This window comes from Lycium barbarum, chromosome 5 (genome assembly GCF_019175385.1).
Source record: "Lycium barbarum isolate Lr01 chromosome 5, ASM1917538v2, whole genome shotgun sequence".
In the NCBI taxonomy this organism is placed as follows: Eukaryota; Viridiplantae; Streptophyta; class Magnoliopsida; order Solanales; family Solanaceae; genus Lycium; species Lycium barbarum.
Genome location: NC_083341.1, coordinates 26,677,046 through 26,749,134, shown reverse-complemented (window position 1 = coordinate 26,749,134; position 72,089 = coordinate 26,677,046). Strand labels below are relative to the sequence as shown.

General features: G+C 36.6%; 3 protein-coding genes and 2 long non-coding RNA genes across 5 annotated transcripts in view; 3 read left to right on the top strand and 2 right to left on the bottom strand.

Moving 5' to 3' along the window:
- LOC132642417 (uncharacterized) overlaps positions 1 to 1,743 on the top strand; it is a 2,281-nt gene extending 538 nt beyond the window's left edge. Inside the window, exon 2 of the long non-coding RNA XR_009583143.1 lies at positions 1,486 to 1,743. This is a non-coding gene — a long non-coding RNA (uncharacterized LOC132642417). The remainder of the gene's footprint in view (positions 1 to 1,485) is intronic.
- A 13,208-nt stretch (positions 1,744 to 14,951) lies between these two features.
- LOC132640766 (uncharacterized) lies at positions 14,952 to 17,957 on the top strand. The gene is made up of 2 exons (XR_009582360.1): positions 14,952 to 15,398; positions 17,700 to 17,957. It is a non-coding gene; the product is annotated as an uncharacterized LOC132640766 (long non-coding RNA).
- Positions 17,958 to 25,787: 7,830 nt separating this feature from the next.
- LOC132640765 (glycine-rich RNA-binding protein 2, mitochondrial-like) lies at positions 25,788 to 29,280 on the top strand. The gene is made up of 5 exons (XM_060357523.1): positions 25,788 to 25,946; positions 27,482 to 27,624; positions 27,730 to 27,798; positions 28,638 to 28,744; positions 28,880 to 29,280. Exons 2-5 carry the CDS (start codon positions 27,504 to 27,506, stop codon positions 29,003 to 29,005), a joined length of 423 nt encoding a protein of 140 aa, XP_060213506.1. The 5' UTR covers positions 25,788 to 25,946; positions 27,482 to 27,503; the 3' UTR covers positions 29,006 to 29,280.
- A 4,895-nt stretch (positions 29,281 to 34,175) lies between these two features.
- On the bottom strand, positions 34,176 to 36,336 carry LOC132639352 (uncharacterized). The gene is made up of 5 exons (XM_060355804.1): positions 36,216 to 36,336; positions 35,551 to 35,864; positions 35,146 to 35,468; positions 34,479 to 35,051; positions 34,176 to 34,404 (listed from the first exon to the last, which is right to left on the bottom strand). The coding sequence occupies exons 1-5, from the start codon at positions 36,334 to 36,336 to the stop codon at positions 34,176 to 34,178; spliced, it is 1,560 nt and encodes a 519-aa protein (XP_060211787.1).
- Positions 36,337 to 51,591: 15,255 nt separating this feature from the next.
- LOC132640764 (UDP-glucuronate 4-epimerase 6-like) lies at positions 51,592 to 54,283 on the bottom strand. The gene is made up of 3 exons (XM_060357522.1): positions 53,558 to 54,283; positions 52,772 to 53,323; positions 51,592 to 52,280 (listed from the first exon to the last, which is right to left on the bottom strand). Exons 1-3 carry the CDS (start codon positions 54,045 to 54,047, stop codon positions 51,988 to 51,990), a joined length of 1,335 nt encoding a protein of 444 aa, XP_060213505.1. The 5' UTR covers positions 54,048 to 54,283; the 3' UTR covers positions 51,592 to 51,987.
- Between the last annotated feature and the right edge of the window lie 17,806 nt (positions 54,284 to 72,089).

Below are 72,089 nucleotides of genomic sequence, written 5' to 3'. Positions count from 1 at the left end.
TTTGAAGCTTGAAATATGGCCAAGCTGTTTAACCTACCACTACTAGTTGTTATTGTTACTCTTGAACAGATTTGCTGCGGTACTGAGCTAAATTTTGGCTTTAATTTAAGGTTATCTTGTTGTCTCTGCTGAACTTAAGAAAAGTTACTGTTTTGACATAAAAGAAGGCTACTGTTTTTTTTTTACTAAAAAGTTACTGTTTTCTAGTCAAAAAGTTACTATTTTTTATTAGGGAAAAGGATAATATTTTGATTAAAAAAAATTACTGTTTTGAGTAGGGAAAAGTTACTTGTCTTGAAAGGAAAATTTACCGATTCGTGAAATTTAAATTCGTCAAATCTGTGTTTGACTTCATCGTTTGGGCTAATTTCTCTGTTTTGCGAGTCTCCCTCGTTATATGGCTGACTAAGTTAGTAATCATCTTTGTCCTCGTCTTACATTTTATTTTCGGGTTATCAAACTAAAAAGAAAACGTAGTGATATTTCTTATTTATTTAGAATGTAATCTTCCTTTCTTGTCTTGGTTCTATTTATCTCGAATCTTTCCATAATAAGAGTGATTTGGTTTGTCTTAATGTTAGGTTGCTGATTTGGAAGTATTATTTTCTTCTTTGTCCTAGCATTTTATCTTTTGTTCTGTTATTCCAAGATTCATGTAGAGTGTCTAGTTGCAATCGTATTAGAGTTAAGTAATTAGTTTAATTTCCCTTCATGTGTTAAGTGTGCTTGCTATTTGTCTCAGTTTAAGGTAGATCAGGTTCAATGTTTAAAAATGGAGATTAATGTATGTGTTAAGATTGTAAACTGTTTTGGTTGCTGCCAACTGCTGCTGCGTTTTTTGGGCCAAAAAAAATTGCTACTTTGCTGCTCCTTATCGCTGTTAATTGTCTGGCCTAACTGTTGTTTTTATTTTTGGTAAAGAAGTCTGCTGCTTCAGAGCTGTTCGAGAACAGTCTCATCTTGATATTTTAGACGCTATACTTTGATATTTTACTGATGTTCCAGATGCTACACTTTGGCTATTGTATTAGCTGGTTATTGTTGTGATTTTGAGCCAAGTTTTGGGCAGTTTTGAGGCTCATTAGCTGCTGCTGTTTGGGCTGGCTGGTCTCTTTATTTCGAGACAATTGCTGGTGCATTTTTTGGTCAGTTTTGAGGCCATAATTGCTGCATTTTGCTCGTAGTTTTGAGGACAATGCTGGTGCATTCTGCTCAGTTTAAGGCCATTGCTACTGCTTTGTTTAGCCCACGGCTGCTGCATCTTTTGGCTTCGGCATTTGTTGTCTTGAAACTGTTTTAGAGCAGTTTGCTAGTATATTTGGTATCTTGCTAATTGTTTTTTCCCAAACAAACTGTTTTAGAGCAGCTTGCTAGTACTATTGTCTTGATTCGTTTATCTAGCTTTCATTAATTAAAGTTATATAGGCTTTTTTTCCTTGTTGAGAATTGTTTCTAATCCTTATCTTTTTTTTTCTTTTTCATGAGGAACCTTGGGAGCATTTGGAGTTATGGCAACTCCGGATTCTGTCCATATCAGAGAACAGCCAGTTGCAGGATTTAATTGCTCGTGTCTAGCGTCCCCGTCTTCCTTCCTCTCTTTAAATTTCGTGTCTTCGTGTTATCATGTACATACATGTTTATATTCTTGACTAACATTTTTTATGGATTGTATTTGTAGCACATTTGTTTCTCTCTTGTGTAGGAACTTATGGAAAATAGTTAGTATGATGGTAAATTTAGTCACTACATTTCCTCTCCCCTTGAATAATTAATCTTGGCTTACGCGTGTTAGAAATAATAATTGCCCATGTTTTTTTTTTCATCTTTTGTCTGCCAGGTTAAAGTGATTTCCGACTAAAGGAAATTAACCGAAAAAATAAAAATCTTTTAAATACCTTTAATCATTTTCTCATCACATGCATACGTATGTACATTATATTATAAATACTTATCTTTAGTATACATTGTATACGACAATCATATTATACCTCATCTTCTAAAACATACATACATAACTCTTTTGAAGAGGATATATATTCCTAATACATATAATTTTACATCTTGTATTAATTATGGCGACTCCGCTGGGGATATGCCTTAGGTTTTGACTTTAGTAGACTTAGTTTAAGAAGTAGATACTCGAGGGATGTTTGTTTATTTATTTTATCTCCTATTATTTATGAGTTGCTACATTGCTATATTTGAAAGGACGCAAGCCAAAGCCAAACTTGTGCTCCTTATTTGTTTGAGAAAACACTATTTGTTTACCGCTTTCCTTATAATGTCATTGCACTTTCTATCGAGTCTTTGGCCGTACACTTTACACACACTGTGGTTCACGCGAGGTGTTGTCTGACACACCTCCACCCTTTCTTTGGATTCTCTAGTCTCAGAGTCGGTACGGTAGTTTACTACGTACCTTCTCGCAGATATTCAGTCCCACTCCGAAGCTCTTAGGAAAAATCTTATTCTAGAAAATAAGTCATGCTGCATACACCTTAGGCAAGACAATCCAAGGTATTGTCCCTGCAAATTAGGAATCCACCTTTTTGTCAAAAGGTTCGAAACCTGAATGACATAACCCTTTATGTGAATTGATGAAATGATCCTTAAAAGACACAAGATGATTTTTTTTAACAAACAATACTTATCATAATCTTTACCCTTCTTTTTTAGATGGAAATCAACCAAAACCTACCAAATATCCAAATGATAGTCCCACCTCCTCACGACCTGCAAACTTGGTGGAGGAACATAAGAGTGGCACACGGGGAGGAAGTCAGGCAACACCTGGGGTCGTTGATGTCGCTAATGGGTATCCAAGCCAACAAAACTCTCACCAAGCTGCTGATAGAATTTTAGGATCCCGCCAGTGTAACCTTCAATTTTTTAGATTTCGAGATGACCCCTACTCTAGAGGAAATCTGTGGATTCACCGACTTGCCATTTGAGGGAAGAATGTCGGTGTTACCATCCTTCATATCGGGAGAGAAATTCTTGCGCATTTTGGGATTTAATGTCTACCCGGTCCTGAGGAACGTGGAAAATGATCGAGTGAAGTTCGACTTTCTGTTTCAGAGATTTGGGCGTCGAGAAAGCTTTGATCAACATCAAGATGAGTTCACATGTGACCGCGGAAGGTGGGAGAAAATGCGGCCACGAGTCTTCGCCATAGCCTTGTTGGGAATCTTGGTCTTCCCGAAGAGAGCCTACCGAATCAATATCAACCTTTTGCCACCTGTTATGAATATCTTCTCTGGACCGGATGAATTGACATTGGTCCCTATAATTCTCGCGGAGATGCTCCGAGCTCTATCGGCCTGTTTAAGAGGGCATAACTTTTTTGAGGGCTGTAATCTCTTGCTGCAGTTATGGGCTGTGGAACACTTCTATACTCGCCCCCCTATCATGGATTATTGAATAGATGCTCGTAGCAGAATTCAGAGCCATACGGAAAGAATGAGGTACTGGCCTGAACCTACAGGAGCAGAAGAGTGGCGCACATTCTTGGTATAGCTCACGGGAGATGCTGTTCAGTGGAAATACCCCTGGATGTCGGGGAGACCTTTGGTGAGAACTGCAAATCTATACTTCATCGAGCTAATCGGGTTGGACGGGATTCAGCCATACGCGCCCCTCAGAGTCTTGAGACAGTTTGGAGTCACACAGGATGTCCCAGTCTGGTCCCGCATGGCATTGCATGAAGGTAACTATAATAGGTTGGTTCCCATGGCACGAGTAAGAATTCTACAAAGAGAATGGTTGAACATGATCACGATTGGTATGGGAAACGAGAGTTGGTGCACACCCGAGTATTACGCCTGGTATAATGTAGGAGGCCTGGCACTTCTACCGACCGAAGACGGATTCGACGGGTTCACAGACTATGATGTAGCCGACTGGCTTACAGTTGAGGTACTGCCCCTCATGAACGTCAACAATGACATGTACAGGCAGGTAGCTCCGGGTTCAGTAAACCATTTGATACAGTTAGTAGAAGAGGAGGACCCGGCAGAGTCAGACGAACCAATGGAGGAGGATCCGAAAGAATATCCAGAGTGGGAAGCAGAACGTGACCTTGCAATGGAGGTGGAACCTGAGAAATCACCCGAGTATACTCCGGCCGGACCTTTCGAGGAGGATCTGGAGGTGCAGTCCGAGCACGGGCCTACAGTACATGGTACAGAGGAAGGACCTGAGTATGATCCAGAGGCAGGTTGGACAGACCTAGAGAAGGAACCTGAGTACGACCGAGGGCCCGATTACGATCCAGCATATGACGGGGATGACAATGACGGCCCGACATGGCCCTAGACTATTTTCTTTCCACCTCTTGTTTTCTTTACATTCCAAAAGAGTGCAGTATGGCCCAATCCCTTTGTACGCCCTCGTGGCCACCCTTTGCATTTTCATTTTAAATTTCCATCGACCCATTCCTCTTGTATGCCTTTATGGCCACCCCTTTTGTGTTCTATCATTTCAAGTTGCCATAGGCCTATCCGTGTAAGCTCTCGAGCTACCTTTTGTTGGAATGGAAGTTATATTTGTTCTAAAAAAAAATAAAAAAAAAATCACAGAATGTGTCAAGAAAGGATCATCATCATCAACTTGTGTGTGAAGTAGGCTTACCTCTGGCAAAAAGAGGCTCCACAATTAGGACACGCTTGTTTGCACGTCGACTTGGCGTAATTATGTGATCAAATGTGTTACTCTACTCTTTCTAAAAGCCTCCCGGACTAACTTTTGTTTTCCAAATCGTCTTCATTTTATTTTTATCCCCCAACAGAGGTTGATTTGTGTTGATCTTCAAACTGGCCGAGTCACACTACAATTTGAGATCTAAGGGAAAAATGACTATCACCAACGAAGTCAACCCAACTGCTAATCTTACCATAACAAGTGAAAATCCAGAAAGCTCAAGAGAGAGGATTAATCTGAACGATGAAGAAGAGATCGCCTTGCTAAAGCTACAACTTGACGAACTAAGAAGAGAGTTGCGCCAAGTTCGGGACCTGACCCATCTCACTGTGACTGCTTTCCCAAACCCACCTCACTTTCCGTCTTTGGATTCGCCGATTCCAGAACACTTCCCTCCATCCACACGCCCACCTCCGATACCCCTTTCTTTTTCTAACCTACCTCCAGTCGCTCCGGAAAATGTACCAAATATTCCTAAACAAACCCCTTACGTCCCTGACTACACCCATACTCCAGAAAACCCACTATCAACCCAAACTGCTACTGCACCTACTTACCCCACCGTACAGCACATACCAGCGGCACACGTTGACACTTCTTACGAGCAACATGTGCCACCGGTATATGCAGCTGGGGCTCCAACCTTTACCGCTCCTGTCATAGTCAGGGTCCCGTTCGAGGTGGATCAATATGCAGAAATGGAGAGAAATGCCAAGATAGGAGAAGACGAATCAATCATGAACCAGCTGCACAGTCTAAGGAAAGAAATGAGGAACATGCGAGTCACTCGGGGAAGTGAGAGTTTGGATTATGATGATCTTTGTATACACCCGGATATTGGCATGCCAGTAGGGTACAAACCTCCTAAGTTTGATATTTTTGATGGGACATGTGATCCTCATGCGCATTTAAGGGCCTACTGCGACAAGTTAGTAGGAGTGGGAAGGAACGAGAAATTGAGGATGAAATTGTTTATTAGAAGTTTGTCAGGAGAGGCGCTCACTTGGTATACTCGCCAAGATCCTCGCAAATGGAGCGACTGGCAGGATATGGCTGGGGATTTCATGAATCGCTTCAGATTTAACACTGAGATCACACCGGACAGATTTTCTCTGAGCAACATACAGACGAAGGCGACTGAATCATTCCAGGATTACGCAAGACGTTGGAGAATTGAGGCTGCCCGAGTTATGCCCCCATTGGACGAAAGCAAGCTCAGCAAGTATTTCATTAGAGCTCAGGAAGGCATCTACTTTGAAAAGATGATGGGATCAATGGGCCAAAAGTTCGCAGATTTGGTCAAAATGGGAGACTTTTTGGAGGAAGGAATCAAGTCTGGAAAGATTCAATCAATGGCCGCGCTACAAGCCGCAAGCAAAGCCTTACAGTCAGGTTCCATTAGCGGAATTAAGAAGAAGAAGAAGGAGGATATATCCAATATCATACCTTACTACCAGCGAGGAGAGTCATCTCGTCAATACCCCACAAACCCCCAAATCTTCGCTCATGCCCCTTATGTCCCATACCCAGCTTATAACGCCCAATCACATTACAACCCACCACGAGCCCCCACTTACCAAAACCCTCCAAGACCTTACACCCCTATCCAAGCACCCGTCCACCAGAATAGACCACCATATGCCCCAAGACCTCGCCCGACTCCCGAAGTCAGAAATACCCGAACCTATACCCCCATAGCCGAGCCTTTAGCCCAGTTATTTGAAAGGTTGAGGACAGCATGATTGTTGCAACTAGTTGAAGGGAGAATCCCTGATCCAATTCCCCGAAACATTGATGGGAACAAACGTTGTGCATATCATTCGGGAATTCAGGGACATGACACCGAGGAGTGCTTTGGTTTGAAGAACCAAATTGAAGCTTTAATCAAGAGTGGAGCAATTCAATGCACTACAACGCCTCCGAACGTGAACAACAACCCGCTACCAAATCATGGAAACCGAGCAGTTAATATGATATCATTTAATGAGGAATATGACTTGGAGGGAACCATTGTGCCCGTTGGAAACACTGAGGCATTTTTTGCAACATCCCCAACTGCTCCCATCATCATGGTACAGTTGAAGGCGCTAGTAACTGTTTAGACATACCAACCAAAATTCATGGTAACCACTGTTGTAGCAGGGAAGCGCAGTTATGATTCTAGGGCAGTCCCATGGGACTATCAATTGAAAGGGAAGGCTAAGATGATGGAAACCGCAGTCGTTCATGGAATGATGAGGTCAGGAAGATGTTACGTCCCGGAGGATTTAAACAGAGGAAGTTCATGCAAAGAGCACCATCAAAGGAAAAACATTCCTGATTCTGAGGCAGCAGAATTCTGGAAGAACATGCAGACCAAAGGTTATTCAGTTGAGGAACAGTTGAAGAAGACACCTGCCCAAATATCGATTATATCTTTGTTGATGAGTTCTGAAGCCCACAGGGACGCTTTAGTTAAGGTATTGAGTGGAGTAAGCAGATCGAATGAGACGACGAGTGAAACGCTGGCCGCAGCAATCGGGCAGATGGTCGAAGCAAGCAAGATTTCTTTCCGCGATGATGAGCTTCCACCAGAAGGAACATAACACAACAAAGCACTTCACATCACCGTGAGGTGCGGAGATAAGTTTGTATCTAAGATACTTGTCGATGGAGGTTCAGGGTGTAACATTTGCCCTCTCAACACCCTGAGAAGTTTGAAGATGGACACGGGAGAAATGAAAGAAAGCCGCATGAAAGTCCGAGCCTTTGACGGGACACAAAGGGGTGTCATTGGAGAAATCTGTCTATATTTGCAGGTCGGGCCCGTGGAATTCCCGATCCTTTTTCAAGTGATGGAAATATCATCAACTTACAATTTGTTGTTAGGAAGGCCATGGATCCATATGGTTGGAGCCGTTCCTTCCACTTTGCATCAGTGTTTGAAATTCGAATGGGGATGGGAGCAAATCGTAGTTCAGGGGGAACTTAGTCACCCCGTCTATTCCGAACGCTCTATTCCGGTTATTGAAGAAATGGGAGAATTAGATGGAGCCACCTTTCATGCTGTGGAAATCATGCAAGCTGTGAAAATAGGGGAAATGGCAGGATCTGATGAAATAAAGATGCCAAGCGCAGTAAAGATGGTAGCGTCAGAGATGTTGAAGTACGGCTACCAGCCAAAGTCTGGGTTAGGCCCAAAATCTAATGGCATAATTGAAACCAATCCAACTGAAGTAACAGAAGGATCTTTGTACTAGAACAAGTTCCTGTCCAGGGTCAGATGATTGTGCCGGAGGTCGATGAAGATATCATAGAAGGAATGGGGAACCTGTTCGTGACAATGATTGAGAAGTATTGTGGGGAAACTGAAGCAGATGCCGACACACCGACCATTCGTGATGCCGAACCAGGAGAGATCATGCAGAATTGGACTGTCAGCCCATCCTTGGTTCACCGGGAGTCTTGGTAGTGTGGAATTGTAGTTTGTTTTCAAAATAGCATGATCAATTGAGGCTTGAATCATGCCTGTGCTCTTTTGTCATCTGCCTTTTTCTTTAAAAGCCTTGAATGCTTCTTTAATGAAAATGCATTTTTATTTTTCTATTAAAATAGCATATCTTACTTATACTCGCCTTTCTTTAATGAAAATGCATTTTTATTTTTCTGTTAAAATAGCATATCTTACTTATACTCGCCTTTCTTTTTCAGCACTCAAACTAGTAAAAATATTCGTTCTATGATTATGACATGTAACGAAACCATTGAGCAAAGTACAAGCGACGAACAAGATTACGAGGAATACGACGAAAACATGATGCCTGAGAATCTTCCGCAAGAGATCGAGCAACTCGAGAATCAAAAGAAGCCGAACTTGGATGAAACTGAGATAGTTAACTTGGGAGACGACAAAACAGTGAAGGAAACTCGGATCAGCATACACTTAGAAGCTGAACGGAAGCAGGAATTGTTAGAATTTCTTAAGCAGTATGTTGACGTATTTGCTTGGTCCTACGACGACATGCCCGGGCTTAGCACCGACATCGTCTCTCACAGGCTACCAACTGATCCCACCCGCCCGCCGATCAAGCAAAAGCCAAGAAAGTTCAAGCCCGATTTGAGTTTGACGATCAAAGAGAAAGTCACCAAGCAGATTGAAGCTAATATTGTGAGGGTTACAACCTACCCTTCCTGGTTGGCCAACATTGTGCCCGTCCCAAAGAAGGACGGAAAAATCAGGATATGTGTGGATTATCGGGATCTTAACAAAGCTAGTCCTAAGGATGATTTCCCTCTTCCGAACATCCACATACTCATCGATAACTGTGCAAAACATGAGTTGCAATCATTTGTCGATTGCTTTGCAGGATATCATCAGATTTTGATGCATGAGGATGATGCAGAGAAAACAGCGTTTACCAATCCATGGGGAGTGTACTGCAACCTAGTAATGCCATTTGGCCTCAAGAATGTTGGTGCGACCTACATGAGGGTCATGACTACTTTGTTCCATGATATGATTCATAAGGAGATCGAAGTCTACGTGGACGATGTCATTATCAAATCTCGAAGGAGTTCCGATCATTTTACTGACCTAAGGAAGTTCTTTGAACGATTGCGGAGGTATGACTTGAAGTTGAATCCAGCAAAATGCGCGTTTGGAGTTCCTGCTGGAAAATTATTGGGATTCATTGTTAGTAGAAAAGGTATAGAGTTGGATCCTTCAAAAATTAAGGCAATCCAAGACTTGCCTCCCCCGAAGAGCAAGAAAGAGGTAATGAGTTTCCTCGGAAGGCTCAATTACATTAGTGATTCATCGCACAGTCAACGGTGATTTGTGAACCCATATTTAAGCTGCTGAAGAAAGATGCTGCTACAAAATGGACAGAAGAGTGTCAAAAGGCCTTCGACAGAATCAAGGAGTACTTGTCCAATCCACCCGTATTGGTCCCGCCAGAACCAGGAAAACCTCTATTGTTGTACTTGTCCGTACTAGATGGTGCGTTTTGATGTGTGTTAGGACAACACGATGAGACAGGGAAAAGGGAACAAGCCATTTACTACCTAAGCAAGAAATTCATACCGTACGAGGCGAGGTACACTTTGTTGGAACGCACGTGCTGCGCTTTGACTTGGATCGCACAAAAGTTGAGGCACTACCTATCTGCGTACACCACGTACTTGATCTCAAGGATGGATCCACTCAAATACATCTTCCAGAAGCCGATGCCCACCGGGAAATTAGCGAAATGGCAGATCTTGTTAAGTGAGTTTGATATCGTGTACGTAACTCAGAAAGCCGTCAAGGGACAAGCATTGGCGGATCACCTTGCAGAGAACCCGGTAGACAATGAATACAAGCCGCTTACAACCTATTTTCCTGATGAGAAAGTAGTGTTCGCAGGAGAAGATATTTCAGAGCCTTACTAAGGATGGAGGATGTTCTTTGACGGAGCGTCAAATTTCAAAGGAGTCGGAATAGGAGCAGTTTTGGTTTCCGAAACAGGTCAGCACTACTCTATCTCGGCAAAGATCAGATTCCCCTGCACGAACAATATGGCAGAATATGTAGCTTGCATCCTCGGGCTTAGGATGGCAGTTGATATGAGCATCAAAGAACTTTTGGTGATAGGCGATTCTGACCCATTAGTTCATCAGGTACTAGGACAATGGACCACCAAGAATGTCAAAATTCTCCCATACTTACATTGCGTGAAGGAGTTGTGCAAGCAGTTCAGAGAGATTGACTTCAAGCATGTGCCTCGAATCCAAAATGAGTTTGCTGATGCCCTTGCGACATTGTCATCAATGATCCAACATCCGTACAAGAATTACATTGACCCTATCAAGGTAGAAATACACGATCAGCAAGCATACTGTTTTCATGTCGATAAGGAATCGGATGGCCAGCCATGGTACTGCGATATTAAGAAGTTGCTCGAGACGAGAGAATATCCGGAAAATGCAACTAACAAACAGAATCGGACCTTGAGGAGAATGGCAAATCACTTCTTCCTTAACGGAGAAATCCTATATAGGAGGACTTCAGATCTGGGATTGCTAAGATGTGTGGATGCCGCAGAGGCGACAAGGTTGTTAGAAGAAGTACACGCAGGGACATGTGGACCTCACATGAACGGATTCACTTTGGCAAAGAAGATTCTGCGAGCGGGATACTTTTGGATGACTATGGAAAGAGACAACATTCACTATTGCCAAAAGTGTCATCAATGTCAAGTTCACGGAGATTTCATTCGAGTTCCCCCAAATGAGCTCAATGTAATGGGCTCCCCTTGGCCGTTCACCGCTTGGGGCATGGATGTGATTGGACCTATCGAACCCCCTGCATCAAATGGGCATCGCTTCATCTTGGTGGCCATCGATTATTTCACTAAATGGGTCGAAGCTTTGACATACAAGGCAGTAACAAAGAAGGTGGTAGCAGATTTTGTTCGTAACAATATAGTTTGCCGATTTGGGATTCCAGAGTCAATTATCACAGATAATGCAGCCAATCTCAACAGTGATCTTATGAGAGAGACTTGTGAAAAGTTTAAGATTGCCCACCGAAATTCCACAGCTTATCGACCACAGATGAATGGAGCAGTCGAGGCAGCAAATAGGAACGTCAAGAAGATCTTAAGGAAGATAATAGACAATCACAGGAAATGGCATGAAAAGTTACCATATGCTCTGCTTGGTTACCGTACCACGGCTAGAACATCCACATGAGCAACTCCCTATATGCTGGTCTATGGCTCCGAAGCCGTGATACCCGTAGAAGTATAGATACCTTCTCTAAGGATTATCCAAGATATTGGTTTGGACGATGCAGAATGGATACGTAGTAGACACGAACAATTGATGCTCATTTATGAGAAAAGGATGGACGTTGTCTGTCACGGTCAGCTTTATCAGAATAGGATGTCCAAAGCATTTAACAAGAAAGTAAGGCCTAGGAAATTCGAACCAGGGCAGTTGGTTTTAAAGCGAATATTTCCTCACCAGGATGAAGCTAAAGGGAAATTCGCACCAAATTGGCAAGGTCCATACGTGGTCCATCGAGTGCTTTCAGGAGGAGCATTGATTTTGGCAGAAATGGATGGTAGAGTGAACACGAAGCCCATCAACTCAGACTCGATCAAGAAGTACTACATCTGAAGACATCCAAGCTAGCTTTTTCATTTCCGTTGTAATTTGCATTTCTATTGTAACAGAACTACGCTGACCTGACTTCCCACGGTGGGATACGTAGGCAACCCACATCGGGTCTGGTCTCTTGTAATAGAAAATCCCAAAAACATTATCTTCATGTAATTGGAACTACGATTCGACCTGATTTCCCTTGGTGGGATACGTAGGCAATCCCCACCGGATTCGGTCCCTTTATTAATCTTCTTTTCTATAGTAATTGAACTACGTTATGACCTGATTCCATTTGGATACGTAGGCATCCTGAGTCAGGCTCGGTCATTGCATTATTTTACCTTTTTATTGTAATTGAACTACGCTACGACCTGATGCATTTTTTTCTTTCTTTCAAAATGCATTTATGTACATTTCCACCTACCAAGTCTCTCGACAGAGATCTCCGCAACCAAAGAAGCTCAAAGGATTCAAGTGACAAGGCTAGGGCCACGATCGACACAAATCAACACCCCCTCCCAAACTAAGAATTTTTCTTTGAGTGCAGGATTGACAGGAATTAAGGCAAGATGACATCGAAGCGAGCTTCCGATGGAGGCGTCACAAGATCCATCACTACACCATGAGCCAAAATAACCTTCTCCTATTTTATTTTGTTATCTTGGCTTATTCATCTCTGAACGTTTCATTTAAATTTGCAGGTATATCCAGAGGCAGGGTCAAGGTCGATTATTCGAGATATGGGGGCCCCTGTAGCAGCCTTGTTCCTTAATAATAACTCCGCCAATCGAAGATCTACCTTCTAACTGCATTGAATAACTCCGCCAATCGGAGATACAATCTAACATTGAATAACTCCGCCAATCGGAGATCGACAATCTAACTATGAATAACTCCGCCAATCGGAGATCTACAATCTAACTGCAAATAAATCCGTCAATCGGAGATCTACGATCTAACTGCGACTAACTCCGCCAATCGAAGATACAATCTAACTGCGACTAAATTCGCCGGTCAGAGATACCATCTAATTGCATCGACTAACTTCACCAATCGAGGATACCGTCTAACAACGCCAATCACCCCGCCAATCGGGGATTGCCGTCTAACTTCGTCAACAACTCCGCCAGTCAGAGATTTTTACATTACAGTTGCTCCGCCAATCGGAGATTTTTACTTTACATTACAGTTGCTCCGCCAATCGGAGATTTTTACTTTACATTACAGTTGCTCCGCCAATCGGAGATTTTTACTTTGCATTACAATTGCTCCGCCAGTCGAGAGCCTCTACATTACATGTCGCTCCGCTAGCCGGAAGCTTTACACTACAGTCGCTCCGCCAGCCGGAAGCTTTACATTACAGTTGCTCCGCCAGCCGGAGGCTTTTACATTACAGTTGCTCCGCCAGCCGAGAGCTTTTACATTACAGTTGCTTCGCCAGCCGAGAGCCTTTACACTACAATTGCTCCGCCAGTCGAGAGCCTCTACATTATAGTTGCTCCGCTAGCCGGAAGCTTTACATTTCAGTCGCTCCGCAAATCGGTGCTTTCAATTCTAGTTTGTCTAGAATCCCTTCCTTATATTATTATAACATTATAACTTTGAACTGCACAGGTATCTTTAAATTCTTTTTGCAGATGAAAACAATACAACGTGGAACTATCTCTGCCACAGCGAACTGAGGCGCCCCGCTTGATGAGGACATCAAACTCACAAGCTTGAGTCAATGAATCCGCTCTCCGCTTTAGTTCTCCAACCAGTTTCTTTCAATTTTTAAGAAGTCACTTCTTTTGAGGATCTACATTCTAGAGACTCAGTCAAATTCTTCCGCATCCTAAGGTCATCATAATACGATACTGGGGCAATTCTGAGGGTCAGTCCTCTACGACGTGCTGAAATGGTTCTATGATGGCACATAGATGCATTCGTGTAGAGTCTCGCTTATGGGTGTGTTATGGCCGCCACATTTATAATTAAGAAGCTGCGAAAGTACATCCCGTCATCAGAAGGACCTTTTTCATCAGCAATCTTTCCCTAAAATTTCATCACATTTTCCTAACAACACCTAGTGTCATCATAATTCGACACTGGGACAAAATTTTGAGATATACCCCTCAAAATTTTCTATCTTCTCGTTTTCTTTAAAACACATCTAAATTAATTCTCGTTCTCTTCAACAGTAGGGAACTCAGAGTCAAGCCAGTCATATTCCATGTTAGCTATTTTCGCTCGTGCTGAAACTACAATCCTTTCCATCTCCAGAACCTCGTGTTACCATAACTACAACACTGGGACAAATTTTTGAGGATCATTAAAAAAATTTCAACAACTCGACCTTCCAAATCCCCAACAAAATTATCATTCCCCTGTCTATAACAAGAAAGCCAGTGTCCTCATAATTCAGACACTGGGGCGAATTTTGGAGACCTCTCCAAATTTTACCATATCCTTGTTTGAACTACATCGACCAAATTCTCTTATGACCCAAGATATGTAGGCTACTCAGGAACCAGAGTTCGGTCGAATTCATAAACCCACCTCTCGATTCCCAAAAAATTACTCTTTTTCAGTTGTACTCTTCCCAAACCAAATCTGATTTACTCGTCGAGGCAAAATTGAGTTTATGTCAACGTCTTCTCCCAAAGACTCTTTATTCATCCCTGGTCGAAGAGGGACAAGCTGTTGACACCCAATTTTGGCCCTCCTTTTTTATTTTATTAATTTCACTATGCTTCTCAGTCGTGAAAATTCCCCGAAAATGAGTTTGGAACATTTTCGCTAATTATCACACTATTTTTCGAGATATATTTCGCTAAAATCAAGAACATTTTTATGGTCTCTTAAAAATGACCAAACATCATATTTATAATTGAAAAGGACGAAAAACATTTTTTTTATAATTAAAATCATTCAAAAAAAATATATAATGTTGATATTCGTATAACGACATTGGCATTGGCATTTTTTCCTTTAATCATGCTTATTACCATATTAGTCATCTTTTACTCTACTTTTAAACTAAGTACGTATATTAAATTACTGGTATTATAATTTATATAGTTTGTATATATTTTTGGGAACTAATTGGGACAAAGAAGCATATTTTAATTGATTGAAATAGAGGGGGGTTAGAAATTAATTCATCTACCCAAAGATATTGGGCCATCTCACTAAACCAAATCAGCAGCCCAATATCCCCCTCAACCGCCCCAGCCCAATTCTCGCCGACCCGGCCCAAAACCACCTAAAAATCAGCCTAACCAAACAAAATCCCTAACTCTTTTTCCATCCCAACCAAACGATCCCCTAACTCCTTTCCCCTTCAACCAACAGCTAACCAAACGACGCCGCCATCCCACCCCGTCACGTCACTTCCATCACCTCGTCAGCACTACCACGCCGTCGGACCGCTGGGTTAACGTGGTCAGCGACGCCACTGACCTCACAAGTCACCTTTTCTCCCATCACCCATCTCCCTTTTTCTGAAATAAAGCTTGACGACTCGTAAAAAGGTCGATTGAGACCTCTGAGAACGGGAAAAGGCGAATCCACAGCCATCAAACCCACCTGAAAAGGTGAAAATCCGTCACTTTTTCTTCATTTTTCCTCTTTTCGAAGTTTCAGATTTTTTCCCCCTCTTTTGATTCGAAATTTAAAGGCAAATTTCCCTTTGAAGAAGCTGTTGAAACCCTCAGTGTTTACCTATAAATACAAGCCTTCCTTGGCTGTTTTGAGACAAGTTTTGAGAGGAGAGAAAAATCCCATTTAAGTAAACAAGTTTCAAGTGTAGAAAATCCCCTTTAAGTTAACAAGTTCAAGTGTTAAAAAATTACCTCTTGAACAAACGTTTTCACTACTGAAAACTAAGTTTGGATTTTCAGAAAATACTATTCCTAACTCTAAGTTTTTTTGGTTGTTAAAATAGAAATGTAGTCGTCGAGTATTTCTCATCGTTTATTTGGTTTAGTTGGCTGCTGGAATATGTGTTCTCCTCATTTGTTGTAAATTAGCATGAAACGACTAATTTCGTCGAATATGTATTTAACTCCCGTCGCCCCGTCGCTGCCGTTAAAAGCTAACATTTGAACCCCATTTTATTCCTATCGTTCATTTTCGCATTATCACATAAGTGTTTATTTTGGTTTGTTTTGAGAAGATTTATTTTAAATATGTAGCCCAATGTTGGTAGAAAAATGGTTGCTCCCATATTTGGTAGAAGTGACTATAGATTGAAAGGATTATTTCCTACATTTTAAGGGCTGAAAGACGCCATCTCTTTTAGTAAATTTGTTGTTGCTAGTTGGCCTGAAAGAGGCTGCAGTTTTGAGAAACAAATTGCTACATTTCACCAAAAATGGGTTGTTTGTGTTACTGAGCAGCTGGATATTTTGAAGCTTGAAATATGGCCAAGCTGTTTAACCTACCACTACTAGTTGTTATTGTTACTCTTGAACAAATTTGCTACGTTACTGAGCTAAATTTTGGCTTCAATTTAAGGTTATCTTGTTGTCTCTGCTGAACTTAAGAAAAGTTACTGTTTTGACATAAAAGAAGGCTACTGTTTTTTTTTAACTAAAAAGTTATTGTTTTCTAGTCAAAAAGTTACTATTTGTGATTAGGGAGAAGGATACTATTTTGATTAAAAAAAAAAAACTATTGTTTTGAGTAGGGAAAGTTACTTGTCTTGAAAGGAAAATTTACCGATTCGTGAAATTTAAATTAGTCAAATCTGTGTTTGACTTCATCGTTTAGGTTAATTTCTCTGTTTTGCGAGTCTCCCTCGTTATATGGCTAACTAAGTTAGTAGTCATCTTTGTCCTCGTCTTACATTTTATTTTCGGGTTATCAAACTAAAAAGAAAACGTAGTGATATTTCTTATTTATTTCGAATGTAATCTTCCTTTCTTGTCTTGGTTCTATTTATCTCGAATCTTTCCGTAATAAGAGTGATTTGGTTTGTCTTAATGTTAGGTTGCTGATTTGGAAGTATTATTTTCCTCTTTGTCCTAGCATTTTATCTTTTGTTATGTTATTCCAAGATTCATGTAGAGTGTCTAGTTGCAATCGTATTAGAGTTAAGTAATTAGTTTAATTTCCCTTCATGTGTTAAGTGTGCTTGCTATTTGTCTCAGTTTAAGGTAGATCAGGTTCAATGTTTATAAATGGAGATTAATGTATGTGTTAAGATTGTACACTGTTTTGGTTGCTGCCAACTGCTGCTGCGTTTTTTGGGCCCAAAAAAATTGCTACTTTGCTGCTCCTTATCGCTGTTAATTGTTTGGCCTAACTATTGTTGTTATTTTTGGTAAAGAAGTCTGCTGCTTCAGAGCTGTTCGAGAACAGTCTCTTCTTGATATTTTAGACGCTATACTTTGATATTTTACTGATATTCCAGATGCTACACTTTGGCTGTTGTATTAGCTGGTTATTGTTGTGATTTTGAGCCAAGTTTTGGGCAGTTTTGAGGCTCATTAGCTGCTGCTGTTTGGGCTGGCTGGTCTCTTTATTTCGAGACAATTGCTGGTGCATTTTTTGGTCAGTTTTGAGGCCATAATTGCTGCATTTTGCTCGTTGTTTTGAGGCCATTGCTGGTGCATTCTGCTCAGTTTAGAGGCCATTGCTACTGCTTTGTTTAGCCCACAGCTGCTGCATCTTTTGGCTTCGGCATTTGTTGTCTTCAAACTGTTTTAGAGCAGTTTGCTAGTACTTTTGGTATCTTGCTAAATTTTTTTTTCCAAACAAACTGTTTCAAAGCAGCTTGCTAGTACTATTGTCTTGATTCGTTTATCTAGCTTTCATTAATTAAAGTTATATAGACTTCTTTTCCTTGTTGAGAATTGTTTCTAATCCTTATCTTTTTTTTTCTTTTTCATGAGGAACCTTGGAAGCATTTGGAGTTATGGCAACTCCGGATTCTGCCCATATCAGAGAACAGCCAGTTGCAGGATTTAATTGCTCGTGTCTAGCGTCCCCGTCTTCCTTCCTCTCTTTAAATTTCGTGTCTTCGTGTTATCATGTACACACATGTTTATATTCTTGACTAACATTTTTTATGGATTGTATTTGTAGCACATTTATTTCTCGCTTGTGTAGGAACTTATGGAAAATAGTTAGTATGATGGTAAATTTAGTCACTACTTTTCCTCTCCCCTTGAATAATTAATCTTGGCTTACGCGTGTTAGAAATAATAATTGCCCATGTTTTTTTTTTCATCTTTTGTCTGCCAGGTTAAAGTTATTTCCGACTAAAGGAAATAACCGAAAAAATAAAAATCTTTTAAATACCTTTAATCATTTTCTCATCACATGCATACGTATGTACATTATATTATAAATACTTATCTTTAGTATACATTGTATACGACAATCATATTATACCTCATCTTCTAAAACATACATACATAACTCTTTTGAAGACGATATATATTCCTAATACATATAATTTTACATCTTGTATTTATTATGGGTATACCAACATACTATTTTCATACACACATACCATACCTGTACTATCTTATTTTTTTTTTATTTAATTCCCTTGGTCGTATTTTCATTATATGTATACCTATAGTATTATCGTGTCATCATAATTATTTTTAAGTATTCACCCAGGATATACTATCACGTATGTAGATTATTTTCTTATTAAAAAAAAATATACATCTCCTTATTCTATATGACACTTACTATTCTCATATAAAATAAATGTCACGCATATTCTCCTCATGCATACATTAGTATTAACTACTTCCTTTATAAATATGCATTTACTCGCATAGTTTTATTTACATTAAAAAACCCCTTTTTTTTAATTCAAATAGTTTTGAGAGAGTAGTTTCTTTTCCGCAATTCTTTAAATAGATGATAATAAATAATTAGATAGTCCCCCTCTAGTATTAATTAAGCTAAGTTTAAAGACTGTCCTCGGATAGGCTCTGAGGAATGCTTAACACCTTCCCCTCGGGGTAAATAAAACCCTTACCTAGAATCTCACAGGTTTCAAAGACTAAAAAATGGAGTTTATATTTTCACGAATGGTTTCCTAATATTCCCTAAAATTAGGTGGCGACTCTGAAATTTACAAAACCAGAGGAAACATAGTCATAAGTTGTGAACTAGTTTTAACCCGTTAAAAATAGGGCATGACAGTTTCGATTGGAATTTTGGAGAGATTTCTACTTGTTTATGTTGCTGTATATTGTTACTGTTGTTGTTGATGATGTTTTGTGTGTTGTGCGCCATTTGGGAGTTGGATTAGAGTATGAATTATGGGGGGGAAATGCTGCCCGAATTTTGTTAAGTTTCACACGTACTTGAATTGGGTAGTAAAGGATGTATATGGCCTAATTGTAATTCGTGTTATCTTGGTTGTAGTGTTACAAGATCGAGAAGTACGCATCGGACATTAGGTAGACTCCAAGGTATGTTAAGGCTGTTCCTTTCTTTCATTTGACATGATCCTTATCATATGAACGAACATAGTAAGAAAGCGAGTTCCAAAGACTCTATTTTTAGATAGTATAGAGATATTCGTATCCTTGGCCTCCTATGTTTTATGTTCATAACTCCCAGAGACTTACCATACTAGGGTTGCCTACAGACCGTGTTTAGTAGAATCTTGTTTATGGGTGTGTTGTGCACCACACTTATAAGTAGGAGGCTACAGGACATTTAGGATGTTGCCATTCTTTCTATTCTATATCGTGCGATAGAGCGGTGAGATAAGAATTCCCTTTCTAATGATTTGTTCTGATTTCAGCGATGCCCCGAAAGGAAAGTGTAGCTGCCCAGAAGGGCAAGAGAGTGGCTGGTGAGGCTACTAGCCGTACGCAGCAGATTACCAGGGCTCGGGGCGAGTCCCAAAGTGAGACCCCATCCCAGACTTCGTATACTCTAACACCCCCAGTTCCTCCACCAGATGCCTCATGCCAAGAGATGAGAGAGGCCATCCTTTTGTTAACCCAGTTAGTAGCCGCTCAGGCTCGGCGATAGGGTGCGAGCCATGGTAGTAAGGGTCAGAGCAAGAGGTCCAGGTTCTCAGGGATTGACAGTGAGTTCGGAGGTGGCCCAAGGCGGCAGTTCTTTAGACACTTAGCTTATTCAGCAGCTAGTTCACCTCCGTGGTTTCATGGACCCAGGTTTGATAAATCCACTTATTTTGGGCTAGGTCAGAGTTCTAGAGTTTCCAGTTCTCAGATTATGAGTGGTTCCAGTCAGACGAGACCACCTATACCACGGTGTACTCAGTGTGTTAGGTTGCATGGGGGACCGTGCCGATTGGGTTTAGGTGTTTGTTATGCCTGCGGTCGGCTAGGTCATATTTAGCGAGACTGTCCATCGATACGTAGTAGAGGTAGGGTTCAGCCCACAGGATTAACAGCTAGTTTTTCATTATCTGGTACGCCCTCCGGGGCAAAGTTCACAGACACTAGCAGGTCGTGATAGGGATCGAGGAGAAGCGACCGGTTTGAGTGGCCCCCAGCCTCACATCTATGCATTGACTGGGCGACAGGATCTCGAGTCTTTCCCTGATATTGTCAGAGGTATATTACCAACATTCTTTTATGATGTATATGTATTGATTGACCCGGGGTTTACATGTTACATGTTACTCCATTTGTTGCAGGCAAGTTTGAGATAGAGCCTGAATCGATTAAACCATTTGAGGTGTTTTCACTAGTTGGTGATCTAGTTATAGCTAATGCTGATAGTGATAATGATAATGAAATGAAAATTTGATTGATTAAGTACAGAAGGGAGTAAAGAAGCGTATGCAGAGAGAACACCTTATGAGTATATGAACTTTTATTTAAGAGGATTGATTAACGAAGGGTTTAGGAAATAAATTTGATGTTTTGCAAGAAGGATGCCAGATATGGCATATGAAGTGAGCTTTATTGTCTTATATCCCCTTTCATACCAATAGCCATGTGTGACTGAGTCGTATATCATATGTATTTTTATGGGTTTTATGGGTAGCCTGTGAGGCATTGGATGTATTTTGTGGGCTGTGTGCATGATTAGGATAGCAAGATTTACAGAGGAAACTCTGCCAAAATTTCTCGAAATCTAAGCTATTTGAGTATATGTGTGCTGCAAGGGTAATATGTCATTATAGATCAAAAGAGTTTAGTAATGGGTGACTGAAGGAGGAATTAGCAATGACCCTATGTGAGAAGAGAGAAATAGTAAGATGGCGCTATGCGTAAGTGAGGAAGAGGATATAGAAGTTCGAGAAAGAAATAACATGTTTCCTACGAGGAGAAATTAAAAGAGGACCTAAATGTTTAGGAAAGGTCAAGAGAGACAAGTTGTTTCGAAGGCAGTTTTCTGACCTATGTATATATGAGTCGCATTGGTCTTGAGTACTAAGATTTATCTCCGAGCTTTTGAGGTGTTGAGCATGCTATTTTATGTGTACCAAGGTATGAGCTCATGACTACTAAGTATCAAAGGATTAGAGGTTAAACGAATCAACGTCGGAAGAAGGTCGAGAACTGTGCAACTTGACGAGCCGCTAACATGGTCGAAGGTCCGTCAACTTTGCACCGTCAATCAGCCCTGAGAATCAGAGGCTGCTGCAACTTGACGCCTGCAAGTTGAAGGTCGTCAACAGTGTTGACGCCACCAGCAAAGTTGAGGCAGTGGTAGAGCTTTTGAGATATTATTTATTGACCCCTATGTTTTATTAAGGTACAACGCGAAATTTGTATGTGCATATATGTATAGTACGAGTACAGATTAGCGGATGAGCGATAGATTCATTGTTGATAACTAAAGTTTATATGTTTGATAGACCAAATCCTATGGGTTCATAATAATGACATAAGGTAATGAACAAGGAAAAGTGTTATATGGGATTGAGGATAGGTTAAGAGAATGATTGTATGAAGAAGAGGCCGTTGTAAATAACATGGAGGGAATGATGAGTAAGGGAAAAATAGGATAATGAATTGATAACTAAGAGAAAGATGGAAAAGGACAACAAGTTAAAGAATGAGTGGAGAGTGAGCGGTGACATTACGAAGCGTTATTCCCATGTTGCTGAATTATTTTGAGGATCCGAGAGGTTGTTATGAATAAATGTCGAGGATAAAGGATATAAGTAAGTTGTTCGTGATGTTCTATCACAATAAGATTAAGCTATTAAGGGGGGAAGAATAAATCTGAGTGCAATAGCCAAGACTAAGATAAAATGTATATGAGTCACCATCGATAAAAAGGGCAGGATGATCATGAGTTATTTTGGATAGATAAACTACGTTTAGAAAGGAATTAAGGTGGCGAGACGGACAAGCTTTGAAATCTTAATAAAAAAATGAATGACGAAGGGAATCCCATGTTAAGAAAGCGACAACGAGAAGTGGAATCTGCAGGTGAATGTTAAGACAGAAGCGAGACAACAAAGAGTGAAGCTGGGGGTATACGATAAGAGACTTCCGTGAGTAACATGGTGGATGACTAGGAGAATGACAACGGAGAATTCAATGTAAGAGAGAATTGAAAGAAGAAGTACAACTTAGTCAACGAAACCTGTGAGGCTACTCGGAGATTCACCAATAAAACGGACCTTTAAATACTCAAAAGTACACTCTTCGACTTAGGGCTCCTAGGTAATAAATGGTCTAGCTAGGAAAGAAAAAGGGGAAAATAAGGACCGTCTCCAGAATGAGATAAGAAGGCATGTGATATTAGCAAGTTCAATGCAAGGAGTAAGTAAAACTAAGTCGAGGAAATGATAAGAGTATGTGTGAAAGGAAAAATGAGAAGAGAAGCAATGAAGATATGTTAAGTAAAGAGAACAATGGTACGATTAAACATAACCTGTCGAGAGGAAGGTATATGTAGGGCATGAATTCAACAAGAGAAAGATTGAGGAAGTATTGAAAATGCAAGACTAGTTTAACATTCAAGGACGGATGTTCCAAAGGGGGGAAGGATGTTACACCCCGTACTTTTGTACGTAAAGTTTTGTCGTGAGTAAGTTGACAAAGATTTACAAGGCAAGGTTGTCGTCAAGGTCATAAGGAATTATACATGCTCATTATTCATACATGAGAGCTTGGTATCATGTTTAGTAAGTATCGGGATGGTTGGATGGTAAGCGAATCGAAGAAATTAAGTTTGTTGAAACTTTGGGAAAATTTGGCAGAATTCTGGACAGAATTTTTTGGGTCAAATTTAGAGAGGCATATCTCCTAGAATACAAGGATTTACGGAACTCATAACCTATGCATTCATAAGTTCAGCGAGTCTACTTTCCAATGCAATTGGCAGAACTGAATTCGCACATCTACGGTGGGAGTTATGGGCCGTTGAATTGTCGACAATCCGTCGATGCACATCGACGGCCCGTCAATTTTGAGGCGGTGCAGCTGATGTATATATGCATCTATTTCGTGATTTTTTCATTTCAACTCACACCAACAGACCCTAAACCCTCCCTAATACTCATCAATCCTCTCCCAACCTTTCTTTATCATCCAAGTAAGATCCGAGCCCCCAAAATCCGAGCTAGTGAAGGGAAAGTTGTTCCTAGGGTTTTTATTGAAGTTGTTGAGCGTAGGAGTTGGATTTGGAGTTTGGTTCTTAGAATTCTAGCCCCTTCAAGGTATGTATACTATTCTTATCTTTGCTATTAAGTTGATTACCAAGAGTATTAGTGATTTAAAGTGAAGAAAATATAGCTATGGAAACGGTGAGTTAATTGAGTCAAACTAAGATTAGGGGCTGTTTTGGGAGATGCTTTAGCATGAATTTGATTATATTTTGATATGAAAGTATTGACATAAGTTGGTTGTGAAGGAATTCCTTAGTTTAAAGTGAAGGAAAACATGATATGAAACACCCAAACTAGCTTGTTGATGTAGTTGCCTTGAAGGTTGTTTCGATTGGAATTTTGGAGAGATTTCTACTTGTTTATGTTGCTGTATATTGTTACTGTTGTTGTTGATGATGTTTTGTGTGTTGTGCACCATTTGGGAGTTGGATTGGAGTAAGACTTATAGGGGAAATGCTGCCTGAATTTCGTTAAGTTTCACACGTACTTGAATTGGGTAGTAAGGGATGTATATGGCCTAATTGTAATTCGTGTTATCTTGGTTGTAGTGTTACAAGCTCGAGAAGTACGCATCAGACATTAGGTAGACTCCAAGGTATGTTAAGGCCGTCCCTTTCTTTTATTTTGGCATGCTCCTTATAATATGAACGAACACAATAAGCAAGCGAGTTCCAAAGACTCTATTTTTGGATAGTATAGAGATATTCGTATCCTTGGCCTCGTATGTTTTATGTTCATAACTCCCAGAGACTTACTATACTAGCTTCTTATGTTACGGAGAGTCCTTATGTCACTAGAGGAGTTCAGAGTATCCTTTTCCGAGTCTTGCATGCATTTAAATATATATATGTGTACAACTATTTTCTTACACCGTGCCTATATGGCCAGGCAGTATATCATTATTATATTATATATGGATCGGGCCGTACGTTCCACAACACTATTATATATGGATAGGGCTATACATTCCTCGGCATTATTATATGATATATGGATCGGGCCGTACGTTTCTCGGTACTATTATATTATATATGGATCGGGCTGTACGTTCCTCGACATTATTATATTATATATGGATCGGACTATATGTTCCACGGCATTATTATATGATATATGGATCGGGTCGTACGTTCCTCGGCGCTATTATATTATATATGGATCAGGCTACACGTTCCACAACACTATCAGTTATATTATAACCTATGCATATCATACGCCACAGAGTCTGTTTCAGTCATACAAAGTTACGCAGATATTCTCAGATGTTAGCCACATATGCAATCAAATATTGAGATTGGTTTTCATGATTTATATGTACTTGATGTTCTTATGCCTTACATACTCGGTACATTATCCGTACTGACTCCCCTATTGCTCGGGGGGCTGCGTTCATACCCGCAGGTTCAGGTAGACAGAGAGACGATCCAGCTCAGTAGGACTTCTCCTCAGCTGTAGTCGGTGCGTTCCACTTGATCCGGAGCTGCTGTCCATTTTGGTATGCTATTTTGAGATGTATATACATGCACATGGGTATGGCAGGGCCTTATCCCGTCATTTTTACAGCTTTCCGTTCCATTACAGGTCTGCAGACAGTTGTATGTAGTTGGTACATGATGTAGCCTTGTCGACTGTCATTCTTTTTGCGTACAGCATATATAGCAGCCTAGTCGGCTTAAAGTTATTTCGGTATATATATATATATATATATATATATATATATATATATATATATATATATATATATATATATATATACAGTTGAATATGAGTCAGATATGGGCCACCCTGTTGTTATGTGATAGTTAAGTAAGTGTAGGGGTGTCTGGTCATTAGGGGTCAGGCACTCGTCATGACTCATCAGCTTGGGTCGTGACAATTTATTTTTAGCATACTGACCAAGTAAAAATGGATGGACAGAGTAGCTATTAGCCTAAATTTAGGTATCAAAATGAAAGAATCGGATAAGTTTAGCTTCCTCAAAACGTACAACACCTCGAAGTAGAGTGAATAATACTCCATCCGTTCCAATTTATGTGATTTAGTTTAACTAGACAGAAGTTTAAGAAATAAAGGATGATTTTTGAATCTTATGGTCTAAAACAAGCCAAAGTTATTTGTGTGGTGATAGATCTCGTTAAACGTAAAATGTAAAAGTTTAAAGTTAAAATATTAGTAAATAAGGAAATGTGATATTTTTTTTAACTGACTAAAAAAAAAAAGTGTGTCATATACATTGGCAGAGAGGGAGTACATGCTTTGACATGTCAACAAAATTGTGCTAATATTTCACTTCACAAAGAGTATAGGTAGTCATTAATAGCTACTAATTAGCATTCCGGTATCAAAATGAAATAACAAGTTTAGGGGCACTTATGTATTTAGCCTCTACTCAAAAAGTACAACACCACAAAGCGGTGACATGAGGCTATAAAATGGCAAGGATATTTTTCCCCTGAGACACCGCTTTTATTAACACTTCTCCATATATCTGAGAAGTGGCTTAAACCCTAGCCGCTCCACATTTGTTTCTCTTTCCTTAAATCCTCAAACTTCCTTTCCTTAGGTATGTTTTTTTCCTTCTTCTAATGATTTGTTCTCTTTCATATCTCTTCTTGTTTTCATGTAAAAATCAAATATTTATTTTCCCTTTTTATTATTCCATTTTTTGTTGTGTTAGTTTCTTGATCTAGTATTTCTAGTTGTGTGTTTGATCTGTGTGGAATCTTTCTTGAATCTTTTACTCTTAATAATTTTGGATGCTTTCTCCTTGAAACTTTATTCTGTTCCTTTTGAGAACTTTTATTTTTTTTTAAGTTCTGGCCCACATGTTATGCTTGGTATAATTACTTATTCATAATCGTTTCCAAAAGACCCTTGGATGCTATGGTTTCAGATATTGTGTATGAGCCTGTTTGGATGGGCTTAAAAAGGGCTTAAAAAAGCAGCTTATAAGCGTTAAGCCAAACAAACCCAATTAATTTTTTGGGCTTATTTTAAGCACAAAATAGCTTTAAGCTGGCCAGCCAAACACTCAAAAAAGCTGAAAACAGCTTATAAGCAACTTATAAGCCAATCCAAACGGGCTCTATATATGCTCCTAGTTTAACTTAAATCTGTTTGGATGGTCGTTAACTCGTTACCCGTGGTTTCATAATGTACGGTATTGTATTTTATTGTACTCTACTGTATTAATGAATATAATGTTTGGATAGACTATATGGTTTGTTGTGGTTTAATAACATTTTTATTGTCTAGTTTGACTGTATGGTACTGTATAATAACATGTAAGCTTACTAAAATACCCTTAACCCTTACTCACAAACTAGTTTATATATATTACTCCCCCCTTCCCATAAAATGGGATATAGTTTGACTAGACATGAAGTTTAGAAAGAAAGTAAGACTTTTGGATGGTTGTGGGGTGGGATGGTGAGGGTATAATGGGGAAATGGAATACAAAAACCACCAGATCTGTGGTTAGAAAAATTGGGCATTTCATGGTTATATAACCATGGAAGTACAACGGGTTTACAACACCATACATCATAATTTTAAGAACAATGGAAACAAACATGTTTTCACAAAAAACAATACAATAATGAACCGCAGGAAACAAGCATCCAAACAGGGGGTTGAACTCCAATTTCAAAAAAAATAAAAATCGGATCTTTCTTAATTTACGTGCCTCACATAAATTGGAAGTGAAGGAGTAGAATAAAAAGTAGGGGTTTTGAGGGTTTGTAGATGCATCTGCTTTGAATGTCGCTGAATTTTTTATCAGGTCAGATATTTTGGGGAATAGAACATCACAGCTTAGTTTTGGTTTTCGAAGGATTCCCTATTGCTAGCATAGCAGGAACAAAAAAAGGAAGTCTAGTTTCCACAATTACTGCTATAATATGACATTTATGAAGTTGCTGAATTATTTCATGATCCTTATGCTCTTTAAGTCAACTGGCTTGATATCATTTTATCTGAAAACATGTTTCTTGATATCTTAGTAGGCAGTTTTTAAATGATTTTGTCTCCCCGGATTTCCATTTAATGGTACCTCAACAGCTGGTTGTGCATGCCTTGACTTAAACTGTGTGTGCGCAGATTTTTGAATTTGTCTGCACAAATGGCTTTCTACAACAAACTCGGCAGTCTGTTGAGGCAGAGCAATGCAGTAAGTGCAAATTCATCAACTCCAGCAATGCTTAATGCCATCCGCTGCATGTCGTCAAAGCTTTTTGTTGGTGGTACGCTTTGAGTTGTCTTTTGGATCCCTATTGGCTATAGCAACCGACTGTTGCTTTTTCTTATAACTTCATAGATATTTGAGCTGTTATTCATATATTTTATAGGTCTTTCATGGGGAACTGATGATCAGTCACTGAGAGATGCCTTCGCTAGCTTTGGTGATGTCGTTGATGGTAAGGTCCAGAGGCAGATGTCTGTTGCTTTATATTCAGTATTTTTCTTATCTTTGGTGACATAGTTTGATATATATGACGAAAAGCAAGTCCGCATGAATAATGTGGTGTCATTGTACTTCGGTTTCAAATCATTGTACTTTATGAAGGATGGTCGATCATGCTTTGTCTGTCCATTTATACATAATATGATTTACGACGTAATGATGGTGTTGGTTGCTCCGTCGAACTAAGCATTGCAGAATGGTTGACTCCCATTAATCAATATCTGTCCAGTTTTTGTTCATTGTTGTTCTCCTAAGACACGTTATAATTTTCTGTCACTATCAATCTCTGGCCTGTGCTTGTCTTGCTATGGTTTTTCTGTATCAAATTAATAGGTTTTGAGTGCTCAATACTGATTATCTCATTGGTTCTCAGCAGCTCTTGAACAAGGGTTTTGACACACACACGCAGAGATATATATTGGAGTTCCTATTTGTTAATCATTAGTCCATGTTGTTCGCACTCTTCAAAAATGTGGAGGGTGCATGTTTTTTTTGGAGGATCCGATGCGAGTCGATCAGCATTTTTGAGAGTCCAAGCAACATAGTCATTAATTTTATGTTGTCACGTACTTAGTGATAGGGCAGGGAGCCCTGCAGTAATATAGTTTATTTTGATTTTTCATCAGGTAAGTTATTACCTCAGTTTCTTGGTTGATATAATGGGGTAGGATTGTTAAAAGTGCAATTTAACTAGTAGTTTTGATCCTCTGAAGCGTCATTCTTTGTTTGCTACTCAGGCTGTGCTTATGTTTGTATATTGAGAACTGTGTTTTTTTTTGTTTGTTGGTACAGCAAGGGTGATTGTTGACAGAGACTCTGGCAGATCAAGGGGATTTGGATTTGTGAACTTCCAAGATGAAGAAAGCGCAAAAGAGGCTATGACAGCAATGGACGGTCAGGTAAAACATCATTAGGAATATCATAAGACTGGTTCTGTGTGCAAGTCTAATTAGCCTCCACAATTAAACGTTCTTATATGCTTAACTTCTTTACTTTATTGGTCATGGCTGATGATATGTTTTATGTCCTTGCAGCAACTCCAGGGAAGGAATATCCGTGTTAGTATAGCAACCGAGAGGGCTCCTCAAACTGGTGGTTTTGGTGGCCAAGGTGGATTTGGTGGTGGCTATGGCGGTGGTCAAACCAACGATGGATTTTAAGTCACTCTTTACCGTTAACTATAAGCTGTCAAAAGTGTGCATGGTAATACTTATCTAAGTAGAGGACCTGGTGTGATGGCTTTGTTGATTTTATCTTTTAAAACGTCTTTTTGTGCAAGTTTTTAGTTACCAATAATTTTTCCAGATTTATCACTAGTCTTCTGTGTCTCCTATTTATTGTTTACTGCAGGCATACAACGTTGTGTATTGCTTAGTATCATTGAACACTACTCACAACAGAATGGATGGCAATTGATAAATTTGCAAATTTTAGACATGCAAGTCTCATCCATAGGAAATTTCATCTTAAATCTCCACTACATGTTGCAGATGTTCCCACTTCAAAACTAGATTGATGCTTCAGGAACTAATAGCCTGTATTAGTTTGATGCTTCAGGAACTAATAGCCTGTTTAGCCAAGTTTTTGGGAATTAAAGTAGCCAAGTTTTTGGGAATTCTGAAGTTATTTTTTGTTAAAAAGTGTTAATTTTAGAAAGCTAAGATGTTTGATTTAACTTTTTTGAAAATAAAAAATAAATAAATTAGGTGATGTTGATTGTTACCAAAAAAAGACGGTTAAAGAGTAATTTTTGCCTTTTTAAATCGGTTGGTCAAATGCATATTGCTAGTCGTTCAAATACATAAACAAATCGATAAAAAATACTTCTTACAATAAACAAAATTTGATTTTTTTTTTGGTTAAACAAGCTCTAAATCTGGACATTAACCAGACATTGCACGATAGGTTAGTCAAATTATCAATTAGCTGAGTCGAGAGACCGAGTTTTGTATGCACATTAGCTGATCAGTTGCGGGTCATTTGCACGATTACCCTTCAAAGGCATGCTCATTAATTTTTTCCCCTCAAATTGGTACAACAACAACAACAACCTAGTGAAATCGCACAACGTGGGGTCTGTGGAGGTTAGAGTGTACGCAGACCTTACTCCTACTAAGGTAGGACGGCTGTTTCCAAAAGAATCTCGGCTCAATAAAAAGCATAAAAAGGGTCAGATAAGGCTAAGAAATTCAAAGTGATATGAAAATGCAAATAACGAAATCCCTCAAATTGGTAGTTTTTAATTTTTGTCTTTCGCTAAAAATTTCTTAGTTTCGGGTTCGAACTTCCGTTCAGTAAAAATAAAATCGCTCAGTCAAAAAAAATAAAAAAATCGCAAGGTAGAGTTTGAATTCATAAGACAGAGTTTCAAACTCTACCTTAAGGTAGAGTTTTCCCTTCATCAGAAGGCAAACTTTAGGCATAAGGCAAAACTCTGCCTTAAGGCAGAGGTTTGCAAGCAATTTTTTTTTTTTTACTTAGTTGGAATTTTACAAATCTCTGCCTTTAAGCCTAAATCGGCCTAATTTTAGGCAAAAGTTAGGCCTTAAGGCAGAGATTTGCCTTAAGGTCTAACTTTGAATAAAAGTTTGCCTTAAGGCAAACCTCTGCCTTAAAGCTTAACTTTTGCCCAAATAGGCCTAACTTTGCTATAAACCTTTGTCTTGCGATTTTTTTTTTTTTTTTTTACTGATTTGGAGTTCGAACCCAAAACCTCGAGGTATTAAGTGAAGGATTAAAATTAAAGACCACCAATTTGAGGACAAAAACTAAAGACTAGTGCCTTTGAAGGCAATCCGCACAAAAAAATGATCAGTTGAGCTACAAGTTTGGGCCTTTACTAGGCCATTCCTTTCATTTTTGCCCTAATGGATATGGTATAATTAGCTGTGGAAATAGCATGGGTTGACCAATTTTTGGCCTAGTATTTAGAGTTTAACCAGTATTTAAATGTTTAATCAAAACATCTAAGTTTAATTTATATACAAATACTTACAAAAGATTTTTTCCCCTTTTCTTTCATCCGCCACTCACCCCAAAAGCTTCTTGCTTCACGTGCTGTTAGGGGTACCATGGTTCCTTCCTCACTTATGCAATTATTAATTTTATTTAGTACGATGATAATATGAAATGAGTTTAAACAAAGAAGGTGGAATTTATATCATCGATCTCAATTTGTTTGGGACTGAGGCATAATTATTATTGTTGGTTAGGGGGTTTGTTCAACAGGCAATGAGTTCGTCAATCGAGTTTTATTTTGGATCGTGACATGAAATCTCACTATTTCTACATAGTTTAAGCTAAGCTTATTATTCCTCTTAAAGAATAAAAAAAGACATCCATTCCCTGTATTGTTGACCTAAAAATCGTCTCTTCCCAACATTTCTCTTGCTTTCATTTCTACAACAATTTAAAAATACAAGGTCTTCCGACTTGCTAGTCGCAAGGAAAATTGGTACTCGCCAACGGCTTTATCCATAGAAGTTCCTCTACCATTTTCGGCTTAGATAATAAAAATACCTTCTTTTGTATGGTAGTCCGTATCCCAATTAAATTAAACGTGAATATTTCTAATTTCAATTGATAACTGTCCAACACAAATCTTATTAAGTAATTCTTTGACTTGTTATGATGCAGATTTTTTAATTTTTTTTTTTTAAGTTAGAGGGTAGTAATTTTTTGTAAAATAAAAAACGTGTGGGTGGGGGGGTGGAATCAGTGGGTATGGTACATTGACAAACATGTTTACAAGAAATATTCACAAGGATACAGAATATTATGATTTAAGTCAATGCAAAATTATCTACACAAAGTCAATTAGGAATTCTTATGCCTCAGAATTTAAATAAAATCTTACCTCGTGAATTTGATCGTGAAGAGCCACCTGGTAGGTTCAAAACTATTTTTCCTTAGCTCTGTGTCCCCCGTCTCTCTCTACCTCTTGTTCTTTTTCAACATTTTTTGTGTAAAAAACTATTTAAAATTTAAATAACCCAAAATTTAGCTAGTCTAATAATTTATGCGACGTAGACCATCTCTTCGCTTCACACCTCACCCGTGAAATAATCGTAAAAAACCTCTTGTATCAGCAAAGGCAGCTTTGCTTAAAAACAAGTGAATTTAAGGCGTTTGGATATTATTTGGTTGAGATTTTAAAAAATATATATTAGTATTTGAAGGTAAGTAGAAAAAAGATATTTTGAAGTTGTGTTAGGATAATAAAACGAGAAATTACTCAAAATACCCCTAACGTTTGACCAAAATCTCAACTACACATCTAACCTTTGCGTTGGTCCTATTACCCCCCTGGACAAATTTTTTCAGTATCAAAATGCCCCTTTTTTGCTGATGTGGACAAAAGCGTGAATGCACCGCTCAGTGGCGCGTTATAGCCTTTAAAAAATAGCATCTGACGTGTTTTGGAGCGCCAACTAAGTTGCCACATAGATTAATTTTGAACTCCCTCCATTTTTACACCCAAACGACTACTTCATCTTCTTCTTCACCCCATTTTTACACCCAAACGACTACTTCATCTTCTTCGTTAGTTAGGGTTTATTTCTTATTTATTTCTCTTTAAATTCGTTCATGTGAAATTTATTGTTTTAAATTTCTTGAGTTATTCTTGCTCATATTTAGTCATTTATCATTTCTTAGGGTTTGTTATGGAAAAAATTGACCTTGGTCGATTGTGTATGGATGAGAGTGATCCTATGCTTAGAACCGTGGTCCAATGTTAACACGGGAATTTGTTGCAAATGCAAACTTCTTGGTCTAAAAACAACCTGGAAGAAGATACTGGTCTTGTCCCTATTATGGTGTATGGTCTTGCTCCTATTTTTTGATTTATTGAAAAATTCAATTTGTAAAATTATGCTCTGTTTTGCTATTTTTCAGGCTAAAAAATGCAAGTTTTTTCGTTGGAGGGACAGAGATGAAGTTGATCCAAGATCAAAATTTATCCTCCCAAAATTGGTTAACAAAATTAGAGATTTAGAGAAGGAATTGGTGCAATATCGGAGTTTGAAGATGGAATTGGATGAGATCACTACTAACGATAATAATTCGGTTAGTGTTAACATGGGTTTGGTCGAGGTTGATGGACCAAAAAAAGAAGACACAAGGAAGACTAAAGGGGGTAGGTTCCATAGGAATTTCGTTTTTTGTTTTGTTGTTTGTATTATTGTTGTGTTCATAAGTTTTGTATTCCGTAGTGGCAATTCAAACAATGGAAAAATCAAATTGTCATAGATAGTGGTAGTGGTGGTAGTGTCTCGGCTATGTTATGTTTTGTTTGCCTTTTGTTATGGCAAATTTTGTAACATATACATCTATTTTATCATGTATGAATGAAGAAGTTTGATGTTAAGGTGTTTTGAAGTGTTTATCCAAAATTAAAATCAAAATCTCATCCACATAACATTAATCATTGTCTTAATCAAAATAGTAGCATACATGGAGATGTTGAACATAGACAATTGAATAATAGAGATCTACTAGTCAATATTTATGATCTCTATCTCTTTTTTAAATACATGAAACCCTATGCCATCTCCACACTCACATTTACACACCCAAATCTCTAGTGTGTCTCCCTCTTTCAAACCTTTTGACTCTATAAATGGCTTCCACCCTTGGCATAAACGAGCATTTTTTCCAATTTTGAACGTCATCTTGTGAATGGTGTCATCCTGATACTTTATCACGGCATGCGTTGTTCTCGTTGGAAAAATGTCATGATGTTCATGTGGAAGTATCTTCAATAAACAAAAAAGATAGTTTACATCATCGGTTTTCACGTAAATCAAATAATAATAACAAATATAAAAAAACTTACAAAATCATCGGTTTGCACGTAAGAACGGGTTAACTTTTTCAGAAAGAAAGCTAGCATCTTCTTTTGGTCTGATGTAGATGTTATATGTTGTTGTGTTTGTTGTGCTTGCTGCTGGTATGTTGTTGTGTTTGTTGTGGTTGCTGCTGGTTGCACGTTGATGTTGTTGTTGTTGTTGTAGTTTAGTGTAGTGAATGTGTGATATGGTGTGTGTGTATGTTGTGTTATATAGATGGGTTACAACCGATTTAGTGCAATTTAATGGTCCTTGACCATGTCGGATTTAGTGTCTTGAATAACCTTTGATTAAACGTTAGACGAACAAGACAAAATAGAATTGGAACACGTTAAACAGCTATGTACTGTAATGGAATTGGAACATGTTAAACAACTATGTATTGTAATGTTGTTTTGATTAAACAAAACAAGACAAAATACTAAAATGTCAATCCATAAATGTGTACATTTAAGAACTGGAGGGACAGTTTTCATCATAATTAGATTTTCCATGGCTGCTTGGACTGTGAACAGGTGCTTTCTTGGCTTGGGTTTGCTGATTTACCTCTACCTTTTGTCATTTTCTCTTGTATCTCTTGTAGTTTCCTGGTTGTGATTGCTTCATTGGCTCTCCATTTCAGCTTACTATTTGCACTTGGCTTGTAGCCAATGTCACCAGTTACCTCTGCTGATCTGGTGACCTTTGCTTTACTAGTTGACATAATCCTGCTGCTTGACATACCAGGTTGTTCACACAAATAATAACAAGGAGTTAGTAATGGAAACAACACATAAAATAACACTTGTTGTGGCCTCTATTATGGCAGTTGCTACATGTCATGGCCATTCCAGTTCTTGGCATCTTCCCAGACTTTGGAATTTCACCTGCCTCCTTCCTTCTGCCCTTTTGACGCTTACCAGGCATGCTTTTTATGTCTGGTGGAGCCATACTAGGGTGGGTAGAGACAGGCCACATTTCCATGTTTGTGACTGGTTGAAGAACATGCTCATATGTTCTCATGTAAGTCTCTTTGCTGTACCAATGGTCAATGTAGCCAAGTAGATCATACCTTTTGAACTGAATTGCAACTAAAACATGTGCACATGGAATGCCTTTTAGCTGCCACACCCTACAGCTGCACTGCCTTCTAGAAATATCCACAGTGTGTTGATACAGTCCTTCCCTAATTTCAAAACCAGCAACTCCATTAAACTCAATGTTACATTGCATTGAAAGTTTAGCATTTTCCTCTAACACCTTCGTACACATTGGAGAGTAGTTACATCTCCAAGTGTTTACAAACTCCCTCAATGTTCCAATCCTTGCCATCATTTTCACCCTAATCTCCTCAAGCATTGTTATTATAGTTTTGTGCCTACCAGTTAGCCAATAAACAAACAATCATATTGTTATCTACAGACAGTTTGTAAAAACAAACACACAACAAGGTAAATATGCATTACTCATACCTGGCAGCCAAGATCCAAGCATTAAAACACTCAGCCATATTGTTATCTATAGAATCTACTTTTACATTAGTGTTGAAGTAGACCTTACACCAATAATCTATGTTGTAATGCATCAGTTTGTCCATCATTTTCGTTGGACCAAGCAACTTCATCAGCTCAATATTTCTCCTTAGTTGAGACTCAAAGGTGCTTTTGGCAATTCTCCAAAACCGCTGTCTTCTTTGTAGCCCTCTCCATTCTTTGCTGAAGTTAGCCAAGATGTGCCTAACACACTTTCTGTGTTCAACAGCAGGTAAAAGATCTTGAATAGCAACAAATAGTCCCTGAAACAGTAACAGTTAGTTTAGATGAATACACATGAGTTTTCATGAAAAAAAAATTGCAACAAAAATCAAGGAAACATACCTTCTGCATATCTGTTATCAATGTTAAATCTGTCCCATCTCCAAGTGCCAAATCTTCCTTCAAAATTCTGATAAACCAAGTCCAAGTGCTCTTGTTTTCATACTCTACCATAGCCCATGCCAGAGGCAACATTTGGTTATTACCATCTTTACATACAGCTACCAACAACTGTCCTCTACAAACCCCTTTCAGAAAACAACCATCTAAACCAATACATATTCTACAGTGCTGAAATGCTTTCTTCAAAGCATCAAAATAGATATAAAAGCTCTGAAAAATAGGCCTACTATCAACATTTAGTTTAGCAAGTTTAACTACACAAGTGGAACCAGGATTGGTCCTTAACAATTCATCCCTCTAGTCAAGGATTTTTCCAAACTCCTGAATGTGATCTCCCATGATTTCTTTCAGTACTTTTTCTCTTGCTCTTCTAACTGTGGTCTTACCAACATGAAGATTAAACTTTGTCCTAATTAGCTTTTGCAACTAAACAACTTTAATGTTTGGCTGCTCAGTTATTCTCTTTCTATAGGTCTCAACAATAAACTTGGCATTACACAAGTAGTTTCTGGTAGTTTAGAGGCAAGTATGCTTTGAAATGTAAGTTTTAATTTGGAAATCATTTGTGGTTTTATCAAGCCTAGCATACAATATCCATGGACAACCATCCTTGCACCTCACCCTAACCCTTGTAGGCTCATTCACCCACTTTTCTACCTTAACCCTTTTCCTAACAGCATATTTTGTTACTACTCTCTTAAACTCATCAACATCTTTAAAGACCATACCCAACTGCCATACAACTTTCTTGGCATTGGGGTCATGAATGATTTTGTTCTTATCATTCTTCCTTCTTGTAAACCTTTCTTGGAAGATTTACCCCAACAGATTCAATGTCCTCTTCATCATCCCAACCCTCATCCTCATTTATTTCAAAGCTATCATCAGCAGAACTATCAATGTAAGATTCATCACCTCCTAACCTACCCTCAAGACTAACCTTACCTGTTGTAGTTTCATCAAATCCTAGATCCACACCAGCTTCACCTGCTGGAACCTCTTCACTATCAGGTTTTGCCCTCTCATTTCTTTTTCTCCTTTGAAACTCAATCCTTCTTTCAGCCCTCAACTCTCTTACCTCATCAGGCTCATCACTTGCATATTCATCCTCACCTTCCCCTTCTATGTCATCTACAGGTTGTTCACTATCATCAGTTGAGAAATCAGAACCCTCATCTAAGGAATCAGATCCAACTGGACCTACATCTTCAAGATCTTCATGAACAACAGGTGTAGAAGATGAAGGACCTGCTGTATTTTCAGCAGCACTAGCAGCACAAGTAAAAGAACAATGGGGTGGATTATTTTCAACTGAAGCTGCAGGTGTGGAAGAAGAGGGGCCTGCTGTATTTTCAGCAGTAGTATCAGCACAAGGAAAAGAGGAATGGGGTGCTGTTTCTTCAGGAGCAACAACAGGTGTAGGATAGGTAGGAGGTGTTTTTTCTGGAACAGAAAAAATTGAAGTAAAAGAGGAATGGGGTGGTGTGTTTTCAGCAGTAGCAGCAGGTGTATAGGAGGTAGGAGGTGGTGTTTTTTCACAAGTTTGAGTAGAAAAGGACAAAGGTGTATTAGGACAATCTAAGGGCTCCTCAACAACCCTTTCATTACTACATCTTTCATCAGCCCCTATGTCATCAGCCTTTTATTAAAAGGGGAACAAGATTCCTCCCTATCCCCATGACTAACATATTCTAATAAAGGTGGGTCAACAACTGCTTCATCAACCATGTGCTTGACAAAAACCTCCACAGTATCACCATCATTCAAACCCACAATCATATTTAAAATAACCTCATCATTATTAACATCTACCAAAATGCCACTATGAGGTGGCTTAATACTGAATGTGCAAGTAGTTGTGTATCCTAATTCTTTAATAAAGTCTCTCAACTCAAAAAAAGACAACATATCAACATCGACATTGAGTATATCAGTAACTTCCCCACCTTCATATATTGGCTCCCCATTATTTAAGTGTAACACACCTCCATGGTACCATCTTAAGGTTACATACACAAAATCAGCCATGTACTACCTAAATACAAAACAAAAAAAACAAAGAATAACAACTAATTCAACTTAATGTCAAACGGAATCAAAACAATGATAAGCACATGCACAGTAACTGAAAACCCTAGACTACATCATTTTTTGGAAAAAAAAAAAAATCAAACAATATGCACAATATGATAATAAATATGCTGATTACAGTTGGGGAACTCTGAAAATTTGTTCTTTATAGTCCAGATTTCAAACAATATGCACAAAATCGTAGTATCATTTTTTCAAAGCAAAAAAATGTAACGAAACTAATCATTACTAGATGAACAATGAGCAACAACAAAAATATAGTCGTGATAATATGTTGACAAAGATTGGGGCTGAAAATGGTGTTTATCGTCAAATTTGGGATAGGTGCTAGGTTTTTGTGAATATGAGAATTGAGGCTAAATGGGGCGAAAATAAAGAAGTGGGTACGGGTCGGGTTACGGGTCAAAAATGGGGCGAAATTAAGATGTGGCACGTGGGCCAGACACGTGTGGACAAGCGTCATTTAATATTTGGGGGTTGGCATATTGGACTGCCACATCAGCAAAAAAAGGGCATTTTGATACTGAAAAAATTTGTCCGGGGGGGGTAATAGGACCAACGCAAAGAATAGGTGTGTAGTTGGGATTTTGGTCAAACGTTGGGGGTATTTTGAGTATTTTCTCTAATAAAACAGAACTGAAGTTTTGAAGTTTTATAAGTGAAACTCTTAAAACCTGTTTTCAAACTTCAAATTTTATATTTGAAATAAAATATATACGGCCACTTGATAGACAAAGACTTATTTGAAACAATTTCCAAAATATACCAAATTTTATTCATGGTCAAACGGCTAGAAAGATCAGTTGTAGAAAATCAACAATTTGATTAGCTTCTCCACAAACATGTTTATGTGAGGGCCGATTCGACCATAAGGCCAGTATAACAATAATTTGGGCCCCAACTCTTTGAGGACTCCATTTTCCTAAAAAACTATCATGTGTGTGTATATATATAGCTTTTACTATTTTTATTATTATTGAATATTCTAATCCGTACTGTTTTAATATGCTTTCCTTGCACCGAGGGTCATCTATGAGAAACAACCTATCTACCTCCCAAGGTAGGCAGGGCGGAGGGAGGAAGGGCCAAGGGGGTTCATCCGAACCCTCTTCGATGGAAAGTTACATTATTTATATATGGTTAAAATTATTTGTTATGTATATATAGTAGACGTTGAACCCCCTTTGGCTTCTTCGTGTGTTTATTTTTTCATATTTTGAACCCCCTAGTGAATATTCTGGCTCCGTCACTGAAGGTAGGGGTAAGGTCTGCATACACACTATCCTCTCCAAAACCCACTTGTGAGATTACACTGCGTATGTTGTAGTAAATATTCTAATTTCAGAAAGATTTTTATTTTTGTAGAATTAATTAAATCCTAAAAAGGAGCCCTTGATAGTTATATCATCAATTGAAAAGAATTTGTTAGAAGGAGTGTATTATAAAATAGTAGTTACTGACTTCATGTCTAAAAAAGTTAGAAAAGTAGATTTTAAGTAAAAATATAAAAGACGATCTTTCCTTTCTTTAAAAATATTTAGGGCCTTTCTGTAAAGTTTGGCTTTAGGCCCCGAATCTTGTTGAGCCAGCCTGGTTTATGTAGTGCCCTTTTAAGCTAATTAATTTTCCAAACACAATCAGCATAATTTCAAACACCTTTTTTTTAAAACAAATAATAAAAAAATCCAACCAAATCTATATCCAAACGCCTAATAATAGTAAAAGGAATGCATGCTTCTCTTTTCGGTTCTTTTTTGGAACGGCAAATACTTGTATTTGGTTCAACTAGCTAGGAAGTAGGAACTAATTAGCATTTTTGGTTAATTCCCTGTCCATTGATTTGACTATGATATTTTAGATAGCAAAATAGTCAAGAGCCCATAATTTATAAAGTTATAAATTAGCTTCATTTTAGTTATCACTTGTTACTATTTGCAAAAGACACTCTTTTTTTGTTTTCTTTTCTCCGATGTCAACTTTAGATGTCGAACATTTCTTGTTTACTTGTCTTTTTTCACGTGAGGTTTTTATATAACCAATTTCAAACCTAGATATTACGTTGTCGAACTTGAATGAATACTGTTTTTTTTAGTAACACGTATTCTTACTGGAAAGTGAAAAAAATACTAATTGTAGCAACGTTTATACATTGGTGAAAGCAAGCAGCAAAATTGTAACAACGTTTATACATTAGCTTTTTTACGCCCATTAAGAAAACCAACAAATTTATATATAGTTTACTAAGTTACCCCTATTTATTAAATGTTTCTTGAGAATTGACCATTATAAAAAAGAACTACTTTTTTAATTTTAAGGGTATAGTTTAAAACAATTGTCAACTTAATAGCCTATTTGGCCAAGCTTTTGGAAGACCAAAAGTGTTTATTTTTTCCAAAAAGTGCTTATTTAAAAAGTGAGATGTTTGGCCAAGCTTTTCTTCCAAAAGCTTGGCCAAAAAGATTCTAGTACACCTTTCACCTGCTGAAATTGCCCAATTGCATTGGGAGACTGAAGAGAAATGTCGCCTAGTGTGGTAGGCTCTTGTAAGAAATCTGTGGGCAGGCAGAAGATTTGTCCGTCAGGCGGGGGGAGTAGCGGATTTCTTTTTTCCAGAAGCTAAAAAAAGTAGCTTTTCCCCATTTTTTTTTTTTTTTTGAAAAACACTTTTGAAAAAATACACTTAAAGCAATTTTTAAAAACTTGGCAAAATACTACTTTGTACTCAAAAGTGTTTTTTAAATTAATTGGACAAACACAAACTACTTCACGCCAAAAATACTTTTTTGAAAAAGAAAAAAATACACTTTTTAAAATAAGCAGATTTTAGAAGCTTGGTCAAACAAGCTTGAATTTCTAATGTGATAATTACTTAGAACAATCTTTTTAAGCTAAAGCTACAATTAAAATGAGGCGGAGGGAGTATAGTTTTAAAATAACTAGTAGTTTTGTCTTAAGGGGCAAATGCTTCTCCATACACCATATTTACATCAAGCCAAGCAATTCAAAATTTAGAAGAAAAAATATTATACTTAACCAAGGGTAGGTGGGAAATGTGTATGTTGTAGACACTAGTGTCACTTGGCCCGTGCTAAGGACCCAATACTAACATACTTTTTTTTTTTTTCGCTTTTTGTGACATTAAGTTATTGAAGGAGTAGTTCGATATTCTCTACGAACTCCTAAAAACTAAATCATAATATAAAAGTATTTGAAAGTTAAAGAAGAATTTCTTTTTATTTTCAAATAAGTTCATGATATAAGAACTCTTCTCTTTTTAATTTCATTGAATGCTTTTGAGAATATAGTGTCTAATTATCCAAATTGAACTTTATCATATGTTGGATTAGTTTCACTTATTTTTTCTGCATTAATTCAATGTTGACTAACCAATTATTGCAAAAAGATGTTTCAGTGTTCAAGAAATGCTGGCACGATTTTTCAACCTCAAATAAATAAAGAAACTATGATTTATTAATAGTGAATGACTGACGTTATAATTAATGGGAAATTAAATTATGCATCACAAAGCAACTGTTGACGAAGCTAATCATTAATTTGTTTGCAAATGTTTTTCTTCTTTATTTTTCTTTATTGCAATGGGTTTTTCAATAGTTATTGTTGAAATTCCACATCAAATAGACCGTCTTATACTTTTTTTGCAAAACATTCCAAGAAGAAAGAACAAATACGACAATCGATTTTAAGCTCAAATTAATAAACAACACAAAAATATATTCATTGATTTTATTAGCTATCCTAAAGGAACTACTTCATTAGCAAGCTCATCATATAAAAACTCAACAAATTATTCGTAGTAATGTTAAATTCTAAATCTCTAGAACAGAGCACAAGTAATATTGTTAGTGACATCTATAGTTTTTGACCTTAAGATATGAGAATAAGATCTATAAATAGACTTGTAAATATCTATATATGTTAGTGATTCCGATCTCAGAAGACTGAATTATTAAGTAATGAATATGCACAATGTCTAATTGTCTTTGTAGATTTATTATAGCATGGCGTAATATGTTTCTTGATTTCATTTTTTTTGTTAAGGAAAAAAAGTGTTCCTTCTGTACCATCTTATGTGAAGGTATTACTATTTGGGTAATCAGACCGTTTTTCTTTTACTATATTTTTCTTACATTTTTAATATTTTGATTTACTAACTATGTGGAGTTATAAATACTTTTGAATCATTAAAATAAAATTTATATTTGAAAACTATACAAAAAAATATATGAATTGTTAGTTATTTTATTTCTTGAATAGTTGCACTCCTACGTGGATCATTATATTTTTGTAGCTTATAAATAAAATAATACAAGCAACACAGGTTTGGTTACCACATAGAAAATTAGTGACAAACTATCAGTATATGCAACACAAATGTGACACCTCGAATCTCCAAGCTAATGCTTTACTCGTACTTTGAGAATATAACGAAATCTAGAAGGTTGACATGTTTTCGAGTAAGTTACCGAGGGGCTTACTTCAAGCAACCATAACCCCTTGATTAGATGAGAATTTGGAAATGTCTCCTCAATGAAAGTTGTAGCCCGTTGAAAGACCTTTCCATCCATACAAGAATCAGGCCAAACGGATCTCCATACAATAAGTTATGCGTATTATGAAAACGTTGCACAGAAGCTGACACACGCTGCACGCACGCGATGGCCATGTGTCGCGCGAGCAGCGTGCCCCAAAGGCCACTTTGAATCTCAGAGGGTCTGTGCAACGCCGACCCAGGGCACGTCAGACGGCTCTCTGACACTCAGAGCCCCTGCGCGACGTAGGTGCAGCGCACTGGTCGGGTTTTTTCTGATTTCATATTATAACATATATTTAAGGTCGGGGTTGATTTCCCTAACTCCTGCAAACTCGAAAAACACTCTAGAAAGAGAGAGAACTCACCCCAAGCCTCAAGAACACTTCAAGGTAAGTTTTAACAATGGTTCTAAGTTGATTTCAACTCCCCAATAACTTACTAACATGATTAAACCCTTCAAATCCTTAGATAATCAATTGAGACATCATTTTGGGCAAAAAACCCTAGAACCCAAATTCAAGAGAATTGAACGTCAAAATGGTAATAATTTCATCCTTTAATCGATTATAGTTTTGTATAGATGATTATAGACTCTAAGTTAATGAGATATAAGTTGATGGGTTTGATAGAAAAGCATGAACAATTATAGATTTGGGTTGTTAATTGTTGATTGTTGGATAAGGGTGTTGTTTACCTATTGGGTGATGAAGAATGATGTTCATAGTACTTATATGGGATGATAGAATCATCTAAAAGCAAGAGGATGGGTTATGCGATGACGAAACACCATTAATGAAGGTTGTGGAGCTTTATGCCCACAAGGCGTTTGATAAAATGTCTAGATGACCAAAATATGAGTATTATTACTGAGATTGATTCCCTTTGACATATATTGCTATAAATTAAAGTCGAAAGGGGTGACAAACGTCATAGTATGCTTAAAGGCCAGAATTGAGGTATATTAGGCTAACTCTCTACGTGTGGGAATGTTTATGATTCTCCCGATGCCACGTTCTTTTATGACTATTATGAATTGCCTCAGAAATCTAGTTAAGCCTTTGTTTCATGAAGAGTTCGAGAACTCCTATTCTCTACGCTATATAGTTTCGTAACTCATTCATGATTGTCATTCCGAATGTCGTGAACTCAGTACGTAATCAATACAGACTTGTGTTTGTTATCCCATGAGTCTCAGTCATGAAAACTCAGTATGCTTATGAACTGTTAATGCTTTAAACTCCATAATCAGTTCATGAATACATGTCTCAGCATAGGAATGTTCAGTATTCAGTGATATGCATTTTAGTATGATTCTCAGTTCCTTGATATTAATTGTTGAATATTGAACATATGTATCTTTGACCAAGGGCACAGTCTTATATATATGTATACTTGGCCGAGGCCATAGACTGACACACTTACTTAGCCGGGACCATATATTTGTGCACTTATATTGGGCTCGAGGCCACAGGTCATTAATTCAGTTAAAACAGGTGATTTCATAATCAGAACAGGGAGTACCTATTACTATACTTCTCTTGTTCAGTTCAGCTGTCAGTATGTTTTCAGTTAGTTTCAGTATGTTTATGTTTATTGTTTTGGGCTGCCCTTTCCCAAGCACCCCACAACTATTTATTCTTTCAGTTGGTTTGACATACCAGTGCAATTCAAATGTACTAACGTTCCTTTTGCCCGAGGCATGCATTTCACGATGCAAGTACCGACTTACAGGACGACAGATCTGCTGATTCTTGGATCAGCTGCTTGGTGAGCCCCAGTTTCCTTTGGGGCGTTATCTTAGTTATAGTCTTTCAGTAGTTTAGACAGTCAGGTATGCCGGGGGCCTTGTCCCCCTAAACAATCAGTACTTCATTATTTTTTAGAGGCTTCATAGACTAGAGCTGCAGTCAATCAGTATTTAGCAGCCTTTTATGTTAGTCATGCTGGCTACGTTTCCATACTTCGGACGTTTTCCGCATTATGATTATTCAGTTAGACATTTCAGTATCTTAGCATGTTTACAAGTTATATTTCTGTATTCAGTATATACCTCATGTTGATTCAGCCAACCAATCGGTTCACTCGATCACATGTAGTCAGACACCGAGTGCCATGTTACGCCCAGGCCATGGTTCGGGGCGTGACAACAAAATAGTAGGTGGGGGGAGGGGGGAGGGGGAATTTAATTAGAGTCTTGCAAAATATCTCAAAAGTGTTTTTCTTATTTACCAAATTATGTGATGGCAATTAAAGTAAAACTAAACTAAATTAAGGGCAACATAAAAGAGGAATAAGACAAAATCTTAAAGCTGAACAACAAATTAACAACACATGTCACTTCTAAAAGTAACTCTAGAAAATTACAAAAATGACGTTGTGAGGACTACAAAAACTCCACATTCTTACTTATACATAGTAGTAATGTATTTTGCAGTTACTAATTTGGTGTAAGCCCGAAAGCAAATTCCTTTTTACCGTCTGAAGTAAAAGTTAAATAGCAATGGACACAAAATCTTAGACCAATAGACCGGACACAAAATCTTCATACAAATTCAAATTCTATCTGACTATTTGTATAAAAGAATATTCCGCTAAGTAAACCTATCCAACAACAAATCCTAAAGTGTTATAAAATAATAACTATAAAGTAAATATACAGAAGAAATATGTAGAGAGAGAATATGTAGAGAGATATCAGATTATCTTACTTCTGCTCTTTCAACATTACATCTGTGCATCCTATTTATAGAGAAATAGGAAATAAGATATTTTGAGATATTTTGGGATATTTTGGGATATTTTGGATATCCACTATTTGGGATATTTTTGACACTCCCCCTTGGATATCCATTAATAGATGATGTGTCTCGTTAAAACCTTATTAGGAAAAACCCTGTGGGAAAAAGTCCTAATGAAGGAAAAAGAGTGCACATATCTAATAATACGCTTTGAGAGTTGCCTCATTAAAAACCTTACCAAGAAAACCCAATGGGACAAAACTTGGTTAAGGGAAAAAGAGTACAACACGTATTTCACTCCCCCTGACGAAGACTAAGATTCAGATGTCGGAGTTTTCGCATTCCAATCTTGAATATCATCTTCTCAAGAGTTGAAGTTGGCAAAGATTTAGTAAACAAAACTGCAGGATTGTCACTTGAACGGATTTGTTGCACATCAATATCACCATTCTTCTGGAGATCATGTGTGAAAAATAACTTTGGTGAAATGTACTTTGTTCTATCTCCTTTTATGAAACTTCCTTTTAATTGAGCTATGCATGCAGCATTATCTTCATATAATACTGTTTGTATTTTTGTATCACACTTCAAGCCACATCTTTCTCTGATGAAATGTATCACTGATCTCAACCACACACATTCTCTACTTGCTTCATGAATAGCGATTATCTCAGCATGATTTGAAGAAGTAGCAACAATGGACTGCTTGGTCGATCGCCATGATATAGCAGTACCTCCGCATGTAAACAGATAGCCCGTTTGAGATCGAGCTTTATGTGGATCAGATAAATAACCTGCATCTGCATAACCAACAAGATCTGTACTACCTTTGTTAGTATAAAACAGACCCATATCGCTAGTTCCCTTCAGATATCGCAATATATGCTTAATCCCGTTCCAATGCCTCCGTGTAGGAGAAGAGCTATATCTTGCTAGCAAATTAACAGAAAATGCTATGTCAGGTCTTGTAGCATTAGCAAGATACATAAGTGCACCTATTGCGCTAAGATATGGTACTTCAGGACCAAGTAGCTCTTCGTTTTCTTCCTGAGGTCGGAACGGATCTTTGCTCACTTCAAGTGAGCAAACAATCATAGGAGTACTTAAAGGATGCGAATTGTCCATGTAAAACCGATTTAAAACTTTCTCAGTATAGGCAGATTGATGGATAAAGATCCCTTTTGCGAAATGTTCAATTTGCAGACCAAGACTGAGTTTTGTCTTTCCGAGATCTTTCATCTCAAATTCTTTCTTCAAATATTCAATCGCCTTTTGGAGCTCTTCTGGAGTTCCAATGAGGTTTATGTCATCAACATAAACAGCAAGTATTATGAACCCTAATTTTGTTTTCTTAATAAAAACACATGGACAAATGGCATCATTTATATATCCTTCATTTATCAAGTACTCACTTAGGCGATTATACCACATACGCCCTGATTGTTTTAAACCATATAATGATCTTTGTAATCTGATTGAATACATTTCCCGAGACTTTAAACCAAATGCTTCAGGCATTTTATATCCTTCAGGAATTTTCATATAAATTTCATCAAGTAAGCCACATAGGCCATGACAGCATCCATCAGTATAAATAATGTGACATCTTCTGTTCTTTGGACTGCTGGCCCAATAAACATTACGTCTACCAAGATGCATCATTTTACTTGGTAATTATTCTACGTCAACATGCTTTAAGAGACGTAGAAATCAAATCCTTACAACCTTATACAATATTGCGCGCTATATTGTATATTGTCGAGAAGATATCATGTTGTATCGGTTCGCAATTCGACATAACTTACTGAGATCTCATCACTTCATTATTTTCAGGTACCTGAACCTCCCATAAGGTTTATGAAGTGTTATGTCGTAGCTCTTCAAGAGCACATTGCCTCCTTATTGTGATCATTTGTTCCTCCCTTTTTCAAGGATTATTATATTTGGAACCGATTGGTCTACCATGCTCCATGCACGTTGTAGACTTTGTCCTTCAGGGACATTAAGAGCATATTTTGCAGATGAAATATGAAATAGTTGGGTCAGGAGGCATCCAATGCCAAACCAACTTAGATATAAACCAGCATTATCAAGATCATTGTCTTGATTACATATTCTGAAAATTGTGCTTCCAACTCAATTATTTTGAGCAAGCAACTTTGTAAATGTCAAACTGCCAGTTGACAATAAACATACATGTGACCGTCTCATAGATGCATCTATTTAAGACATCACATTGCAGGTGAAGGGGCCCACACTCACCTTTTATATTTTTCAGAATTTTGGGGATTCAGTCCCAACATTAGCTGGTGTAATCAACTTATCATGAGAACAAGCAACACAAACAAATTCTTGAAGAATCTTCTAGTTCTTCAATATGTTTTTAATACTCAATTAGCACATCAGATTTAAATCAGGACGATCAAAATGGTCTTGTCAACTGATAAAATTATCTGTACCTGTAAACTTCAAGTTTACTATGACGAGTGCTATTTCTTTTAATAAACTTCTGGTTTGCTGTTGCATGAAATTTTATGTCAAAACTTCTGGTTTATTGTGACATGCGATCTCATCATGCTCGGGTAACGCTTTTACACACGCGACCCTACCTGTAATAAGTTGGAGATATTCAATCTTCCAATCATCTGTAGTCTCAATATGATGACCATTTTTCTCGCTAGTAAACTTCAGGTTTACTATAATTTATTTTCCGATCGAAATAATTATGATCTGAGATGAATGGTACTATCATATATAAGCTCTTCGAGAGACATTAATTTGTTCACCATAATCATATATTATTTGGACACTGCTAGTGTCATGATACTTGTAAATAAATAATTAGCTCTTCTGGAGCCTTTGATCATTGATTTCTATTACCAAAAATTGTATTAATATTTCCCCTTTTTCTACGCAAGTAAGAAAAGTATTTCTCATCTTTGAATATAGCATGCGTTGTTCCACTATCAATTACACAAATATCTTCATGATTGGTCATTGATCCAAATAATATTTGAGGATTTTCCATATATTCTTCAAAACGAAAGAATAGGCAAAGTAAACACCGAAGTAGATATTTTGATTAGACAAAGTATTACACACACTTTATTACATATATATGGAAACATAACCACAATAGCTAATACAAACGACATGTATGAAATATCTAAGTTAATACAGATCCATCACCGATCAGATGATCTATTTTTCCTTCAGCGAATTCAAAGAAATCTGCCACATCTAGATGCATAGGCTCAACATTATCTTCAGAAATAAAATTTGCTTCGGCATCCTTTTCAGCCCTTTTGAGGGAGGCTTGATATAGCTCAACAAGGTGCTTTGGCGTACGACAGGTACGTGACCAGTGCCCTTTTCCTCCACATCGGAAGCAATTATTTTCTGAAGTTTTCTTTTGCACAACTTCATGCTTTTCATCCTTCCTTTTACACTGCTGGTGGTCAAGGGTATTATATGGTGCAAAACGAGAATCATGATTAAAATCCCTTCCTCGACCACGACCATGACCACGACTGGGGCCACGACCTCTTCCACGCCTAGAATGGCGAAAATTTGCCTCATTCACTTCAGGGAATGGGGCAGTACCAGTGGGTCGGCTTTCATGATTTTTCATCAATAATTCATTATGTTGTTCAGCCACTAGAAGATGTGAGATTAAATCAGAATATTTTTTGAACTTCATCTCTCGGTATTGCTGCTGCAGGAGCATACTCGAGGCAGGAAAAGTGGAGAATGTTTTCTCCAGCATATCAAGATCAGTAATATTTTCACCACATAATTTCAATTGAGAAATAATTTTAAACATAGTAGAATTGTATGCCTTAACAGATTTAAAATCTTGGAACCTTAAATGGAGCCAATCAAAACGTGCTTGTGGAAGTATGACCAACTTCAGGTGATCATATCTATCTTTCAGATCATTCCACAGCGTAAGAGGATTTTTAACCGTGAGATATTCCATTTTTAAATTCTCATCAAGATGATGGCGGAGGAATATCATTGCCTTAGCACGGTTTTGGTTTGATGCCTCATTTTTATCTTTGATGGTGTCTTCCAGACCCATCGCATTAAGGTGAATCTCGGCATCAAGAATCCAAGACATATAGCTATTGCCGGATATATCTAAGGCTACAAATTCACGTCTAGAAAGATTTGCCATTAGTAATGGAAAACAAAGAAATCAATACCTTCGAGGCTTGTAAAGTATTTGCTCGAGATGACAGAGTCTCGTGCTGATAACGTGTTATAAAATAATAACTATAAAGTAAATATACAGAAAAAATATGTAGAGAGAGAATATGTAGAGAGATATCAGATTATCTTACTTCTGCTCTTTCAACATTACATCTGTGCATCCTATTTATAGAGAAATAGGAAATAAGATATTTTGAGATATTTTGGGATATTTTGGGATATTTTGGATATCCACTATTTGGGATATTTTTGACAATTAAAGTAAAACTAAACTAAATTAAGGGCAACATAAAAGAGGAATAAGACAAAATCTTAAAGCTGAACAACAAATTAACAACACATGTCACTTCTAAAAGTAACTCTAGAAAATTACAAAAATGACGTTGTGAGGACTACAAAAACTCCACATTCTTACTTATACATAGTAGTAATGTATTTTGCAGTTACTAATTTGGTGTAAGCCCGAAAGCAAATTCCTTTTTACCGTCTGAAGTAAAAGTTAAATAGCAATGGACACAAAATCTTAGACCAATAGACCGGACACAAAATCTTCATACAAATTCAAATTCTATCTGACTATTTGTATAAAAGAATATTCCGCTAAGTAAACCTATCCAACAACAAATCCTAAAGCTATATCTGACTCTACTTTCTAATATTCCTTTGTACGTTAATCTTTTTTATTTTTTAATAAATATTAATAAAAGTTTCTCCTTTCTTTGGTTGAGAATAGTTGTTTACACACACATATACGTGATTACACTCTCCAAACTCTTAATAACTATTAAGCTGGGACGTAGGTAGGCGTTTGACCATGAAAATCAAATATTTTTCACTTTATTTAGAATTTTGAAGTTAGAGTTGAAGATAAAATTGTGTTTGGTTATAGTTTTTGCGATAATATTTGGTTGTTTGAATATATTGAAAGTGAAAAAAAAAAAAACAAGGTTTTAGGTGTTATCTAAATTCCAAATACAACTCCAAATTGGATTTGAAATTTTCATGGCTAAATGCTGATTTTTAAATTAAAAAAAATCCCCAAAAAAGTAAAATATTCTCTTGGCCAAACGGGTCCATAATATCTTGTAAGTCAAAATTTGAAGGTAATGCAGGGAAAGGAATATATTCTTGGCGCTTTTCCTGGTTGGAAGAACCTTCTTTTTATTTCTTGTCTCTATTTCTTCTAGTAATATTCGTAAATTATTCTTAGATGATGTTTGGATACTGGTGGTCTCACCGAGCTGAATGAGTTGTTCTTGTCAAACTGTCTTTTTAGTTACGAGAAAGTCATTCAACTTTACTTAATTATCATGAAATTACTAGATTATCAAAAAGTCACTTAACTTTGCATAATTTAATTGATGCTTCTTTTCTGGGCAAATGTATGCACATTGCTTCATTCAAATTGTAAGAAAAAATATAGCAGGATTTCAAATTTTGTAAATTTAATTAATTTCAGTTCTGAAAGAGAAAGCTTATTTGATGAAACAAAAAAAAAGATTATTTACTTCTAGAGTTTACAAGTGTTCAGCAAAGAGAAGATACAGCTAAACGTCAGATAATGAATAGTCACTGATCATTATTTGACGTATTCTTAAAGTTGGATCTTTACTTTAATAGTGTCTTCAGCAATCGTTTCATTGTATATTGTGAAGGGTACATGATTATCACTTTTTTTCCCTTAAACTTAATAAACGATATTGTGTGAATTAAAAATGAGTATTTGAATAACTACATCATGTTACCGATGGTGTTGAGTGTAAATAAATTTATTCCAAACTTGTATTCATACATGTAATTACGAAGAGTACATGATTATAGCTTTTTATTGTATATTATACTTGATAAACATTATGTGAACTGAAAAAAAAAACATTATTCGAGTAACGTAATTATTACATTTTGAACTTATGACGGTGCTGAGTACATGGAAACTTACCTCAAACTTGTATTCATAAATGTACTAATACATATTCGTGTATCAAATCATCATTACAATTTACAGAGCTATTGTGTAAGCTTATGATTTATCATAATAATAATTAAAAAAAATGTCAATAATGACCCATAGTAGTTACCACATTTTTTTGTGTAATTAACTTGATTATTAGTTGCGATGTATTTTTGGGGACATTTCCTACTAAGTGATATATATGAATACTATTTTTCCTCCATTTACCCCTTCAATAATGTTTTGCATCGACAATATAATAATGATAGTAAAATGAAATAGCCATATTGCAGTTTTTTTTTTTTTTTTTTTTTTTACCTTCAAACTTTACCACAAACAAACTTTAGCACATTTTACCCCTTCTACAGCACGAAAGACAATACAAACAGGCATAAATAACCAGACAAAAAAATAAAGCCAAACAAGACATAAAAGGAGAAATCTTGAAAGAATCATTGCTTTCTCAACATATTGGTAGTAAAATTAGGCTGGTCTGCACCATCTTTTGTGGTGCAAGAAAAACTCAAACAGTTTTCTGTTTGTTGTTTTAAATAAAAATTCCAAACAAGACTCATTATTACAAACACCACTTCATATAGTCTATACTTGGCATATTTCCTTATAAACTTCTATATCCTATGCTAAAACAAAAGTAACATGATATGATTCCAATACATTAAAGAAACTAATATCAAGTGTAAAATAAATATGGGGCAAAATTAAAAAAAAAAAAAAAAAAAGAGGAAAAAAGGAATGGGACCCACTATTTCTTTTGACCTTTTGTGTCCTCCATGTGATTATGATGATAAGACTTGATTGGGATTAGCTAATTCCTATTTTATCCTTGATTGAATCCCATAATAACTTAAATACCACTTAACAAATTTCCTCAATCCACTTGACAAATCTGTTGTTGGCTTATATCCAAAGTCTCTATACGCCAAGCTCACATTAGCATGTGTGAATGGAACGTCACCATTTCTTGGCATTTTAACCACATTCTTTTTAGCCTTCACATTTAACAAATTTTCCAAAATAGCCACTAACTTCTTCACCGACACTGGTGACGTGTTCCCCAAATTGTACACTCTTAATTGCGCCGGACCTCTCTTCTTTCCACCACTACCTGTTTTGTAATCGAAATAAATTAAAAAGAAAATCGAAGAGAGAATAAAATATATCTCTTTATATTAATTTTTATATTGAAAAATAAATAAATTAAATATTTTATAATTAATGTACTCTCTCTGTTTCAATTTATGTGACACAGTTCTGATTTCAAGAGTCATTGATCGTAAATTTGGACATGTAATAAGTTTTTTACAATAAAAATTTACATATTTAGAAACTACGTAAAAAACATTATGAGTCACAATAATTGAAAATTCAAAATATTTAAAAAATATACTATGAAAATGTTACAGTTAAAAGAAAGACTTGTTGGAATCTCAAAATCTAAAAGATGCCACGTAAATTAGGACGAAGAAAATAATATGTAGGCTTAGAAGAAAAATAAATATAGTAGAATATTACTAACTTTAATAAAAAAAAAGGAGTAAATTTTATACCATTAATTTAATTATACGTAAAATATAAGACAATTAAATGCTAACATACCGGTGCTCTTTTCCGCCGTATCCAACGCGCCTACACAACCTTTGACCACATCATCAATATACGTAAAGTCACGCGCCACATCCTTATCATTTTGACTAACATAAACTTTAATAGCCTTTCCTTGTATCATATCCTTAGTGAAGAAGAAATAAGCCATGTCTGGTCTACCCCAAGGTCCATAAACAGTAAAAAACCGTAACCCGGTTAATGACAACCCGTAAATATGATTATAACTATGAGCAATTCCTTCACCCGCTTTTTTGGTAGCAGCATAAAGACTAGCTGGTTTATCAGTACGGTCATTTTCGGAAAACGGCACTTTCGTATTTAGCCCATAAACTGAACTTGATGATGCCCATACAATAGCTGGCTGTGGGTTTGCCGATTTAGCCACTTCTAATACAGTAACGAATCCGTTCACATTTGAACTTATGTAAGATAGAGGGTTTTGCATTGCGTAACGAACTCCAGCCTGTGCTGCTAAATGTAACACGTGTGTGAACGGAACAATATCGAATAGCTTGCCGAGTAATGACACGTCATTTATATCACCTGTTGGATCGAAATAACAGAGACGTTATGCGAAAGCTAACAATTACAAATAGCAATGATAAATCAAACGACAAAAAAAATATATTATAATGTGATTTGATAATTGACCTAGAAAACTAATATAAAAAAGAAAATAATCAAATATGAAAGAGCATTTTTCCATCGAGAAAATCTTTTTAAAATAAAAATAAAATTCATATAAGATAGAAAATTCAGAACAAATCCTAAACTCACCTTCAACGATAAATATGTCGTGCTTGGCAAGCATGTTCTGGCGAGCGCGTTTTAAGGACGGGTCATAATAAGAATTAAAATTGTCAATGCCTAACACTCCATCACCGCGTTTTTTTAATGCTAATGAGCAGTGGGACCCAACGAATCCAGCTGACCCGGTAACTAAAACGGATAGTCCGTTGACCCGTTTTGGAGTTGAAGATCGTCGTACTTGTTTTTCCCACGTGACACCACCACCGTAAAAGGCGGAAGAGAAGAGGATACGGTGGTTAATGTGTGGGTTGTTAGAGTTTGAGGATGTTGTTAAGGCAGGGTAATTAATATTAACGATGAAGAAGAAGATTAATAAGAGAGATATTAAAAGGGTAACACGAAAAAGGAGTTTAGATGAAGCTGAGATGAGTTTAGTGGTGTTTAATTTGCGGATGTATGTGTTGTAACGTTCTAGTTTTGCCGTTTTGCTTGTATCAGGTGGAGAGGATGAACCCATTGATGGAATATATATGATGATACTGCAAAGGTGAAAGTTAGAGTACTGTTTAGTGTTGTTACTATGAAGTTGTTTTCAAGAATGAAGAACTGAAACAGATGGTTGTTGGGATTGGAGATTGAGGATTGGGTGATATTGGGAATGAGAATGCGAATGAGAATGGGAATGGGGCGTCCTTAATTTGATTGGAGCTAAACCACTAGGAAGAAGAACAAGTGCGGTATATTATAAAGGAGAGAGATATGGTCAGGTGGTAACTGGGAAGTAATTCTTCATATCTAATTAGAGGTTTTAAATTCGAGCTCTGAATATGAAGTCACCTTTATTAGAAATCAGTTTACGTTTAGGGGTCGTTTGGAGGTGAGTTATGTTGTATAAGTAATATCATTAGGAGATAGATAATCATGTATAAAATTAATGTGGTGTTTAGTTTGAAATTCAGAAATAATTATAACTAATATCTGCATACCTCTAACCAACTATTAAACGACCCCTTAATGTGGGACTCTTCGATACGAATTCAAATTTTGGTAGAACCCAATATAAAGATCGAAAAGCAGATGGAAAAATAAGTAAAAATAATACTCCCCTCGGATCAAAAAAATATCCACTTAGCCTTTTTTCTTTGGTAAAAAAATAAATGTCCACTTATCAAATCAAGAAAGAATTAACCTTATTTTTTCAGATTTATCCCTATTAAGTGTTATATGATCAAATCCCAATGCCTATTTAATTAGGGGCAATTTAGTCAAATTACCTATTTTTGTCTAGAAGTTAATATTTTCTTAAGGGGTGTCTAAATGGCTAAGTGGACTCTTTTTTTTAATCCGAAGGCCGTATGTAACACCTTGTGCATTCGGGCTAAGATTTGACTCATAAGACAGGGGTATAATGAACTCAATTTGAGTAGTGTATAAATGGAGTTTGAAACCCAATCAAGACATGAGAAGAGCCCTTGAGCAAAGGAAAGTCGGAAGCTACCCTACGGAGCGTGTTTTCAAGTGAGTTTGCACCACGTCTCAATTAAAATGAGTATACGGAAACATATGTAAGGAATTTGAGAAATTTTCCTTCTTGAAAGTTGTAGATCTTTGAAATACCTTTCCAACGGTATATTATGGAGGTCAAACAGACATTTGTACAAAAAGTTATGCCCGTTTTACTAAATCAGTGTTCTGCCGATTTACGGTGGAATATACGGGCCGTATATTTAGGCCGTAAAATTGGTCCAGAAGGCCCAAATCACTGTAATTGATTTACGGTGGGATATATGGTCCGTAAAACTTTTATGGGCCGTAAAATAGGGCGTAAAATGGGTCCGACAACAATTTTAAAACTTCGTTTTAAGGCTTTTTTCACTTCATTCTTCACACCCCCAAGCCCTAAAACGACCTTCTATTCTCTCCCATCATCAAGAACACCAAGGTAAGCCTATTCTAATCATTCCAAGTCAATTCTAATATATATATCCTTGTAATCTAAACAAGAAATCATCATTCCTAACCTAGGGTTTTCAAGAAAACCCATCTCAAGGTTCAAGATTCAAGATTTTGGAAATCTTCTTCAAAGTTAAAGTCTTTGATTCAAGTTTGGAGCATTACCAGGTATGTAGACTTACTATCTACGTGTGGGAACATCATTGTTCTTCCCCACGCCTCATAATCCATAAATTATGATTCTCTACTAAAACTAGGGTTTCTATACCATGCTCATGATAACCCTAGGTCCATGTCCATGATTATATTATGTATGAATTATCATAATTCCATCATTGAGTTCTTAATATTTCTTTATGATTATTGAGAATCCGTCCGTAATACCCATATTTTGTATTACATGGGTTCTTGCATGCATGTTTTTAAATAAAAATGCTTATTTCATGAATATCCTACATGTGTACAAGTTTTCATACAATTGTATTATATAACTATCTTCATGCCATGACTCAAGATACATACATGCTAAATACAAGTTATTTCATGAACCCATGTTTACAAGTTATTTCATAAAACTATTTTTACAAGTTATTTCGTGAAATCATGATTACAAGACAAGTACAAGTTAATTCACGAAAATCATGGGCTTCTTAGCCAATTATATCATGTTCATGTTTTTGGGAGTTGCACAAGTTACCGAGAAGGCTCAGATAGCCTGAAACTACGTAGCCACCGTAGGACAAGGATCGCTCCGCTCAGCTAGGACGATTCCTTAATTTACACTGAATGGATCCATCAGGCACGTTACCACCTTATACCCTGGCAAGGTATGGAGGCTCTGCTGGTCCGGCAAGGTACCAGATTCCACATATCCACGTGGTGATATCATGTTGTCGGTTTATGAAATGCTCTCCCTACTTATCATATTTTACTTGTGTTATATATATATATATATATATATATATATATATATATATATATATATATATATATATATATATATATGTATGTACCCATGCTCATGCTCATGTTCATGTCCAGGTTTTCAGTTTCAGTTCTTATCATGTTATTTTATGTCCCATGTTATTTCTTTCAGTTGCTTTACATACCAGTACATTCAATGTGCTGACGTCCCCTTTTAGTACCTGGGGGTCTGCATTTCACGATGCAGGTGCGAATTTACAGGACGACGCCTCTGCTCATTAGGATCTGCACGTACCAACTTATTGCTGAGCCCCATCTCATTTGGGGTTTAGGCATTATCTTTCTTTATTTAGTTTTGCATCTAAAGGTATACTGGGGGCCTTGTCCCAGCAAGTATGTTACGTGTTTTAGACTCATGTTAGAGGTTTCATAGACAAGACAAGTGTCATGTTAAACTTCCAGAGTTGGTTAGCCGGTTTGACTCATTTATGATATTGCCCGCATTTATGACTTAATCAAGTACTTATGTTTAATATTATGACTCACTATGTTTTATAAAAGCTCATCATGCACTTCACGTTATATTCCCGCTCATGTATACCTCATGATGATTCAGCAAGCCATGTGGTTCGCTCGGTCACATGCAGTCAGGCACCGAGTGCCGTGTTACGCCCAGATCATGATTCGGGGCGTGACAAAATACTCTATAGGAGAGAAAAGCAATGAAAGAGAATTTAACAGAGTGGACCATAGAAGAGAGGTACTTGAGTTGTAGACCACTTACATTTTCTACTATTCCCATTTAATTTTGCTTTCTTTTCCAATATTTAGTTCCTTTTTTTTTTTTTTCCAATCAACATGATAGAATATTTTATTTATGCATTAAGAAAGTAAAAAACATTAATTTCATGAACAAATGAAGCAGAAAAATGATCACTCTAAGAAACTTCATGTACTAAGGTGTAAGAAAAAACTAGGTAAAAGGTGATTCATATATTTTTTCTAAATAAAATAGAGAAATGAATTATATCAAAGTTTTTGCTAGATGACCAATTTTTTTTTTTATATATATATATTTTGTATAATTCAGGGTAATCCTAGCGGATTTTATTGTATCATCACCAACTCTTTTGCATATGATATGGTATGAATTCTCTTCCAACCTTTATAATCATAAATGTGTAATATCTCCGGTAATGATTTACTTCTTAACAACTTGGATTGGAGAACCAAATGCATGAACCAATATACGTTGAGCGTCAAACCATCACATTAATACTTGCTTTTTATGCCTCTCTTTGTACACATGCATATGAGAAAACACAAGTTAGTTTTTATGTTTTTACACTTGGTTAAAAAATAAAAGTATAACTTGCCCGCATTTGCAGATTTAATTTAATCAATGTTGAGCCTAATTTTGTTAATTTCAAACTAAAACTCGTATATTTGAAAATTTTATCTGGTAACCTAATAATTTAGAGTCCGGAGCCAAAATGACATGTTTTTGGAGCCAATACCCCAAAATAGGATGCCTTTTTTTTTTTTTTATACCAATATGGGTATTTCGTTATCCAACGAAATACCCGCAAGCAGCACTGTTCCGGTCCGGTATTTGTTGCATTTCGCTACACTTGTAGTGAAATGTAACAAATATGTTTTTTATTTTTTTTTGCATTTCGTTGGTATATGAACGAAATATGATTTTTTTTTTGTATTTCGTTTATTAAAAAACGAAATATGATTTTTTTTTTTATTTCGTTCATATAAAAACGAAATAGGAATTTATTTTTTTTGCATTTCGTTGGTATATGAACGAAATATGATTTTTTTTTTGTATTTCGTTTATTAAAAAAGAAATATGAATTTTTTATTTTATTTCGTTCATATAAAAATGAAATAAGAAAATATATATATATTTTTTTTGCATTTCGTTGGTATATGAACGAAATAGGATAATTTTTTTTTTTGCATTTCGTTTATATTCCAACGAAATAGAAAATTATAATTTTTTTTTTCATTTACATAAAAACGAAATAGGAAAACACACACACATATATATATTTGTATTTCATTTATATACCAATGAAATAGGATAAATATTGTTTTTTTGTATTTCATTTATATAAAAACGAAATAGGAATTTTTTTTTTCATTTATATACCAACGAAATGTTTTGTTCCATTTCGCAGGTATATAACGAAAACCCCCTTTTTTTTTACTATTTTTCTGCTCTCCATATCGCTATGGTTTTAATTTTATTTTTTTGTTCATTTCTGTTGGTTCAATCAGTTTCAGACGAGCATTGAATAGTTGTCAAAATAATATCTTTTACATTTCCTATTTCGTTTTTATATAAACGAAATCAAAAAAAATATTTTCATATTTCGTTTTTTTATAAACGAAATACAATATTTTTTTATCCTATTTTGTTCATATACCAACGAAATACAAAAAAAAAAAAGAATTCCTATTTCGTTTTTATATGAACGAAATAAAAAAAATCATATTTCGTTTTTTAATAAACGAAATACAAAAAAAAAATTCATATTTTTTTCATATACCAACGAAATGCAAAAAAATAAATAAAATATTTTCCTATTTCATTTTTATATGAACGAAATAAAAAAAAATTCATATTTCGTTTTTTAATAAACGAAATACAAAAAAAAATAATAATTCATATTTCGTTCATATACCAACGAAATGCAAAAAAAAAAAAAAAAAAAAAAAATATTTGTTACATTTCGCTACAAGTGTAGCGAAATGCAACAAATACCGGACCGGAACAGTGCTGCTTGCGAGTATTTCGTTGGATAACCAACGAAATACCCATTTTGGTATAAAAAAAAAAGGCATCCTATTTTGGGGTATTAGCTCCAAAAACATGCCATTTTGGCTCCGGACTCTAATAATTTAACAATCTAGTCTATATGTCCTAAATGAATCTAGGAGTTCTATAACTTTTGGTTAAGGAAAGAAAACTTAATAGATTGGTCCTGAATTTGGGAGCAATTATGATATGGTCCTTTCATTTATGTAAAAGCAGGAAGTGACAGCTATAATTGGATTTTGGTACACTATTAAAAATCTCAAAACCATGTGACACACACATGGATTCATTAGAAGTGAGAACACTGAACCTAAACCTGCTCTTTTATCCAACCTTTGACAACTCAAATGTATTTATTTTTAAATAATATTCTGTTAAAATGGTTTCTAATTGAACTTTCTTTAAAAGGAAAAAATGTATTCTCACACAGTAGAATAGGAAGTATTAACGTCAGAATACTCCTTTTGTTATGCCACTGATACTCCAGAAGAATGCAATTGTGCAGCATGTACGAAAATAATAAAATTTCTTCCATCTTAAGAATTTTTACGATTTATTTAATATCATTTTATAGCTTACTATTCTCCTTATTAATATATAATCTCTAAATTGGCCAAAAGTAAAAACTATATGGGCATCATAACCAAGTTCATTTTATGCATCTCTGAAATTTCAAGGAATTTTAATTTCTCGTCACAGTTGAGTAAAAATAAGAAAATTCCAAATGAGTAACAAAAGAAATAATTTGGATAATCAAATTCCTAAGATTTTTTTTGTTTGTTTTCACACCCAGTTTATCTACCCGCTTTTAGTCCGATTAATCCAAATTCATGTAAGAAAAGTCCCATTTTTGGGATAAAAACATAATTAAAGTGCTTCCTACTATCAAAGACAGAGTGCATTTTTTGATCTCACACTCGACACCTTTGATTAATGACAAACGAATACTTATTGTACTACCAAAGATTTTGGTGGTAAATTAAGCTATTTTTGTCTAATTTCATTCAAAATAGTTAGTAGGCTTGCAAAAATTGCTTATGGAAAGAAAGCTGTGCCTGTGGGTTAAGATAGAGAGAAATAACTGGAAAATTATGTGTTCTATTAGGTCATAAGGGTCTTCAAATATGGAATCTAACTATTGTTATTGAGTTGGCTTATAACAACTATAGTACAAGGAACTTTCTACAGGGTGTCATGACTGTTTGTCACCGACAAGGTATCTTAAAGTGATTTTTAATAATTATGTTTACTTCTAATTGAAGGCATATTAATTTGTAGTAGATATTAATTTAGTTAAAGACAGATTTAAAGATTTTCTTTGTCGCAAAGGTTTTTGTGTTTGTCTTTAAAGAATTTGATGTATACTATACATCAGTAAATACTAAAATATTAACCGCCGGCCATGCTATAAAACATGCTTATTAATTGTGAAGCTTCTTCGCAGTTCTCTAGCCCTGTTAACCAAGCAGACAAGGTGCGAATGGCCATGCCACCAAATTCGTAACAATATTATTTGCAATAATGATCTCTTTAAAGAATGGTTAAATTCAAAGTAATAACCATTTAAGAATGGTTTATGCCTAGATTAGTAGTAATATATTGTTTCTTTTTTGTGAATAATAATGCAAAATATCATTATGCAGTGAACAATGATTTAAGAGGTTTTATGCAATAAACATAAATTGTTGTGTATGAATTGAATTGCATGTCTTATTTAAGGACATCTTTGTTATTTGGGTAATTTTATTCGTATATAATTAATACACATATCCTTATCTCATATTATATCCCGTATAAAAAGTACGTAAATTCATTTTTTCTCGAAGCTAATAATATAATGTTTTGTTTCCAATATCATTTATTTTCACGCTCAATTTACTTAGAGTAAATTCTCATATATTTTTTCTTTTATAAATGTAATGAGCCTGTCTTTTCTTCTTTTATTAAAAAGATGGAGTCACTAATATAAGATCAAAATATTTGAAGGCCTCTTCTGACGAAAAATATATAATTGGCAACAGAGTTATTTCTTTTCGTTTTTCAAATCCATGCGTAGAAAGCTTTTATGTGATTACATGGATTATAATATTTATTTAGACAATTATTTTGATGATTTTCACCCGTTAATACATAGAGTTCAATAATCATATTTTGTGTTGGTACAAAAATGAAAAAGTACTAAACTCTGCATATCTTATGTGTAGCTTATTATCAGAAAACAAACGATATACGAGTATTAAATTAGCAGAATCTTACACTGAAAAAAAGACTTAAGTAATATCAAATTTTGAATAACCTATATATGCATAAGAATAGGGTATATTTACAAAATATGACGATACTTTTCAGTTTACAAAACATACCAATAGATTTCTTACAAAATATATACGAAAATTTTGGGTATGAAATATGTATATCTCGCTCAAGATTTAAAAATTTCGCTCAAAGTTTTGTGTATGAAAGTTATACTATGAAATATGTCTATCTTGCTCAAATCTTAGAATTCTCACATTTTTCGTGTATGAAAACTGTATAAAAATGGTATGAAATATGTATATAACTGTATAAATTTTTTATGAAGTTCATGTTAGGTTTTGGGAAATTTAATACAACTACAACAACATTTTATACAACTTTCATAAAAATTTAATACAATTTTGTATCTCGCTTCGAAATTTGAATAATATTTAATATAACTACAATAACATTGTACATAACTTTCATACAATATTAATACATTTCCAAATAGTCCAAAATCAGAATAAAAGTTTTTGTTTCTTCCGAATTTCTAGAGGGGCAATTAACTCAACTGTCTTGGTTTTTCGTTTCCATACCCTAGCTTTAAAAATATTAGAGAACATTTGAGTTAGTTCTGAGACATTCTATACTGAAAATCGAGTAGTCATTGGTTGAAGGATCAAAGGAGAACGATATAAATCTGCTAGTGCATGTTGTAACATAAGTACTTCCCATCGGTAGAAATTTAGCAGTCATCTTCTCAAAAGGCAAAAGTGTTATTGTTATGATTTTAATGATGACAAATTATTGTGTAGGTACTATACTCAAAGGCTCAATCAAGCCCAGTGGACAGAAAAGCCCTATAGACAAAAGAAGGTTCAGTCGGCTGCATAAGCAAAGAACTACCGGACATAAAGAAATAAGCTCTTGCTTATTTTTGGAACAAAGATCAAAGTTTATTCAAGCAATCAAATCAGCACAATTATGGAGATTCTAGTATTACATCAAATCGGCATATACAAGGAAACAAGTACCATTTTAAACAAGGAAAATGATGCACAAGGAAAGCAGCAGCTGTACAGTATTGATGATGCATCAAGAAGGAAACAAGTATCGTCTAAATAAGGGTGATGACAAAGAAGGGAAGAAACGTTACAACATTAATGAGCTCTTGCTTTATTCTTGGAAATTAGGATCCTCAATAATTCCTAATTTACAAGGATCAATTCTCTTGGGTTGATATCTGTGCTGAAAAAGAGTCTAACGGCTAGTCACTTGAACACTATATATTCAAGACTCTAGAGACGAAGAAAAATATACATCGTCTCATACTCTCAAGTTCTGTGCTTTACTTTTCACAAACATTGTATTCTTGAGTGATATAGTGTAAACAAAAAAGAAAGGAGAGATATAGAATAGTTTGTGAGGCATTGTATCGAAAAGAATTCGAGTGTTTGAATGTAGACGTCGGAGCTCCATTCAAACAAACCATTGTACCAAAACATTTACAAAGAGCTGCAGAGAGCACCCTTGCAACCCAAGGGGACTGGACTAGGATTCACATTGCATCTGAACCAGTATAAAATACCAGTGTCAATTTTACTTCTGCATATTTATTACTGCATTACGATATAGTCGACTAGTGTTCTCAGTTAGTCGACTATCTGAACAAAAACGTTACAATTCACCCCCCCCCCCCCCCCTCTCCTGCACTTTCAATTGGTATCAAAGCAAGGTCTCGTACTTTATTGCTTAACAGCAAGTGAGAAAAGATCAAATGGCTGCATATCAGATCCCTGGTGCAATTTTACAAAATGGGCACTCCACAACGAGACCACCCTAATTCAATGGTGAACACTACTGCCATTGGAAAGAAAGGTTCAAGATCTTTGTGCAATCAACAGATTATCAAGCATGGATTGTGATCAAGAAAGGACCTAAACCTATTCCAAATGTGGATGCAAAAGATCCAAGTACAAAAATTTATTTGGAGTCGCATGATGTGACTAAAGAACAACAGGAGACTCTATCAACAAATGCTAGAGCAATAGCCTTATTGTACTGTGCAATCAGTGGAGAGGAATATGCTATAATATCAAACTGCGAGACTGCAAAAGAAATGTGGGATAAACTTGAGGTCACATACGAAGGAACATCAAAAGTAAGGGAAACCAAAATCGATGCTCTAAGGCACGACTATGAAGCTTTTAGCATGAAGGATGATGAGAACATTGAATCAATGTTCACCAGATTCAGCAAAATCATTGGTGAACTCAAATCTCTTGGTGTGACTTACACTAACTCTCAACAAGTGAGAAAACTTGTCAGAAGCCTGCCCAAAACTTGGGAAACAAAGGCGATTGTTTTAGAAGATGGGAATCGGGACAATTTTACTTACGATGAACTGAGAGGAAATCTGATGGCCTTTGAAAAGAATCATATCCAAAGGTATTAGAAGGATGAAAAGAAGAAAATGGTTGCTTTCAAGTCTCAGGCGGAAGAATCTGATGATGAGTTCAAGGAAGAAGAAGTGGCCATGATCTCTAGGCATGTAATTGAAAGCATGATAAGATCAAGAAACAATAGAAAAGGAAATTCAAATTTCAGGAAAGGCAAATCCTCTGCTATTCAAAGAAATGATGAAAAATGCTACGAATGTGGAAAATATGGTCACATTGCATCTGAATGCCCTGATGCAAAGAGGAAACCATCGAGGAACTATAAAAAACAACGAGCATTCAGCAGCTAGAGTGAAGATGAAGTCTCTGAAGATGATGAGGAAGATATGGAAAACATCTGCTTCATGGCAATTGGTGAAACTAGCGAGATAAGACCCTATCATTGTTCCAACTGTAGAGAAACTCAAGAGTTGCTTGACCAAACTCTCGAGGATTTAAATAGGGTGTTTAATGAATGTAAAAAGCTTAAGAGGGAACGAAGGGACTAGGAACTTAAACTAGAAGTAGTTCATATTTGCGATGCCTGTCAGAAAGGTAAGCAAACAAGAAATTCTTTTAACTCCAAAGATATTGTATCCACTTCTAAACCTTTGCAGCTTCTACATATGGACCTTGTTGGTCCTACTAGAACTGCTAGCATTGGAGGAAAAAGGTATGCTTTCGTTATCGTTAATGATTTTTCTTGTTTTACTTGGGTTATATTCATTGCTCACAAGGATGATACTCTAAAGAATTTTAAGTTTTTCTGTGAAAAAGTTCAGCGTGACAAAGGATACTACATTACTTCCATAAGAAGTGATCCTGGAGGAGAATTTGAAAACAAGGCTTTTGAAGATTTCTGCAATGAACAAGGTTATGCTCATATATTTTTCCTCACCAAGATCTCCTCAACAAAATGGTGTCGTTGAAAGAAAAAACATAACCTTGCAAGACATGGCTAGAACAATGATTTTAGAACACAATCTGCCACATCACTTCTGGGCAGAAGCGGTAAGCACAACATGTCATGTATTGAACATGTGTCTGATTCGACCTATTCTAAAGAAAAATCCTTATGAGCTATGGATTGGTAAGAAACCCAATATTAGTTATTTTCACTCATTTGGATGTAAATGTTTTGTGCACAATAATGGAAAGGACAACATTGGTAAGTTTGATCCTAGGAGTGATGAAGGTATTTTTGTTGGTTACTCTAATAATAGCAGATCCAATAGAATTTTCAATAAACGCACTAAATCTATTGAAGAATCTGTTCATGTTATTTTTTATGACACTAATCATTTGATTGAGAAAGAAAGAATTGCAGATGAAGATGCTTGCTAGGCTTCAGCTACTATGACTACTACTTCGACTGATCAAAATCTCTCTTTAAGAGAAACTACCACTACTGATGAGTCGACAAATGTTACAATTGGACCTGTTCCAAATGAATGGAGGAGTGAGCCTGATTATCCTAAGAAGTTTGTCATTGGAGAAATAAATGAAGGAATGAAGACTCGAGCCTCTTGAAAAAATAATGTAAATTTGGCTCTTATATCTCAACTTGAGCCAAAGAAAGTAGATGAGGCTTTAAAGGATGATCATTGGATAAAAGCAATGAAAGAAGAACTGGATCAGTTTGAAAAGAATAGAGTACGGAATCTAGTTCCCAGGCCTGAAAAAGGCCCAGTAATAGGAACTAAATGGGTTTTCAGAAACAAGTTGAATGAAGCAGGCGAAGTTGTGAGAAACAGGGCATGACTAGTTGTCCAAGGCTACTCACAACAGGAAGGAGTTGACTATGATGAAACATTTGCTCCTGTTGCACGGTTAGAATCTATTTGAATTCTGCTTGCTTATGCTGTCTTTAAAGGTTTTAAACTATTTCAAATGGATGTTAAAAGTGCTTTCTTAAATGGATTCATTGAAGAAGAGGTCTTTGTAAAACAACCACCTGGTTTTGAAAATCCCAAATTCCTATATCATGTGTTCAAACTAAGTAAGGCGTTATATGGTCTTAAACAAGCTCCTAGAGCTTGGTATGATCGACTAAGCACCTTCTTAGTGGAACATGGATTCTCTAGAGGAAAGATTGATACAACTCTTTTTATTAAAAGATCTTCCTCTGGAAATCTAATTATATAGATTTATATTGATGATATTATTTTTGGAAGTTCTAACCCCTCTTTGTGTAAGGAATTTTCTGATCTTATGCAAAGTGAATTTGAAATGAGTTTGATGGGTGAACTAACATTCTTCTTGGGACTTCAAATCCATCAATCTGACAAAGGAATATTTATTTGTCAAAGTAAGTATACAAAGAAGCTTGTTCACAAATTTGGTCTAAGTGATGCTAAAGCAATGAAAACTCCTATGAGTTCCACATGCTCGATTGACAAAGACGATACATGTAAGGCAGTTGATGAGACTAAATATAGAGCCAGAGTTTTCATTAAGGGGGTTCAAAAATTAAAAAAGAGTAAGAAACAAGGAAGCCAAGGGAGTTCAACATCTACTATTTATACATAAAAAATAATTTTAACCTTGTGTATATATGGTAATTTTTTGCCGAAGGGGGTTCGGGTGAACACCCTGGCCACCACTTGGCTCCGCCCCTGGATGAAACAGAGCATCGGTGAGCGATTATGTTTTTCCAGATCTGAGCAGATTGTTATAGAGAAGGGGAAGGGAAGGGTCGGTTTTTTTTTCCAGATCTGAGCATATTAGAGAAGGGGAAGGGAAGGATGGGCTTTTAATTTTTTCAGATTCGTTATGTTTTGTAATTAAGATGGTAATGTTTGTAAATAATGAAAAATTTCCTTATGTTTTATAATATATAGTCTTAAATAGTATTATTAGGTCAATTTTCCTTAAATATTTGCATGCTTCAAACCAAACGACCCTTATAGCAGCCTTCACCTACAAGTCCAGCAACTCTGATATAGCTTAGGAACGGTACTTTTATATGCTGAAATTGTACCTAGGTTACGTAGTTCTATAATTGGACAGTTAATTTATTATTAAATAATTGAGTCTTCCATAGTACTACTGTTTTTTTTTTTTTGGCACATGGCCATTGTATCACATATTATTGCATTACAAAGAAAAAAACACTTCATTGTTAATTTCTGTTTCTCCATCCATTTATCCTCATTTTATCTTTCAGTCAACAAAGGAAATGCTACAAAACTCATCATGTTTAATGCACCTGCCACCTTATAGTGGCCATCACTTTGCCCTTTTCAAGTTAATGGGTAGAACATGATCGACTACTCTAAAGTTTCCAACTAATGGAGGTTTTCAAACTGCACATGGTGTCAGAGCATTTCCTTCTATGGGTGTATTAATGGCAACTAGAAATGAAATATTTTCTCTATTTGTTTTTCAATGTAATCGTTTTTCCTCATTTTCCACCTTACTTTAGAAATGATCGCCAACATGCATGCAAAGAGATCTTGGAGTTCTTCGATTAGTTTGCCTCTAATTGTTACTCCATTTTTTCTAATTTACGTGGCGTTGAGAATATAATTAAGTTAAAGTGTGCTCTCTCTAATATTTTAAATTTTTAGATGAGATAGTCACACACTTCAACTTGGTATTATAGCGTAGGGAGATCCTGGAATCGAATCTCATCGCCACTTATTATAAAAAAAAAATTGGCTTAATGCATATGCGGCCCCTTCAAACTTGATCCTTTTTTCCATTTTGGCACCTCAATTAAGTTTTGTTCCTATTGAACCCCTGAATTTGGCCTCAGTTGTGTCCATCAAATATAATTCGACTTACAGAGATCCTGGAATCGAATCTCATCGCCACTTATTATAAAAAAGAATTGGCTTAATGCATATGCGGCCCCTTTAAACTTGATCCTTTTTTTCCATTTTGGCACATCAATTAAGTTTTGTTCCTATTGAACCCCTGAATTTGACCTCAGTTGTGTCCATCAAACATAATTCGACTTACATAGCATATATATGGTGAATTTCATTTTTTTAGCCTTGCGCGTGAATGTTAATCGCATCCTACGTGGAAAATCCAACAAATTAAAACACCTCACCCATTTTAATGATACACATCAGATAGGAAGAATTGTGCTACTGTGTTATACAAGTGAAGAACCCACTTAAACCAATCAAATAATAAAACTAGAAACTAAAACTGAAAACTAAAACTGAAAAGAAAGAAACCAAAACTAGAAAAAATAAAAATCGAAAACTGAAAAATAAAAACTGGAAAATAAAAAACTGAAAAATAAGAAACTAAAACTGGAAACCAAACTGAAAACTAAAAAACCAAAATCAAAACTTAATATCTGATGTGTATAATTAAAATGGGTTGGGTGTTTTAATTGGTTGAATTTTCCACGTAGGATGCGATTGACATTCACGTGCAAGGCTAAAAGAAAAAAATTAAAACTCACCATATATGTTATGTAAGTCGGATTGTGTTCGATAGACACACTTGAGGCCAAGTTCAGGGGTTCAATAGGAACAACACTTAGTTGAGGTGCCAAAATGGCAAAAAGGGACAAGTTTAGGGGGTCACATATGCATTAAGCTTAAAAAATTCCACTAATTAACCCAACTTTTTTTTGAGATGGCCATACACTTCAACATATATCACAATTTTTTTATTTGTCTAAAAAAAGAATGATATATTTCTTGTTACACCATGTAGTTTTGTATGTTGAGATTCGTTGGATGTTAGTTGTCCTAGTCATGAACACTGGAGTTATCTTCAAGGATATATGAGATTATCCATGCCTATCTTATGGTTATGAGGGTTTAAGTTCATGTATAGTAAGTTATGGAAGGATTGGAGAACAAACGAATCAAAGAATTGAAACTTTGGGAAAACTTCGTAAAATTTTGAACAGGATTTTGCTCCAACTTGAGAGAGGCATATCTCCTAGAATATGAGGAGTTACAGAATGCATAACCTATGTAAATTCAAGTTCAGCGAGTCTTCTTTCCAATGCAACTGACATAACGCAAATTTGAGAAGCAGGGACATTTTCATGGACATGAGAATGGAAAATTTTCTACCGTGAAACTGTGACAGTATGGAGGAGTCACTGGACAAATTTCACGGCCACTTTCACGGCCAGTGAAATTTTTCACGGTCCGTGAAAGTGTATCGTGAAATTGAGGCGGTGATTTTTTTTTCTTTTTATAAATTAAAGGGGCCTCAACTTGGGATCATTATTTTACCAAAAATCATATCCCTAGCCCTCTCCAAGCTCCCTAAACCATTTCTAATCATCCTAAACCTTTTCAAGAGAAGATCAAACCTTAAAAACATAAGCTAGTTTATGGAAGGTGGATGTTCTTGCTTTCATTTGGAGTTGTGGTGATTAAAACTTGAAGCAAGTTGTGTGTTGCTAAATTTCTTCAAGAAATATGTATGTTCTTCATCTTATTACCTATGTTGGGTTGATTTGGAGGTTAGTAAGTCTTAGAAGTGAAGAGAATCATGGTAGAAAAGTTATAAGGTATTAAGTTGAAGTATTAGTTATGGATTGAATTTGAAAAAGGAGTTTTGGATTGACTTGAGTGTAATTTGAATGTAATCTCTTGGCTATGGTATTGTTCGTGTTGTTATTGTTGTTTGGGAGTTGTTTTGAAGTTGGAGGAAGTAGATAATATAGGGGAAATGTTACCCAAATTTCGTTAGCTCACTTAATAGTTTAGTTTGATCTCATAAGCGTTTCGATGACTTAACCTTAGTGTGAATCATCTTGAATGTAGATTTGCGAGACGTTGAGTATTTAAGTAAGAGGACAAGGTATGTGAGGCTGTCCCTTTCTTCCTTATGGCATGATCTTATTGACACAAACCCACACAAATGATATCCACAATGTCTCTATTCCTAGAAATACTAGAAGTTTATGGTTCTTGATGTTCTTATGATATTATTGATATTTGTCTCATGATTATGAATCTTGTCTTATGATTATAGATCTTGTTTATTGTTGATGATCTCATCTTATGGTTATTGTTCCTTCAAGGTGAGATATAGTGATACTGATGGTTCCATAATGAAAATTGGAGGTTTACCGACCTTATGTCACTCCGATAGAGTTGTAACGTTTCTTTGGGCTCTCATGCATGCTTATTTATATACATATATATATGTAGTTATTTTCTCACACCGAGCCGCGCTATAGTCGATCGGGTACGACATTTATTGTGCACACCACTGCAGTTAGGTACAGATAACACCGAGCCTTATTATGGCCGGGTACAGATAACATCGAGCCTTTACGGCTGGGTACAGTATTATATATATGTAGAAATGAATTTTTTTTTTTTAAAAGGAAGGCATGCATGACATCCGCCTTAAGAGGTATTTAGATGTACATGTTATCTCTTGATACTTTCATATTTATGTCATGTTGTTTTCCATGCTTTACATACTCAGTACTTTACTCGTACTGATGTCCTTTTGTGTAAGGACGCTGTGTTTATGTCCGCAGGTAGACAGGGAGACGGATCAGACCTGTAAGTTGCCTTCTCAGCGATTGTACAGGAGAACTCCACTTATTCTGGAGTTACAGATGAGCATGGTATGATTCTTTTGTGTATATATGGGCATGGCCAAGTCCTGTCCCGCCCTTATTACGTTATGTGCTCATGTAGAGGCTCGTAGAAAGATATGCAAAGTTAGATGTTCTATGACCGTCTCGGTCCATAATTTTGTTGTGTCACTTTGACAGCCTTGTCGGCTTGTGTATATGGGCATAGTTTGATAACATGTGTGTGTGTGTGTATATATGGGCTTATGTCCCTTACAGCTTATGATTTTTATTAGTCAGCAAGATGGCCTACTCAGGTATTATTATGTGATGCATGTATGTCATGTGGTGCTCGGTAGGTTAGTTCCGGGTGTCCCTCCTGGCCTTCGGGTTGGCTCGTGACCGAAGTGATATCAGAGCATTTCGTCCTATGATTTGTCTACGAGCCGTGTCCAGTAGAGTTTTATTTATGGGTGTGTAGCGCGCCACACTTAAAAACAGGAAGCTGCAGGACATTTACGAATGATTGACCTTTCTTTCTCATCTTAGATTGTGCGATAGAGCCATGTTACAAGGATTCCTCTTTTTTGAACATATGTTATGATTTCAGTAATGCCTGTGACGAAGAAAGCATCAGCTGCCCAGAAGGGCAGGTCAGTGGCAGGTAGGAGGACTGGACGAGTACCACCAGTAGAGGTTGAGGAGGGCGAGTCCCAGAGTGAGGTTCCATCTCAGTCCTCCCATACTCCGCCTGCTCCAGAGAAGCATAGAGGAGCTCCAGCCCTAGCTCCAGCACCCCCAGTTCCTCCACCGAATGCCTCAGGCCAGGAGATGAGAAAGGCTATTCAGTTGTTGACCCAGTTAGTAGCCGCTCAAGCCCAACAACAAGGTACGGATCATGGTGACATGGTTGTTAGTGCCAGAGTTTGAGATTTTATTAATTTAGACCCTCGAGAATTCTTTGGGTCGAAACTAGATGAGGACCCGCAGAACTTTATAGATGGGATGTTAAGGAGGTTGCGGATGATGCATGCTTCAGACAACTAGTCAGTAGAGTTTGTTTCCTATAGATTACGACATACTGCTATCCATTGGTATGAGACTTAGGTGTCTTCTAGAGGGGTTAATGCACCCCCACCCATGTTGCAGGAGTTCACAGATGCCTATCTGCAACATTATTTGTTGTCAGAGATTCGATGGGCTCGAGCTGATAGGTTCCTAAACCTTAGGTAGGGGAACATGAGTGCTCAGGAGTATAGTCTACATTTTAATTCATTGGCTAGATATGCTCACACTATGGTAGCTGACATGGGAGATCGGGTTTATTGGTTTGTGAGTGGATTGGGGCCACATTTGATTGATGATTGTATGACGGCCTCACTTCAGACAAGTATGGACATTTCCCGCATTCAGGAACACACTCAGAATCTTGTGGAGTGTCATCAGCAGCGGAGGGTCGAGCTCGAGCATGATAGGGGTTATAGTAAGAGAGCTATATCTTCCGCTGCGAGCCTAGAGGTGGTCAGAGACAGCAGTTTTCTAGACATTCAGGCCATTAAGTGGCTAGCGCACCTCCGCGATTTGCAGGTCACATATTTGATCGACCTATTTATTAGGACCAGGTCAGAGTTCCAGAGCCTCAGGTTCTCAGTGTAAAGGTGA

What these genes read in the sequence shown, in the direction of transcription:
- LOC132640764 (XM_060357522.1), bottom strand. Translation starts at nt 54,047, where the DNA reads ATGGGTTCATCCTCTCCACCTGATACAAGCAAAACGGCAAAACTAGAA. An exon ending in CGACATATTTATCGTTGAAG is followed by an intron (nt 53,324 to 53,557) that starts GTGAGTTTAGGA and finishes TCGATCCAACAG; the next exon opens with GTGATATAAATGACGTGTCA. An exon ending in TACGGCGGAAAAGAGCACCG is followed by an intron (nt 52,281 to 52,771) that starts GTATGTTAGCAT and finishes ATTACAAAACAG; the next exon opens with GTAGTGGTGGAAAGAAGAGA.
- LOC132639352 (XM_060355804.1), bottom strand. Translation starts at nt 36,336, where the DNA reads ATGGTCTTTAAAGATGTTGATGAGTTTAAGAGAGTAGTAACAAAATAT. An exon ending in TGATAACAGATATGCAGAAG is followed by an intron (nt 35,469 to 35,550) that starts GTATGTTTCCTT and finishes TTACTGTTTCAG; the next exon opens with GGACTATTTGTTGCTATTCA. An exon ending in GCTTGGATCTTGGCTGCCAG is followed by an intron (nt 35,052 to 35,145) that starts GTATGAGTAATG and finishes GCTAACTGGTAG; the next exon opens with GCACAAAACTATAATAACAA.
- LOC132640765 (XM_060357523.1), top strand. Translation starts at nt 27,504, where the DNA reads ATGGCTTTCTACAACAAACTCGGCAGTCTGTTGAGGCAGAGCAATGCA. An exon ending in GTCAAAGCTTTTTGTTGGTG is followed by an intron (nt 27,625 to 27,729) that starts GTACGCTTTGAG and finishes TATATTTTATAG; the next exon opens with GTCTTTCATGGGGAACTGAT. An exon ending in TGACAGCAATGGACGGTCAG is followed by an intron (nt 28,745 to 28,879) that starts GTAAAACATCAT and finishes ATGTCCTTGCAG; the next exon opens with CAACTCCAGGGAAGGAATAT.